This window comes from Balearica regulorum, chromosome 1 (genome assembly GCF_011004875.1).
Source record: "Balearica regulorum gibbericeps isolate bBalReg1 chromosome 1, bBalReg1.pri, whole genome shotgun sequence".
Lineage (NCBI taxonomy): Eukaryota > Metazoa > Chordata > Aves > Gruiformes > Gruidae > Balearica > Balearica regulorum.
Genome location: NC_046184.1, coordinates 152,645,877 through 152,717,965, shown reverse-complemented (window position 1 = coordinate 152,717,965; position 72,089 = coordinate 152,645,877). Strand labels below are relative to the sequence as shown.

The 72,089-nt window shown below is 40.9% G+C and overlaps 1 protein-coding gene across 2 annotated transcripts; it reads right to left on the bottom strand.

Annotated features, from left to right (window-relative positions):
* Positions 1–13,406: 13,406 nt before the first annotated feature.
* On the bottom strand, positions 13,407–71,808 carry TUBGCP3 (tubulin gamma complex component 3). 2 transcript variants are annotated; one of them, XM_075739969.1, is made up of 22 exons: positions 71,506–71,808; positions 59,592–59,699; positions 58,969–59,036; positions 55,567–55,644; positions 54,733–54,950; positions 48,693–48,865; positions 45,393–45,511; positions 41,837–41,962; positions 38,230–38,298; positions 33,390–33,522; positions 31,805–31,971; positions 29,900–30,010; positions 29,389–29,497; positions 24,611–24,800; positions 23,201–23,336; positions 22,337–22,405; positions 21,434–21,569; positions 18,710–18,798; positions 18,444–18,575; positions 17,928–18,068; positions 17,470–17,586; positions 13,407–14,562 (listed from the first exon to the last, which is right to left on the bottom strand). In XM_075739969.1, exons 1-22 carry the CDS (start codon positions 71,579–71,581, stop codon positions 14,404–14,406), a joined length of 2,724 nt encoding a protein of 907 aa, XP_075596084.1. In that variant the 5' UTR covers positions 71,582–71,808; the 3' UTR covers positions 13,407–14,403. The 2 variants fall into 2 exon arrangements, with proteins under 2 accessions (XP_075596084.1, XP_075596094.1); XM_075739979.1 differs by having other exon boundaries at positions 13,407–14,497.
* Between the last annotated feature and the right edge of the window lie 281 nt (positions 71,809–72,089).

Genomic DNA, 72,089 nt, shown 5'->3' with positions numbered 1-72,089 from the left:
GGAAAAGAATCCAAAGTAGAACAACACAGACAAAACTCAGGAATATAAGCAAAAGAGGATGTGATTGCCATACAAAATACGAATCTCAACAATAACTGCAGTCAACTTCTGTGACTGTCAGCAGAGGAATCCTAGGGCAATAGGATGGAGCTCCAGAAGAGCAGCCTGCTCATGAGACATCCTACACTAATTCAACATCAAAAGCAAATGAGGAGAAGACCAGAACTTCTGCAATTCTACTGCACCCCAAAAACATGAGCACCTTTCACAAATAAACGAAATGGAATGAAAACTTAGAAGAACGACAGTTCCTGCCTCATGACACTGGAGAAGTTGTGATGTCACTTGGTTATTTTAGTACTAGTCATTTTGTACTGTGAGAGCCTAGCATCTGTAATTTTACCTGGTGTGATTGTGGCTTCGTCCTCCAAGTGCTGAAAGTCAAGTTTTCTCTTGTTATCATTCTAATGAAAAAAAAAGTTTTTCTATCAGGCTTGGGTACTTGCTGATATTAGAAGTAATTAGAACTAATTGCATATTAAGAGCATCTTAAGTGGCAGTGAGAATAGCACTAACCAGATCTCCTTCTTTCTCTCCAAAATAAACATGTCTGGCTAAAATGAAGCACATTCTTGGTGGCTGCAGTGATTTCTGTCTGGGTATTTGGGTCCGCCAACACAGAACTTGTTGCAAGCATTGGATATATGACATCAATTGGCAGAGAATAAATATTTGGGGCTCCAAAGACACTTCTGCAACAATAACAGTAGCTCATACAGAGACCATTAAATTATTTAAACATGCCTGTGAATTAATATTGAGTTTTTACAAATGGCCAGAGCTGATGTGGCAACAGAATTACTGTACCAGTGATACACAGAAGGTGCCTATACTGGCGAGTGAGCCAGTCACCAACCCCTCAGGATGTTTGCCAGAGGTCTGTAAACGCATTTGAATTTACAGAGGCAACTTAATTTGGCAGTTCTTTAGACCTCTGAATCCTTCAGCTTCCCCTTTGTACACAAAACAAGACTCGCATCATGGACCAAATTTTCTTTTGGCTGAAATGCTGCCTGCAAGTGCTCCCACAGAGCTGCACTGGCAGGTCCCTTAAGTGGAACAGAAATAAAAACTGTACATGTTTTATTTAACAGGAGTGAAGAATCCATTCCCCAAAATATGTCTGAACTCATAATTGGTGAAGCCAGAGAGTTGCTGAAATGACTTCATAAAAATGCAGTTTAGTTAGTTGGGAGAGAAGAGTGAGAAGTAGGAGGCAAAAAGCCTGACTTCTGCTTTAAATGAGAAACATAGCTCTAACTACAGCTAAAAGGATCAAAAATAGACCCCGGAAGAGAAGGGGAAGTAAGACTTTCTAAACTCCATCCCCAAATCTCAGCTAAAAGGCTCAGGGAGGCACCAAGCAAGTTCCAGGAGCTCGTTGCAGATCTCCAAGGAGCAGAGGAAGAGCAGAGGGCCTTACAGCTGCAGGAAGGAGGACATGGCAACAATTCAGTTAAAGCTAGTTTAGGGAGGTGAAGAAGGGGCAAAACAAGGGAAGGGAGTGGGAGAAAAGACGAGACAAACTCTCTTCGTTAAACAAGTGCACGACCTGCAAAGTGACACCGAAAGACATGACAGCTTGGTGTTACAGGTCTCGATCCTCTACGTAGGTCGCAATTAGTTTTATCAAATACATTGCCATAATGGATGTTTCTGTTGCAAAACTTGGAGATTTACATTTTATCTTGCTAAAAATAACTGCTTCCAAGCAAAGATCAGAATCTCAGCACAGCTTACCTAGCTCAGGACAGAGCTCAGCCATCCCGTAATGCCAGTGAGGAAGAAGCTGACGTAGGGCAGGCTTCTCTCCTGATAGTAAAACTGCTTACTTAACCTTAGAGTTTGACCTTCGACTGCTTCAGAAGCCTAATGCCAATTTAGCCTAAGTTTATACTACACCAGACCTTTGCATCATCAGGGACGTGCTCCTCCCTGGCCTAATCAGTGACTTGGTGCTGAGAGATTACCCTCCTCTGTGAGACAGCACAGTGAGAGACAAATCAGACTGGCAGTGTAAATTGCAGGTTGTATCACCCAGATTCTTCTGGTGAAAAATACAGGGCACGTTATATTGGAGCTGGGAGGGGGCAAAACAGTGCCTTTGCCTCAACTACAGAATCCACAGTGTCTTGGTCAGCGGATTTGTTTCAAGAGATTGGCAGCCTGCTAGGAAGTTAATCTGCCTCTTTTGATTTTGATTTAAAAGGCTTCATCTTGAGAGTGATATGTCTAATTGTCCAGAAAGAAAATGACATCGTGGCTGAATCCTCACCTCCCTCGCCCTCTGCTACCCCTGTTCCCAGGACTCACTCACCACCTGAACTTTAGCTCTTCTCTGCAGGTCCATCCCTCTTACACCACATGGTGCAATTGAAAAGTCCGTGTCCATCCCACCTGGAAAAGGCAGGATAACCTACGGGGGAGCACTGCTTCCACCATCAGCAGTGTCTGGATGCCCAGAGGGCAAACCTCCCAGTCTGGATCTGTGGGTCTGAAGCATCGTCCTCACCAGAGTTCACCTCCAGCCGTGACTCACAGCAGCCTCACCTGCATGGCCTGGGAGGTGTCTCTGCTTCCCAGGGGTTCAAGCAGAGGAAAGGAAAGGGCAAAAAAGGCCACAGACTTGGTGTATTTGAGGGCAAGTTTAAATTAATGAATTCCATTCTTTCAATTGCAAAAGGCAAAACAAGTGAAAGATAACTGCTGGGGTTTTTGCTGAGTTTGTACTTGTGGAACATAATATATGGATACTTCAGTTACCTGTAGTAATAACAATTATGGATACTTCAATTATTTATATAATGACATCCTTGCAAACAAAAAAAAGAAATTCCCTCCTCCAATATCTGGTCAGCAATATATAAATATTTACAAAAGAAAAATAGCCAAGGAAAGAGAAATAAAGTAGCCTTGATTACCCAAGCTGTTTTCTTTCTAACACATCAGATTTTGAAAATAAACTGCACTTTCCTTTGACAGTATTGAAGATATTTCCTACACAATAAGGTCACTCTGCTTCTACAGTTTGTTCCTGTACAGTACCCCTAGAATTTCCCTACTAAATGACTTTTATTTGTAATATTAACCTTGAAAACAAACACAGAAAAAAATTAAAGTATGAAAGTTTGTCACAAATATATCACAGTATTGAAAAATGAGCATAATTACATGCTTTATATAGCTTCTTAACAAGGACATTAGGTCTGAGTCCAAAACTCTTGGCTTTAACTGAAGTGATTGCAAATAGAGTAAGTATATATAGAAAAGAAGTCCATTTTCTTGTTAAAAAAGGAAAGGGCGCCTTCCTAAACAAAAGAACATGTGATTTCCTGGACACAGACCCAAGTTCAGTGGGGAGAGATCAGAAAGCTCCAAATTAAATATTGCATTCATTAAGGATGATTTAAGAAGTTGATTGGAAGAGGTTCAATCAGCCCATTAAGTCTGGTAATTCTAGAAATGTCAGTGTAAAAAACCCTACCTTTTGTTTTGTTTTGTTTTTTTGCTTTCTGCTATACAGTGTCACAAATCACATGACTGAAAACACGTTGCCTGCAGAAATGGTAGACACCGATCACGCACAGTTTGGTTCTATTATGTCAACACTGATTGCCTTGTCCAACAAGAGGTTCAACATCCTTCGGATACCGAGGTGCAGTCCTTCGCGGTTGTTTCACATATGCGAGCTCCGTCTGCCTCTAGTGCCCAAGGAGACACGAAGCCTTGGCTCTCTTGCTTTATAATGTTCATTGAAGTCCAATCTAAAGCTAAGAAACCGAAGGCTTTCGTCAGAACTCGTTGTCAGCAGGACCAAGAACTGCTGGACGATTCCCTGAAGGAGAAAGAAAAACCCAAGAGATAGCTAAGCCGACATCACTGTTGTGTTTTGCACAGGGATGCCAGGTGGTGCTTGGGCCTGGCAAAGAGGCAGAGGGAATCCGGGAAAGGCCAAGCACAAGCATTTCTACCCAATCGTTAGCAAGCGAGTTATGCTAGATTCATTCACTCTGCAAAAACCCAGAGCTTCACTTTATCTTCAAACGTCTGCCACGCACTTTAGAGTCTCCAGGGCAAACAATTCGGTCTTTTAAACACACCCTCCCACTCCTTGCCCTGCTGGCACCCTCCATCTGTCTGAAGTCTCCCCAGCCGCAAAGGAGCCGCCCTTCTGCCACTGCCCTGACCTCACCTGGGAGTCCAATCCAGGACCCAACCCATGAAACAGGAGACTGCACCTTGTTTCCAGGTTATACGGACAATGCAGGCCAGGCCAGCACTAGACCACTGCTTGCTTCAAAAATACGTGTTTGATGGAGGTTATACAGCAGCGAGCATTTGCCAATTAGGGCAGTTGGTGCTACAGACCCAACAGCTCCCAGCAATTTAGAGCGAAACTCAACTACAGTCTAATTATTGCTAACAGCTCTTAAAAAATTTGGCCCAACTTTTCTCAGGGAGGGAGAAGTGCAATATTTGGACACCACTGGCAAATTTCTCATGGATTTAAAGTCCCCATGTCAAAGTCCAGGATCACTACAGCCTCCAGCAAGGGTCACCGGTATTTTTATCTGGGGACACTGTTCTCTTTTCCATTAGACCTGAATATGAAGCACTGAGCTCCTTTTGACAATGCAGCAGTTCGTTCAGCAAGGCTCTAACTTAGCCAGATGGAGACTGGAATTCTTCATGATAGAAAAGGCTACAATATAATTAAAAATATGTGGCTGTTACCATCCCCAACCTTATCTTAGAAAGCCATAGTAAATGAACAGCACACATTAATACAGAAGTTACGCTTCGTCTGCACTTTGACTCAGAGCTCACAATTCAGATCCCAGACTCTGAGGCCAGAGCTGAAAACGTCTCATTTGCAATTCTCCGCTGTCCTCTAAAGGCTGTTTCAGGAATTTCAGCCTCGGAGTTTGAACAGCAAATTGCTTCTGCTCTGTGTCCTTGCAGTAGAGCGCAGGCCAGCGGGTGGAGGAAAAGTGGGAGGTTTATGCAGAACATCAGCTGGAGCTCTGCAAGCCGCTGCACGGCATCAGTCTGGCCAGAGCCACGGAGGCATCACGTCTGTGAGGTGTGTGACGCCGCACCGGCAGCGTCGCTGTCTCTGGCAAGGGCTGGGATCAGCGGGGTTGCTATTATTCTGCATCCTGATACGTTTCACTCTCCTGGAGACGCTCGCAAGTCCCTTAGCGTGTCTGGGTGCCTGCTGCAAATAGTAACGTGCATCCAGATCAGCTTGCCAGGATGAACTTAAAATTTTGATCTTGTTTGGTACCTACCTACGCCTTTATAAGATGCACTTGAGGAGTTCTTAATTTGTAATGGAGAAAGGTCAAGCCTTAAAATAAGCCTACAATTATATAATTGCCCATTAAGAAACCCTATAGTTTAAGTCACAAGCGCCTGTAAACTTCTACGCAGCTGTTTCTTCTGAGTCACTTACAGTATTGCCCTTTAACGGTCTTAATTAAGGAAACGATAACATTTATTCTTTTATTATACCTCCTGGCTACCATCCAGTTACTCTTTTTGTAATTATTTCCTATTCTGTTATTACTGCCTGTTTTGCTATTTGGGTTTGCAGGAGCTTCGATTTGTTTTGATTTCCAAAACTTTTTGCCTGTGAAATACTGGAGCCCGTGCACACATTCTAACTCTAGGATGTCTGGATCTGACAGACACCGTTCCTCTGCTGCTTCACTTCTCACAGCTGCTCTGCTGCTTTTCTCCTAGAAGATGGGACATGGTGTGTCTTCACGATGCCCAAACTACTTTTTGCCTGTTTCTTTGGTGTCCACTGAAGACTTTTTGAAAATGCGTATCTGTTTCTTTTGCTTACAGGGGCTTACGGAGTAGATGTAATCAACTAATTGCTCCTGTGGCCAATGAGGTAACCCAGTTGATGGAAATATGAAAGGCCTGGAGTATACTGTTTGTAAAGCCTGTGCCATGTAAAGCTGAAGTACAAAGGCAATCTGAGTGCAGGTTCTGGGAAATTCAGAGAAGGTGTTTGTGTAATGCTGCAGTTAGGATTATTTGTTCATTTATGGATTTCTAAAGGATCCCCCTTTCCCCCAACTCTCGACTAACTTCATCTGTCAAGAACTGCATTTGCAAGATCCTTTAAACTCTCCTTCCTAATTGTATCAAGGATCTCAGAAATGCCCTAGATGTCTGCAAGGGAGAAGTGAGGCTGGTGAGGAGGGAAACCAAGGTGAAAGGGAAGTTGTGACATGACATTGTCAGGATGTATATCTGCCTTCTTCATTTCTCAGTCTTCTTTGAAAATAAGAATGATGAGAGGTTTAGGAAGTAAAGTCACTCCGTGTTTCCTCTTCAGTCGTTTTGGGAAACACTGATCTCCAAGTGTTCTTGCAGCTAGCGCAGCACTTGTGTCGTCTGCAGTGTTTATGGAACCCATTTTCTGCTGCATCTAACACCCTGTCTGGCACTTTGGAGACAAACGATGTCAGCTCATCCATTCCATTCTAGCTGAGAAATCTGTATCATGTCTTTTTCCTTGGCAAATAAAATGACATAATAATTATGTTCATAGTGGTCTACTGGTGCTTTTATTAATTCTGTGCATATATTACATATATATGTACACAAAGAGCATAAATTTATACTGCGTTAATCTCTTTCATAGGATAAGAAACAAAATATTTCCGTTTATTTACAGATGTTTTAATAACCTGGATCACAGTTGTCAAAAATATATTCTGTTTTTGTCTTAAACTTCAGCTGTGTTAATAAAGTCACAATGAGTGAGGCTTCTCCTGGTTTTCTCATTTATCAAATACTATTTTCACCCCACATTTTACACTCTTTTTATGCTTTCTGTTCTCCACTAAATAGTGCAGTTTTACTCTTATCCACCTGATGGTTAAATTACTTGTTTTCTAGAGAATTTTATTTTCTTCATTTTCTGCCTATTAGAATACGCTCTAATTCTTAGTTTTAGAAACCAGAGCATTAAAGGAAAGTTCCCATTTGCCTTTTTAGTTGCTGTTGTAAGCCTGTCTGTAATTTCCCTCTGTTTCTTTACGCCCTTCAGCACCGTTCAGCAGAAACAAGAGGTAAAGCTCAGTACAAACACCCTCTTTCAAGAAGTGAATGCTGGGCCTTGTTGGAAAGCGAAGCAGAAGACTGTGTTCTTTGCCTCTCTCTTGGCAATTTTTGGAAAAACTTTAAAGGGCGATGAAGTGACCTTGACAAGTTTTGGGACTGTTCCCATTGTAGAAGTGAGAGGGTTCCTAGATGCCTAACTACTTTGTTCTTGTGGCACGTATCCTCAAATGCAAATATCTGGCGTTCGTTCTGTGTGGCGCTGGAAGATTTCATACAGGGGATAATCACCTTGCGACAGCTTTTTCTTGTCATATCTTTTAATATTCAGACTGATGGTAAAAATCACTCCAATTGCATTTTCCATCCTCTAATGTTTAGCTAACTTAATTGGTGTTCTGATGACTTCTGGAGGAAAACATTTAATAGAATTTGTTCCACAAAGAGCTAAAGTAAATTAACTGTGCAGTCATAGAAATTTCACCTCCTACACACCTCGGATTTTTTTTAAAAGATGTTTTTCTTTCTGTACTCTTTCCTGAGCATCTCTTTGGTCATCATTTGCTGTCTTTCAGGATCCCTTCTCTCCTTTTGTGAGCGACTATCCACCACCTGGGTTTCTTTAATGTTCGTGACCTCTGTATTCTCTCTGACCCCATACACCTCTGCTCGCCTCCGTCCTTTCGCCTGCACTCCCGTCTCTGTTTCCACTTGTGTGCAGCTCAGGGTTTGCCCAATGATTTTATGAGAGAATGTACAATATTGGGTAGTCAAAGTGCATTAGCAAAAAGCTAACTTTGGACCAAAAAGAAGGAAAATAAATACTGACTGAGGCACCTTTGCTGTTCTTCTGGTGAAAGAGAGTATCAAGTTAACCCTTAGGACTGGTTCTGATGCCTTAAAAACCACATTGCTCCAAGCTAGCATAAAGAAGTTAATATACTATGGAGCCTGGCTTAATACTGTAGAAAGACTGAGTGGTTTATATGTTGAATTCTTAGTATTCCCTGTCAACCGAAACTTAACACTTTCACTACGTTTTAAAAATTGCAGTTCAGCAAGCCCTCAGAGCGATGGATGACTGCTTAAATCAATGGCTGCAGAAACTTTTCACTCTGAACAACTGCAGACTAAGAAAGAGAATACTTTACTTGTGACTGTTTATTGTTATCATCCTTGGCACTATAAGTAATTTTGGTTTGTTAAATTGGTAGAGCAGGCGACGGCTACAAAGCCCTTCTAGAAAGCACGTAGAATTATTTCCTCCAACTTCTGAAACAGCAAGTTGTTGTATCTGTCCCTGCTCCGCTGACAAAGGTTTGCACATCTCTTGCAGCTCTCCCAACTCTTTTTCCCTCTCTCCAATTAGTAGATTCTTATTAGAATAAAGTGGTATTTTAGGTTTCAAGCAGCCAAAAGAGGATTTTCAAAACGAATTATGCGTTTCTGAGAAGTCTCTGAGAACCTTTAGGTGTGTGTGAAATGTGCTCTGTCGTATCTGAGGCTGCTCGTTCAGGAGAAAATTGAAGTGAGTACACATGGGGACACCCGCAGCTGGTTCCAAAGTTCAGCATTAGGAAAGACGCATGAAACATCAGAGACAACTTGAATCCTTCAGTCTAGGAGGTTTTAAATAAGCTTCAATTTTCTGTCCAGACACTTCCCCCCCCCCCCCCCATTTTTTTTCAGTCATTCATTACCTTTCAACTCTTAGTGTGTGTTTAAAAATTTACATGTGCACTTGAAGAGTGTCCTTAAGACTGAAAACATTGTTAGATGTGGCATACTGGAAGTTACAGTTCTCACACTGACCAAAAGGAATCAGCCATTCTTGATAGAAATCCTGTTTTGAAGAGCTGAAAAAGCTCTTGTACAAAAAATGGACATCTTACATATGCGACAGGAAGAAGATAGAATCCTTCCACAACTAATTTTAACAAAATAAATCACATATAGATTTAGGTTTTTTATAAAGAAAAGCATTCTTCTATGTACAGTTGAGAGACCTTGGCATTTGTTCACTGCATCTGGTATGAGAGGAGAAAATCCACAGGGCCTTGAGTGAAAAATAGAATCACTAAAATAAAACCAGATTAGGATTATATTCTGTCCTTGATCTCCTACCCTAAATCTATAACTAATTCACTGAAAAATACATTCTATCATGGGCTTCTGCATTTCCTAGTGGATGTTTCTAAGATATTAAATTACATCGTAGTGGACCCTGAGGCAGACAAGCTGTTGTGACTTACAGAGGGAGATCAAATTTTCAGGGGCTGTTTTTCAACTTTTTCTTCCTCAGAGTTCACATTGGTTAAGATATAATTTCTGTGACAGTAACGAGGATAAACATCCCTTGTAGTTTAAGAGAATAAGACATAAATACATTCCAGTTCTTTTCCTTTAAATGGATTTATGATATTGTCAGCACCACATGGATAGCCCTTCACCCCAGAAGAGTTTTGCATCTTGTATGACATCCCAAGGTGGGTGATAACCTTATCCTCAGTTTCTGCATTTCTGCTTTTTTACTGCAATTTCTCAGAAATTTCTTTAGTCCTTGGCAACTCTGCAAAGGAGAGTGCCAAGCATGCGGGGGCAGTTAGCGACAGCCCGGGGAGAGGATGCAAACAGCAGGAGCGGCCCGGAGATGGGACTGCTTGGGCACTCAGCTGCATCCGTATTTTCAGACACCGTAGCTCCAACAGAAAAGCATCAAAATTACCACCCAGAAGCCTGCATTACATACCTTACAAAATAAAGAATAGCCTTGAAAGAGTAAATGTGTGGTTAAGAATGATAATCTTTAACATTGATTGCAAGTAGATAAGCAGTTCAGTGCTAAAAAGTAAAATAAAAGGGTAAAACTCCTATGTTTCTCTTTAGAAATGTACCTGGCTGCTGCCACCCACTGAAAGGTAAGCCACTTGCACAGCCACAGCAGAAGGAGGTTGTCCACTTTTACACTAAGTGTGCACATTGATGTAGAATTCAGTATTGGCCTCTAGGCACAAATGAAACGCAAGATCATTTCGCTCTCACTTTTGTTCAGAATTGCTGAATCCAGCAGCCTGACAGAGGCCAGGCTGCCACAGCCCCACGGCCCCGGTTCCAACCAGTAGCAAGGCTCAGGACGCATCCCCCAGAGGCACACGCGCACAGGGCACACGTACGCAACACGTATATATACGTGGCATATATACCACGTATATATACGTGGCTGGCCACACACGTCAACCCAGACAAACACACAGCACAATCACATGAACACAAGTAGCATCAACAACCTCTGGCTGAGCAGGATGGAGGGCCACTAGTGGGAGATAGATATATTAGTAGGAGATATCTCCCACTAATATATAATATATAAAAATAAATTATTTATCTAGATCTATGTAAGTACAATGTTGTTCTGCACCAAGAGGTCAGTAAGAGAGAGGGAGGGCGCAGGCATCTTTCTGGATCTCAGTAACAAAGGCCTGACAACAAATGGCTTAACAAAATAGCTGTTTTAATATGACAGAGCAAAACCAGGACTATAAATAGGATAAAAAGAGGAATACAGGTAGTGAGTAAAACCTATGTCCCTTCAGACACTGGGCACCCCACATTTGTGCAGCACCGGTCAGAGCCTTCATGGATTTTCCGGGGTGTGCTGTGCAGGTCCTGTCCATGGAGGGTTTCCTTCTTCCCATGCCCTGGCGTGCAGGATGGGCTGGCATGGGGCCCTCCATCGGGTTCCCATACAGCAGCTGCTCAAGCCCCAGGTACAAGGCCCAGTAGAGCAGCCATGTCTGCTCAACATCACCAACTCCTTGAATACACCACCTTCTGCAAGGCTCCCAGTACGAACGTGGATCCCTCCAGTAGCTGGGCTTACACACAGAGCCCAGCCAGCAGCCGACCCCTGGACCCTCTCGCCTCCACATGTGCTTGTCCTCTTGCTGCAGTGTCTGCACCACAGGCACGGCTCCCACCCGTGATCCCGCTCCAGCCGCTGCACTCCCACCCCCATCACACACATCCAGGAAAAGGGAAAGGGATTTGGTAAGGAGACAGGACAGGCTACATTGACCAGGTGAAGGGAAGGCTGGAAAAACATACTGACCAGCACCCTATTTATGCACTACCAGCCCTTTTTATCTGCTCATCCCTCCATGTTCCCCGCACTTTCTCCTTCCAAAATCACCTTTGGGTCACCTGGTTAAATGTCTGCTGAAGAAGAGAAAAGGGTGAGTTGGTTTTCCCAGCGTTCTTGGCTGGAGGGCTGCTCCGCACGGTGCAGCATTTCTAGGGAAAGCATGCTGGAGTGCAGTTCGCTGTGGGCAGCACTGTTAGCATTGCTGTAGCGAGAGCATTAGACAGTCTCCTCCTTCACATTGATGAAGGTTCTTTCACAAAAACCACGCTCTCTGTTGTGGAGAAGCAGCACTGGGCAATGCCAACAGCACCCCAAAGAGGGAAGACCCAGCTGCAGGTGAAGGCAAAGCATAAATCAGCAAAAGAAAAAAAAAATATGGCTGAAATTGCCAAAAAAAGAAAAAAAATTGAAGATGATATCACTAGCTCCCATCTACTTCCAGGTGATCTTCCAGCAGAGCTGGTCCAATTACTCAGTGCCAGGCACTCAGACCCTTCCCCCCTGCCTGGTGGTCAGAGGGGGTCCGGGACTGGTGATGGCTCTTCCCCAGGTAAAGCCACATCTGAAGAGGAGAGAATGCATGCCACTGCCTGAGGAACTCAAACTCAGGAGCAGTTCCTGGCCACTTCCAGGGGGTTTTCCTGCAGAGCTGGACAGGTTATTCTCTGCCTCACCTTTTAAATATTTATCCATGCATCAAGTCTCATTTTTCTGCTCTGTTTTGAAGTGTTGGCACTCTCCTACAAGTTACTATGACAATACTGTTGATACAGTTATTTCCAAGGCCAAAGGAAGATTTGAAGTATTTATTGCTCAACTTCTCATCCACTCTCTTGATGAAAATCTGGCCCTAACAGTATAAGGCCAACAGATGATCACAAAGATTCATCGTTTTGTCCATATATTTTTTTCATTGCTCCATCTTACTTGAAAATGGGTCACTGGTTTCCTCAAGCTATGCTTGTTATACAACTCATCAGTTTTAGTTTAGGATCAAAATCTACAAAAAATGTGTAGGCTGAAATAAACATGATGGCTTCTGGTTTAGGGACTAAAAGACTGGTCTCTGTCCATAAAGGAGCACCGAGAACGATGGCAGGCCCCCACTGGCCCAAGTTTTCTGTGCCTCATGTTCAAAACGTCCCCCTCAGCCTGGCAGAGCAACTCCTGCAGCAGTGATGACTCTTCCCAGATTGATGGATTTTTGTAAAATCACCCCAAAATGACTGTTCCCAACATGGCTGTTACTGCAGGTTTCCTGCGTACTGCTGGATTCATTTTAGCACTGAAGGGAACTAAACCTTACTCTGGAACTTCTCTAGTTCTGACATTGATGCTGCCTCTCTGGCCTGTGGGGAGTCTAATGACACATGGGATCATGTAAGGTATCTCAAGGCAATGGCCAAAAGTCCCGAGCAGCTAATCTTTTCCCCCAACAGTTCTGGCCAAACCACAATCAGATAAGCTTCGTAGTTCTTTCACACTTTACAAGAACAATACGCTCCCACCACACCCACAGAACCAGAGTCCTCCTGCCTGTCAAGTGATTTGTGACCTCGTGATGCCAAGTTCGGCATTCTTCCGCGTTCCTTGGGCAAACACAGCATCAGCATCTTCAGGGCACGTATTTTCTTATGGCCACAACGCTGCTTGCCAAATACTCCCGTGAGGGTGGGTGCACCAGCAGGTCTTTTAAGGGCACAGGGTTAGAAACCTGACATGTTTTACTGAACAAAAGCAAGGACTCCAGGGCCTGCACAGTAATGGGAATCCTGGTGTCCGGGAGGGCAAACCCACTTGTCCAGGCCTGCAAGTCAGTGCATCGTCCCCATGAGGGTTCACCTCCATCCTGACTCACGGCAGCCTCACCGGCACGGCCTGGCAGGTGCCTCTGCTTCCCAGGGGTTCAAGCGGATTAAGGGCAAAAGGCAAAAAAAGACTTGGTTGATCTGAGGGTAATTGTTAATTAATAAATTGCACACAGCTCCAAGTATAGATAAGACTAGTACGAAAATCCTGTAATGGTTAGGGATCTGTAAATCAATACACTCCTAACTGGAAGCTTCTCCTTTCTCACCCTGTGGTTAAAATCATAAACTTTGAATTACAAAAAGCAAAACACTTGTTTGAAAGATAATTGTGGTTTTATTTTTCTAAGCTTGCACTTGTGGAACATAATAAATGACCTGATATAATGACAACTTTGCAAAGGAACCTCCCTGTCCCCAACATCTGGACAGCAATATATAAATATTTACAATGAAAAAATAGGGAAGGGAAAAGAATGAAATCAACATTCGCCAAGTCAGTTTGTTTCTACACATCTGCTTTAAAACACCAATTATTAAATTCAATTCAATCTTAACCAACACTTTCTTGTCACAGTACTGAGGCTTTAATTTCATTTTTTAGATCTTATGTGCAATAGATACAATCCTGCTCTGCTTCTATAGTTTTCTCCTGTACAGTAACCACAGAATTTCCCTACTAAATTTTTTATTTCAGTTTAACTTTGAAAACAACAAAAAAATTAAATATAAGTTTATGTCTCCTGATACAAAGTTTCTCACGCAGTCAAACACATCACAACACTGAAAATCAGCATAATGAAATGCTGTATAGCTTCTTAACAAGGACATTGGGTCTGGGTCCTAATCTGTTGGCTTTAACAAAAGCTCTCTTCAAATAGAACAAGTACATATAGAAAAAATAACCTTCTTATTTTCTTGTTAAAAAAGGAAACGGTGCTTTCTATAAACAAAAGATGTGATTTTCTTGACACAGATATAAGTTACAGTGGAGAGAGCTCAGAAAGCTTCAAATAAAATTGGCATTTGTTTAAAAGGATGATTTAAGAAGTTGATTGGAAGAGGTTCAATCAGCCCATTAAGTCTGGTAATTCTAGAAATGTCAGTGTAAAAAACCCTACCTTTTGTTTTGTTTTGTTTTTTTGCTTTCTGCTATACAGTGTCACACAATCACATGACTGAAAACACGTTGCCTGCAGAAATGGTAGACACCGATCACGCACAGTTTGGTTCTATTATGTCAACACTGATTGCCTTGTCCAACAAGAGGTTCAACATCCTTCGGATACCGAGGTGCAGTCCTTCGCGGTTGTTTCACATATGCGAGCTCCGTCTGCCCCTAGTGCCCAAGGAGACACGAAGCCTTGGCTCTCTTGCTTTATAATGTTCATTGAAGTCCAATCTAAAGCTAAGAAACCGAAGGCTTTCGTCAGAACTCGTTGTCAGCAGGACCAAGAACTGCTGGACGATTCCCTGAAGGAGAAAGAAAAACCCAAGAGATAGCTAAGCCGACATCACTGTTGTGTTTTGCACAGGGATGCCAGGTGGTGCTTGGGCCTGGCAAAGAGGCAGAGGGAATCCGGGAAAGGCCAAGCACAAGCATTTCTACCCAATTGTTAGCAAGCGAGTTATGCTAGATTCATTCACTCTGCAAAAACCCAGAGCTTCACTTTATCTTCAAACGTCTGCCACGCACTTTAGAGTCTCCAGGGCAAACAATTCGGTCTTTTAAACACACCCTCCCACTCCTTGCCCTGCTGGCACCCTCCATCTGTCTGAAAGTCTCCCCAGCCGCAAAGGAGCCGCCCTTCTGCCACTGCCCTGACCTCCCAGCGCGGCCCTGACCTCACCTGGGAGTCCAATCCAGGACCCAACCCATGAAACAGGAGACTGCACCTTGTTTCCAGGTTATACGGACAATGCAGGCCAGGCCAGCACTAGACCACTGCTTGCTTCAAAAATACGTGTTTGATGGAGGTTATACAGCAGCGAGCGGCACCCCAGCACAGCATTTGCCAATTAGGGCAGTTGGTGCTACAGACCCAATAGCTAGACTCTACACATTTGGAGCGGATTTTATGTGGGACTTGCACTTGGCATGTGGGAGGCATGCTTCTGGAGCCCATCTTCCTATTCAGCTCTAGCCAAGGGACTGCAAGAGCTCCACAGCACGCAGAAAAGGAGAGGACTTTGGGAGGATGGGAAGACTCACTTGAAGAGCTCATTCCTGATCTCCACTAAATTCTAATGTGGACATGCCCGTATCTAGAGTACCCCATTACTTCCAAAGATGACCACAGCTGGCCAAGGAAGTCTTGCATGGAAAATCCATAGTAGGGCTCAGCAGAAATACAGTCCAAGCAGGCAAAAGCTACAGTGCCAACTTGTAGCAATCCTGTAGAGCCCACAGATTGCAACCTATTCACAGCTTACACTTCTTAAAGAATTTGGCTCCATTTTCCTCTGGGAGGGAGAACTGCAGTATTTGGACCCAGGAGCAAATTCCTCCCAGATCTGAAGTCCTCACATCAAAAGCTCAGGATCTCTACAGTCTTCACCAAAAGCCACCAGTATTTTATAACCTGGGTTATAAACACTATTTTGTTTTCCTTCCAACTTCCAGACGAACTGAACTCTTTTGACACTTCATCCGGGGTAGCTATAGCTTGGCAAAGCTATAGGCAATACAGAAACAGATCTGATGAAAACCACCAGAGAGAAGGACTGGGAAGTGCTCTGCACATGCTGCCCACGTGCTAAGTCACAACTATAGCTGCTATAAAGAACCAATTACACTGTTACAAGGTAAAATTAACATATGGGTAACAACCCAGCAAAACCACTTCAACCTCATTCATTTACCTGAGGAAACAACACATGCTTACATAGAATCATAGAATGATTTGGGTTGGAAGGGACCTTCAAAGATCATCTAGTTCCAACCCCCCTGCCATGGGCAGGGACACCCTCCACTAGACCACGTTGCCCAAAGCCTCATCCAACCTGGCCTTGAACACTTCCAGGGAGGGGGCATCCACAGCTTCTCTGGGCAACCTGTGCCAGTGCCTCACCACCCTCACAATGAAGAATTTCTTCCTAACATCTAATCTAAATCTACCCTCTTTCAGTTTAAAGCCATTGCCCCTTGTCCTGCCACTCCATGCCCTTGTAAACAGTCCCTCTCCAGCTTTCCTGTAGGCCTCCTCAGGTACTGGAAGGCTGCTCTAAGGTCCCCCTGGAGCCTTCTCTTCTCCAGGCTGAACAAGCCCCACTCTCACAGCCTGTCTTCATAGGAGAGGTGCTCCAGCCCTCCGATCATCTTCATGGTCTCCCCTGGACTCGCTCCAGCAGCTCCATGTCCTTCTTATTCTGAGAATCCCAGAGCTGGATGCAGTACTCCAGGTGGGGTCTCATGAGAGTAGAATAGAGGGGGAGAATCACCTCCCTCGACCTGCTGGCCACACTTCTTTTTATGCAGCCCAGGATACAGTTGTTTAATAGTTGTCTAAATGTGTATTTATGGATATTAAAATAAGGAAGAAAGATACAAGAAATGTCAATAGCAAGAAGAAAGAAAGCAGGCCCTACAGCTTTAAGTCAAACTCAGTAGCATCATCATTAAGAAATCCTAACTTGAGGCACATCAAAGGTGATAAATAAGAGAAATTAAAAAGTATACTACACAACATCAAGAGTATCTCACATGTAAAAGTCAAAAGATGAGTTGGGGTAGGGTTTTGGGTTTCAGTTAACCTGGGGTCTAATCCTGAAAAGCTGCTGTGGCATATAGTGCTGCCCACCCCCCTCACTTTCATAGCTTTCTGGAATGCTTTCCCTGAAATCTAACAGCTGATTTTCCTGGGGAATGGGAGCTTTAGAATGAGATGTAACAAACTGAGACAAAACCAGAGTAATTTCATGAAAGAAAACAGCCTGCACACGTTCCCCCCCAAACAGCTTACCCATTGTCCATCCCAGTGCACTTAAAATCAAGTGTTAAGCCCTTAATAAGGATCCTTTCTGCAGTCTTTAATAGCAATGACTTGCAAAGATGGTGAGAAGAAATGGAATGCAGAAGGAATCCTATTCTTCCAGATTACACCAGAAGATAGCTATTACTTCCACTGCTGGAGGAAGGAGGAGACTGCATGAGAAGACTATTCCTTTTTGTCAGGGGAACATACATGATCACAAAACCTGCTGTTTACTGAGGAACAGTGAATACAGGCTTCTAAGTAGAGAAGCAAAAAATTAAGAGCTAGATCCACAAACTGCACACATGAATACAGAAGTTACACCTACTCACTATTTGCAATGCTCTTCTACATATCAAAGTTCAGCATATAATCTGATCATATAAAAATATCATCTAAGGGGCACCTGGTAAAAGTGAGTGAGTATCCTCAGCTGTGAGCACATTTTGGGTATTGAGTCTTGAAATTCTTTCATCCTCTTGCTCTCTTCTTCATCTTCTGATGCAGTTACACCCCACTTGCCCTACACAGAGACCAAATGAGTTAAAATGTCAAGTGTGCGTCACATGATGAAAGTTGCTAATTGGACCACCTTCTGCCCAGCTAGACCGCCGTGTTTAAACAAACCAAGCACTGCCACAGAAAGCCAAACGCAGAGCCTCTAATATTGAATCTATCAGTCCCCTTGGTGGTTGTACGGCACATGAAAGAAATATGAGGTTAGCAAAGCAGGTGAGTCTCACTTCAGCACTGCATGTCCCACAGACTGACAGTAAGGAGGTAGGCATGGAGCTACGGCATTTTTGCAAACAAATTCAGAATATTAAAGCCTCTTCCTTTCCTTCACTTTTATCTTTACTGTACCTCAAGCTCACGCTGTTTTTTCCTCTCTTCAAATTGCAACCTCAGCTGCAACTCCTCCAAAGCAGCTCTGTACATTGCATCTTGGGCATTCTGGAGCTCAATGATCTGATCAAAAACAGCTCGAAGCTGGTTGAGAAGTACCTGTGAGACCGTTAAGCAACAAAGCAATGAAACAGTTGTACAGCAAAAGAGTTTCAAGTTACTACCACTCTTTGGAGCATGAGTAAATTAAATCTTTTTACACACAGCCAGAGAGACTGTTTTGCAACCCCCGAAGTCAGTTGTTGCATGACCGCACTGCTTCTTAGGACCAAACCCAACTGCCCTACGTTCTAACAAGTTTTACAGTCAGCATCTGTCACTGTGTCTGGGGAGTATGTACAGAGCCTACCATAATAAGGTCTTATATGAGAGGAAGAAAGATTACTTTACCCCTTGCTCCTACAACATAAAAGAAGGTGGTTCCTAATCACCAAGATCACAAAGCTACAATTTAATGCAAAAGAGAAGACTTACCCTGGAATCGCTATCCAGCAAGCACCGAGCTATGATTGTGTCTAGAAAAACTTCATGAGCTGCAATGATGTGATCCAAGTCCTGTGCTTGTTGGACCTTGTTCCAGAGTTCATCCCACGAACACTCAAGCACCTGGAGCAATGATTCAGGATTGGGCTGTTTTGATTTGCTAGATGACAAGCTCTTTGAAATTTAAGACACACAACACATACAGAATATTAAAAGTACTTCATTTTTAAGCAACTAATTGGGTGGATAGAGTATACCTCAAATGTAATGTAATACTGCATTTGATGAATGAAATGGACCATTTCTGATGCCAGAACGTGACACTGATGCAGCACCCCAGAAAGCTCTGTAAAAAATCCAAAGAGATGGCATGTTAAAGACCGCAAGGACAGGCACAACCATCAAACCAGCTTGGTAAACTTTTTTCTACCAAATTGAATACTTCATAAAACAGCCACTAATCTTGGATGACAGCAGCAATACTGCCTGGCAACAGATGAGCTAAGTACATTGCACAATTATCTCCTAGAAAATATGAACCAAAGATGACACTGACTGTGTGTTCAGACAGTGCTGGAAACTTGCTGAATATCACAAGTGAAAAAGACCCTCTCAGTCCCAAGAGACCAAAATACAGTTAATGCCCTTTGTGTTCTTTTGGTTGAAAATCTGAGGCCACAGATTTGCAGTTACGTCTGGGGCCTCTCACATCTCCTACCATTAGCCTTTAAACCACTGACAGTGTATTTTGCCTTACTTAACTACACTGAGACCAAAAGAGAGGGTGGTTGTGACAGGGGTAGGGAATTCATGGCTTATGTGGTCCAAGTTTGATTCCCTGATCCACGACAGAGACCCACAGGTGAGTCACTAATGGCCTCAGCTGCTCACCTGTAAGAGAAGGTACCTCTGTTGCAGAAGGGTATTATCAAGATTACCATCAACTGCAACAATTCTCTGGAATGAAGATACTCAGCCTTCTGGAATCAGGCAGATGTCCAGAGGAAGTAATTTCTAAAAAGCTGCCAAAGTAATTTGCCACTGCAGACAAGCTATGAGACTACTACAAAAGGAATTCTATGTTTTCATATCTTGGGATATTACAGAACCTTCCAATGATCTGAAGGATATTACAACAAGCTACTCTGCTCTTCATTTCTTATGCATTTGCAGGAAGACACATTATGTTACTATCTACTTCAAATAGGATCAATGAAAAAAAACCTCCAGGGCTGTCTAAACAACAGAAATTCTTCAGCATTGTTGAGCTGGATACATCTGTGCTACTTCTTCCAATTACTGATAGGAAAAGAGTGAGCTTGACGCTACTGCCTAGAAGTACTCATTTAAAGCATTAAAATCCCTGGCTGTTAAGACTTCTTGGGAATTGTGAATAAAGCTGTCCTTGAAAGTCAATGCTACCTCTTTGTGGTTGAAAAACAAAAGACTCTGCAGCTGCTTCTGCCTATCAGTTACTGTCTTCCATTTGGTGCTCTGTGACTGGAAGAGCAAGGTACTGTTTTGGAGGGAGAGAGAGAAAATAAAAGCAAGTTCTACTACTTCTTCATAAATCAGTGCTGGGGTGGAGTCTCCATGCATTTCAGGAAAAAAGCTCTACTTGCAGCTTCCATCTGACATGCCAGTGAGCAAGAAAGACTCTTGTCCCTCCAGGCAGCAGGTAGTACAGGTCTTTGTAAACATACTCTCCTTTGTCAGAGGCACGAACTGAGAAATACAACACTCGTCTCCTTCTGCCAACAATAGCCGTAAGAGCTTGGCCAGCATTTTAAAGGTCTGCGTTACTTAAAACATAGCCAAACTTAAAGGCTACAAGCAACTGAGCTTTTTCCTACAGAAGATTGCTCCATGGCAAAGCATAAGAAAGGCCTCCCCGGGGAGGGGAGGTGGTGGGGGGAGAGAAAAAAAAAAAAAAGAAGAAGAAAAACCAAACTTCCTCTTGAGAACAAAAGAAAAATAAAATCCTAGCAATGGGAGACAGCTCCAGCCTGAAGACCTCAGGTGATGAGAATAAAATCTGTTAAATATACCCTAGTCTCAAAGGGAACAAAAAGCAAGAATGCAATACACCACTGGTTTTGAGTCAAACAAGTACTTGTTTGGGACAGGGAAATGACAGTAAACTAAATCCTATCCCACAGAAAGAGAAAGGAAACCTAGTCATCCTGTTCATTTTCAGACATCAGCCTTGTGCACTAGGGCAGACTTTACAAGAGCTTGTTTTGCAGTGACCTTCTGAGGCCAAGGTGTCCACTCCCACCCACCACACAGTTCCGAATTATAAAAACAAATTTATCTTTGCCACAAAGAAGCATAACCCTCAATACCTAATTTTTACTGAGAGAAATGTAGATAGGTAAAAAGCAGTCAAGCTTGAGCCAGTACAGATGCTCGCAAATATGACTATATTCTCAGCTGAGAAACAGGATCAAAAAATCCCAGTCCATTAAACATACACCAGAGTCACCACACTTAAGAGCTTTCTTATTTCTTCTCAAACATCTGTTTCTTCTTATCTTAGCCTCTTCTGTTCTTAGCTAAACAAAAGCAGTGAGTGAAGTTAAAACTAGTAAATTCAGAAGTGTGCACATGTGAGACTTACTACTTCCAGCACAAGAAAGAGACATAGGGTACAGATAGGAAGGCATGAAGGAAAATGAATAAAAGGGCATGGAAGAGTAACGGTCTTTTTCTAGAGACATGGGATGTTTCATTTGCTCATTGCTACAAAAGCTCACAACCAAGGATTAAATAAAACAACAAACAGGAAAACTTCCATTTACAATACTGTTATTTTATCTTGATCATCATCTACCATTAAACAGTCAGTCAACAGGAGCGACAAAACATAAATTCACCTGTCCAAACAGACTTTTTTTTCCCCTCTTAACACACAGTTTAAAACAAGATGCAGGCATCTGAATTCAGTTTACAAGTATGTCATCAATTTGGGCCTCTCTCACCTGGTATACTTTTCAGAAGCTTTGCATTGCACATGTGCCCTTTCCATATATCAGTAAGAATATACTCCATTCGCTTCGCTCTCCAAAGGAAATTAAATACTCTTAGATAATGGCTCATGCACTCACGTGTAAATACCTACAAAACAAACAAAATACCAGTACAAATTTAATAGACACACCATGTGTTTTGAAGGACCAAGAACCTCTTCGCATTCCATCTTCTGATCCATGCAGTTTATTGGTAAATATTGCCAAAACCAAATCCCTGGAAAGCCCAGAGCTTTTGGAAAGATCCTCCCTCAAGGGCTGAACTGAGTTACCTAAGTTCTGAAGCCTAAACATTTCACTCTTTTCAAATTACATATGAAAATTCCTTCTGCTGGTCAGACACACATTTCAATGTCCAGTGCGTAAAAAAAAAAAAAAAAAAGGTTCTTTACAAGTTCTTTATAGAGGCTAAATGCATTCTGATCAATAGTGCAGCTATTTTCTCAGGAATTCTAATGAATGCTACCTATCAAATTTCATTTAGACAGTACAAATAAGTTATACATTCTTCAGTTCCTTCCAAAACATCCCAAATTAGCAGCTACAAACTAGTAATAACGGAAGAAGAGGAGCACTCCATTTATTAAGTACTTGCTAAAACATCTGCTGGAACAAATGAATTACTGTTTTCAGTAATGATTGTTTTACGTGTAGCTTTTCAGCACTCACAGTTAATTTATAAGAACTGAGATTCTGGCTCAACTGTTTATACAGTGGGTGTATCCTAGATTAAAAAAAAAAAAAAGTCTCTCTGATCTTACACTCCAGAATAAAAAAAAAAGGTTATTTCAATAAAAAATATTTAGCAATTCAATTCACTGAGACATGTTCACAGCCAGTAGTATATGACATTACTGTTGCGATTGGTCCATCAACATGATAGTCCAAGCTGAAGACATCCCATCCAGTGTCCCCAGGAGATACCTGTATTAAAAAGACATGCTACTTTCAGTGTATAATCAGAGCATACTAGTGCTGAAGACTAACTCTTGCTTACTCTTCCATTCTCCACAGCCTAAGAAAAAACAAGCATCTACATCAATACAAGATACAGGAATTCCTTGTCAAAAGTAGTAGATTAAGCAAAAATGAATTGAAGTTTGACTCAAGGGTGGGATTCATCTCACCAAATTGTTGGTGTTTTAATATCGATGTTTTGCCATTGGAACAAGTAAAGGAAATGAAGGGAAGGAAAAACTTCTTAGGCAGGACTCAGCCTAAAGTATAGACTTATTTCAGATGCTACAGTTCATCAGTTAACTCCCACCTCTGGGACTGGAGCTTGCTCATTAACTCAAGTTTCTTACCAGAGGTCTCCTTCATGAAATGCACTTTCATTGCTTCACTCTTTGTAGGTACTGGCGACAAAGAGACTACCCTCCAGGTTCTTCTAAGAGCAACAGCAGTAGAAGCTGTTTACAGAACCTCAAATTAGGGCCACCAGCACCAATTATGTTAAACCCCAAGTACTCAACTTCATGTTGTCAATGAAACAGCTGTAAACCCAAAGCTTGAAATACAAATAGACAATAGGCAGGAAATGGGAGAAGAAGACTTATGAAATGAGGTTTATATAATTCAAAGTAGACTTCAATAGAAAGTGTGTGTGGGGAAATGTATTTACTATATACACATATGAAAATTTTGTTTCATACAGATGTCTGCATGTACACACACACACAGTATGTTTCAGGTCAGAGTCACCATGATACAACAGACCTCCAGAAGTCGAACATCCAATCGTTTGAGAATCTCAGGATTATCAAACTGGGCATTGGTTGCCCTCACTGCTGTTTCAAGGATTCCAGTTAGATTATGCTGATATAAGGTTGTAGCTGGTCGTGCAAGCTCTGGCCTGGTGGTTATGAAACAAAGAGTCACAGCATATTACTGAGATATTCTGCAGCAGCAATTTGGTATTAACTGCAGCACATAGTGAAATGTTTTTCTGACAGACTTTTAAAACCTCTCGTATTACTCTTTCAGTCTTAACCACAAAGAAAATCAATGAGCAAAATATTTGAGCAGAATATGTCTATTCATATGCAGCTGTACACCTGAACATCAGCATGAGGAGTAACTTTATCCTCATTTAATGCCAGTAATTTGAAATTACCAGGATTGCTAGCATCACTATCCTGCAATTTGAGTTGCATTCATATCTAAAATGAGGCAGATTACATCATTAACACATCAAACCAGTAATTTCATTTCAGTCTTGAGAGACTTACTGATAGCCATGCCACAGGCTTAGAAGTACTGGCAGAAAAACACAAACCCACCCCCTCTATGTAACTTAAAGTTTCCAAAGAGTTGCAACACGTAAGTAACAAGCACCTTGAATTACCCCTCTCCCCCCTCATCAGTACTGGAAAGCCCCTCAAATATAATACTGACTCCACAAATCAACCTTCTCCTGCTTCACAATAATTTTCACTTTAAAAAGCATGGTCATGTAAAATCATCACCAGACAACATTGATTTTGATTTACAAACAAGTTAATGGAAGCTGTATTACAAAGCCTGCCTTCTAGACCAAAGGAAAGCTTTGTAAAGAACATTTTTGACAAACTAAGTTTCATCAGTAGCAACAGCATGTAAATGCAGTGAGCTTGCAAACACACTTTAAGAACTGAAACTGATACTTGCAGGTGTACCTGAGCGCTTAAAACAGAGACTTGTGAGGCATCAATTACATTTTAAAAAATGCTTTGAGGGGTTTTGACACAACGTTTTGGACCAAATATCTCCAAATAAGAAGCCTAACAGTCATGGCAACGATAACTTTAAGCAGAACTTTTCTGCTTAAACTTGCTGACAGGAGCGAGAGAAGTGCTAACATCCTCAAGGCTGTCACAGGGTCAGCATAAAGATATCTATATTAGTGCAACTTTTCAAGACATTGGGAAATGGTACTGTACATACTTCCAACTGAAAAGGAAGAAAAAAGTTTAAGCCTCAGGGTCAAATAAATAAAGCCCAAAAGAGAATTTAAAAGTTGTTCAATTAAACCTTTGACTAATAAAATACTTAAAGGGTCCTCTTCCAAAAGCAAAACAGTTTCTGTGCTGGTCATGCACATTTGCAAGCATCAGAAATTCAACATAATTACCCTTCCTACTCTCTTACTTGAGCAAGTCCATTAAATGCCTGATAAAGTCTCCTTGACCAAGTAGTAAGTAGCGCCTCATGGCCTGCATGTGTTCCAGTAAATTGTACTTCTTATTGAGAACATCCAGCAGGTATTTGCTGGTCTCAAAATAAGCTGCATCAATTTTCTCTTGAAATGCATTTTCCAGATCAGTGAACAAATCAGCAGCTAAAAAAAAAAAAGGTTAAAATTAAATTAGTATTTTTCCAAAACTGAGGCAAATAAGGTATTTATTCAGATCCACTATATTATACATTTGGCATAGCCAAAGTGAAAGGAAGTCTAAAACAGCCCACACTTCAACATTATTAATCTGTGCCCAGCTTGTACATTCCAATAAGAGATCATATTATTTCATAACTTTTACACAGAAAGTGATTTTTTTTTTTAGCTTGCTCAAATACTGCAATTTACAGAATCAAATAATTTGAAGGAGTTCTAAAAGCTCAGAGTTCGGGAAAAGCTTTGTTGGGGAGATATTTAAATCAGAAGTCACTTCTAAGGGCAGGGGGAAAAACAATCAAAGAATCAGAACACTCAACAGAAAAGAGTTCCCGCATATAAATCTGAACAAGAGAGGAGGGAATATGCTTGTGTTGTCTGGGGGACAGCTAGCAATCTGATGTTTTCTTCTCCATCTTTAATGCATGGCAATTTGGGGGCAGAAAGTAGGACACCGCCCTTTAGTAGGAAGCGTATTTCACTCTCTTCTACAACTACAAGCTTATTAAGAAAGCGACTGCAGTAAGGCTGTTAGGAGATAGCAAGAAGTGTGGCCTCTTCAGGCAACAAGAAGCAAAACTCCAAATACTATCATAAGATTCTGACCTTTCTCTGCATTAAAAGATATACTCCCATTTTCAGCAATTTTTAATTACACAACTATTGCTCTAAAGGTAAAAAATGAAGATCCAGGTACCAAATCAGTAAGACAGTGCACTGCCTGCTCCAGGATTAGTTTCAATCTGTACAACTGACAGGAAAAGCTAAAACCAAGTTTCATGTTATTCTGATGAGATTCAGCCTCAATTAATAAAATGCTTTTAAATTGAAGAAATAAACAGTAGTTCTGATAAAGAAATCACTCTTGAATGAGGGAAACCTCACAATGTCTGATTCAATGACATTCCCTGAGGTTTCCAAACTCTCATTCAGTAAACTAAGTTCTCCATTAAGACACCAAAAGTGCAAGTATATGCAGAGATGTCAAAGAGATGACTCTTGTATAATACACTGCTGTGCTCAAAACCACTACACTAGGAGAATACTTAGTCGAGTAACATGTGTCAAGCTTAGGAGATGTGAGAATTAATACAGTAAGGAATCCTCAAAGTGCCCTTTGACAGCAAAACAGGAGAGACAGCTCACCGAGGTCTCTGCTCATTCTGGTCAAGGCAGAGATCTGGTGTGATCGGACAAAGCAATTCTTGCATTGCTCAGGTAAAGAAGCATGCAGCAGTATTCCCACTGCTGCGAAAAAGGGAAAAATGTCAGTTCATGCAAATACATTTATCTCACTGGTACAAGGTAACAGGACAGTGAGAACGTCCAATTAATTCTGACTTTCATCTAGTCTTTCCCCATCAGCAGATCCTGTCCTCTTAACTGCTATCTTCAAAAGACGGGTTCAAGCATGGCTGCTTGCAGGCGTAGTGGTAGCAGCCATCTGATCTGCCACATGGCTTCACTGCTGGCTTTAGAGGAAGAAGGAAGAGCTTCCAGAAGGGGAAAAAAGCTAAAATAGGAGTTACGCAGGCAGAACACAGTAAGTTACAACACCCCAATGATCTGTTCCTGCCAGTGTCTTTCCACAGGATGCTGCAAGCCCAACGGGCAAAACAAAAGAGATAACAAGCCAACCCAGAAAGAGTTATGAGCTAATACCTTCAGCTACTGGACAGAGGTCGTGCCTAGGACTGGCTCAAGGCACAGGCAAAAGCCAAGAGGCAGCAGGCAATCACCTAGTTTGCCTACGGCAAACCTACCAAGTTGGACATGCTGGTCCTGTCTCCACTCACGTAGGGGTGAGCGTATGTAAGGGAATATCTATGGCTGAGAACACATGGACCAGTCTCAAGTTCTTGTTATCCCAAGTGGACAAAAAGTCTTTCCCCTCTCCTTAGTACTGTCCCCCTGCCTTGAGGGAAGGGATCTGGCCACAGCCCTTCATCTCTGAGACTGGAAAATTCCAGTGTACATGTGTAGCTGTAACGCACCATCTCTGCATACATGCACACCAGTGTAGGTAATGCAATATCCCTGTTGGACATGCAAAACTACTAAAAAGGTTGCTTACATCAACAAACAAGAGGCCTAGGCACAAGTTTTTAAAGCTGTGCAAAATCATCTCAGGCCACTGTGAAAAGCCAGAAACAGGTGAAGAAAGGGTCAGGCAAAAAAGCACTGACAGACAGGTCCATGAGTTGCTATTGAACGGAGTGGTTTCACATCATTCCTGGTTCAGAAGTTTCCAAACTGTGGACAGCTAGAGGTCGGAGCTGGCATCCCTTATCTTCTTTTTTTACTGTCCTTCTTCCCCAACTGCCTGCTACAATCTTCTGTCAGTCAAGATGACCACCTTCTACATTGTTCTTCATCTTCCTGTTTTAATACATGTCCAGACAGTTTTTTACATCATGATTACTTCAGCGTCAAAAGGAAACTGGAGAAACACGAGAGTTAAGGTTCCAAAGCAAATTAAAGAAATAAATACAGCCAAACCCATGAAACATTCAGATTTAAAATGAGAACAAGCATCCAGAATTCAAGCTGGCATCCATCCTAGCTTTCCATCGTCTTATTAGAAGTAATTATCTGAAGGGACTCTCAGGATATTGTCAGATGGCACAAACAAGGATGACAGGATGCATTTCCAACATCACTGACACAGAATGTTCTTTCTGGATTGAATGGATAAAATGCCCTAAATGCAAATGGAGTTTCATGCAGAAATAAGGCAGTGCAATACCAAGAGGTATTTAGGCTGCAGACCTCAATAAACTCAGCGCGCTTCAGCACACTGCAGAAATAGTGGATAACATCCATTTCTAAAACTACACTTCTGTCTGAAACAGGTATTCTCAGCACTTAAGATAATGTGCTTGCTTTGAAGCTCTCATCCCCTACGTAATAGGGAACCTATATTTCTGTAGATCTTCCATTCAGTCAAGGAGAGAGAGAAACAAGTGCAAATTAAAAAAAATATGGGGAAAAAGCATGGCCATAAATGCTGTATAAAGTGGTGAAAGCAGTGTAGCCAAAGAATGTTTTTGCCTTTTTCAGGAGCAGCTGGCAAGATGATGGTTCAAATGCATTTACAGTCCTTATTCACTTAACCCTGACACCTCTCTGCACTTTAAGCACATCTTTGACTAGGCAAGCACCACGCATGGTACAACAATCACATTATTAGATGAAATATTCTTGTAGACATGAATGAGATTTTATTATTACAACAGCTTTCATGGAGGTACTTATGCTAAAAGTCCATGCTGTGAAGAGTTAATATAAAAACTAATCCAAGGTTAATCTGGAGCGGGAAAAAAAAAAAGATAATCCCACAAAGCCAAGTTTCAAAGTTATATATAATAAAGTCATATTTGAGTACAGGAATAACAGAAAAGATATCATACAAGATGTCAAAAAATGCAAAGAAAGATGTTCTTAGAAAACTAAGTAAAGAGCTTGGCAGAAAAACAAATGTTTAGATAATTCTTCTCTTGGCAAAAGTTGGATATACTAGTAGGACATCATTATACTTTTAGAAACTACGTACAAAATAGTATCAGAGAAATTATCCCAGTGATCTACATCTGAACAATTGGACTCTCTTTGGTATATTAAATGAGTTATAAAAAGAAGTTATAGTAGGAAAATATCACCTTCACCAGAAGAAAGTTGTCCTTTCTCCCAGATGTAGCAGCATCCTACACATTGTCTTACCTTCTTTGCTTAGTATTTACACATAAACTCTCCTTGGTTTAGATGTTTATTATTTGCTATCTTTCATCATAACAATGTTAATTTTATTGCAAACAACTTGCCACCAAAGAATAACTGCAAATGGTATATTACTTCTCATTCATTAAAACTGAAATCTCTTCTAAATATAAAGAAATAACCTGAACGAATTCTGATAGTTAAGTTTTGGATTTACGCTCAACAGCTGGCAACCCCAATTTTAAGTAATCTTCAAAAAAACATTTTAGTAACCTTCCACGTACTCAATTTTCTTCAGAGATATTATAGTGGTAGAGTGCATTAACAGAAAGGCCCCTGTCCTGCCTCGTTTTACTGCTCATTCTCTCATTTACGACCAATTGATTATTTATTATTTTTAAATCACACTTTAATTCAGTATTATTATTATGGAATTGTATGATGAAGTATATTTGATGAGAAGTCACAAGTACTAAATTCTTACTGCAGCACTCAAGAATATCCCTGTCCCCACCCCATCCCTATCATCAAAAGCCAACTGAAGGCAGACTGGTTTCTGAATGGTTTCATTCCAAAATCCAGTACATTAACAACCATCCAGCAAAACTATCAAATTAAGAAAAGAAAATTACACATATGCATCTTCATACATTTTTTGTAAAATGCAAATATCCCTTAAAATACCTCTATTTTAGGGCAGATGGGACTTTTGTACTCCTTTCCACCCCACTATCCAGAATGCTAGTTTATGGTCTAAACCACATACTGTACAGAGCTCAGTTCAAAGGGAAGAAGCTGAGTAACACTGATACTCTACCATCTTTTGAAGACTCTGTAGATTTTGCCACAGCAATCATCTTTGTGGATGGAGTTTGGTCATGACAAACTTGATGCAAGAAGTTTATGGATTTTCCTATTAGGAGGACCTGAAGAAAACAGAGGGTTTGGGGTTTTTTGAAAGTGATTTGCATATAAGGAAAAAAACAAAGTGGCCACCCACAACCACCAGGACAACAGGATATTTTGTCATCTTTCTGTGCTCTTAGCTTCACAATCCCAACCACAGCAATCCAGAACTTCAATGCTAAAAAGGTTTTACACAAACTTCTTTTCCCTCCTTGAGATCTCCTTAGACAAAGTTTATCAGTTAGAGAATGGAAAGGAGAAACAGTCTTACAGTCTTCCTCAGCAAACAATTCTAAAATTCTTAAGACAATTATTTATTGTTAAATTTTCTTAATGGAAAATGTCTCTATTTTCTTAATGGTAATCTAAACAGCAGCATAGTGCAAACAAATCATCAGAAGATTAACTTTTTCAATTCATACCTTTTTTGATTGCTCCATTGTAATGAAAGAAGGGATCATTGATTTCCTCAAAGTGTATTTGTCATGCCACAACCGATCAGTTTTAACTGTAGGATCTGAAGCTACAAAAAACTGTAGATTGAAATAAATATTAAATATATATATTTATAAATATATATAAAACCCAAAACCTCTCTCCCCTAGTGTTTCATTTCTGTATTCAGAAAACTGTAAAAATATTGAGTTGTTCACTTAATTAAAAAGAAAAAAAAATTTTCATGGCTAACATGCAGAGTTGTCCTCGCAATCGGTATGTAAATTGTATGTTGACCAATGTGAACTCTGAAGAAAGAAGAACAGCTCACATAATTTAGTCTCCTCTGTACATTATGAAACCTTGACTACCTCAGGGTAAAGTGAAGTGTACTATCTGTAAAACATTCACTATGAAATAGAGAAGTGCATAGCATTTTCCAGCAATTCCTTGTACAGTTAGGGTAGGAGATAAAGTTCAGAATATAATTATAATATGCTTTTATTTTACTGGTTCTATTTTTACTCAAGCCCCTTTGGATTTTCTCCTATAGATGCAGAATTGCAGAGAAAACCACAAAACAAAACCAGGAAATCCTGCAATTGAACCGGTGGTCAAACACTAAGGTCTGTCAACTCCACACAAGAGCATATTTTCATTTTTAAGAAACTAAAACGACATGATTAGTTTTGTGAAAATGACTTGTGGATGGTTTCTGTCCTCATCCTGTCAAACAAGATATCAATTTTTTGGACAAGAACTTTTTTCACTGCCTCCAAATATCATTTCCACCAAGAATGGCCAGTTGTCTTTGTTCAAAAACTCTGTCTATGGTATGAAAACTGTAGCTTTCGGTATACCACATCCAACAGTGATTTTCAGTGTCAAGAACACTCATACAGTGCACATGTATGTTTTTAAACAAAGTGTTGAAAGCTAATGAATGATATAAAACCCAAAGACAACACCTCATGTGTCTGAGGAGTAGCTGGGAAAAAAAGTAAAGTCTATTTTACACTTCTACCCATAAAGATCCATAGATATTTCACACAGGTCTCCTAATACTGACCTTAAAGATCAGCTGTGGGTGATATTTGTACTCATTTTAATTTTGACCCAGATGGACAGTTTAAGAAATGAGACAGCATATTTCACATTCAAGTAAAGTTACTCAGATGTGTCTCAGAAGTGCTCAATTCATTTTTTAAAAATGATTCTTTGGCTTCTTGGAAAGAAAAAAAAAAAAGTCACTTTAACAAGACTGTACTGATTGGAGATGGGAAAAAAGAGTTGGGAGAGCTTAAAAAGGCATAAAAACATTTCTAAGAAGAAAAAAGGACAGTTACTAGAATTTGCTGTTAGAGAAGACAGAACAAATAACTCTGTAGAGTTTCTAGAGGAACTCTGGAACCATAAACCTCTTTTACCCAACTTGAAAAACCCAAGTTATTTATGAAGCTGAGGATAACAGTAGGTAGTCAGAATAGAATATTCTGAAGTTTATTCCAAATACAAGGCTTGCATTCTAAACAGTTACAAAGAACTCTGCATACATTATTACTGTTACACTAAGCAAAAAAAGACAGAGAGATGACTGCCTCTCTTCAGAAGCAAGCATCTATTGTTACTCCATCATTCTGCCTCTATTAAACAGATCTACGATATGATTCATCGGATCTACCATACTGCATCATTGCAACCTCCAGACATCACACTGACTGAATTAATGAAGACAGTCGCATTTCATGTTGTTATTGTATATATTACTTACTCATATGTTACACGTTTCCACCACAGTCTACTTTTCAAATTCTCCTCTAAGCTTCCCACAGATTATACTCCCACAACGCAAATGAACAGAGATAAAATATTTATTGTATCAAATACATTACCTCATGGTATGTATCCTCCAGCTCTCCATCATAAATCCAGCGATAAAGGAAATTCAGTACAGGATGGGATACTAGGCCAAGAATGTGCTGAACCAGAGATCTCATGTAGGGATCTCCTGTTTTAGTATAGGCATGAACTGCTGAGGCTAGTTCACCACCTTTTCTCCCTGTAAGATCACAGGGGAGAGGAAACAAAATGTATGAAGGAAATATATACACCACACAAATTCAGCAGGCACTGATTTTAGCTAGTCATATATCACTCAGAGCTTGCTGAACAGCAATTCTAAAATGTAGCAAAAGTACATTTTTTAATGTTGAGAGGGAATTCCTAGGTTTTAAGGCATGAATCATTAATCTCACTGAAGCATTAAGCACAGCTCTCTGACACCCCATTCTCTCTTTTTTTATGGTAGCTTGGAGGAATGCAAACTTCAAGGTATCAAACCACACACAAAGGTTGACTTCATGTTTTTTTTCTTCCCCACTGTCCCCACCAGAATAGTATTAAAGGAGTGTTAGTATGTTTTCCTTCTCTCCTGTACTTGACCCTCTTTCACATATTGTGCATGCATACATACAGACAAACAAAACACATCTTTCTGGCTTCTTGGTTATAGTTCTCCCCATAGCTCCTTTAGGTAGTATCTCCTGTCTTCTTGCAATTGAAAGGTAAGAGGTTGTAAAAAAAATAATTAAACAAATAGAACTAGTACTTGTTTTGCTGTTATGCTGCACAGCTGAAGGGTTCCTTACAGCACAGGCTGTAGCATTTAGAATTTTTATTAATGTCCTAAAAGTAAAGCCCACCTTTTTTTCAAAATTGTTACCATTTCCAACAATCAAGGTAAAACAGATGTCATAAGCCTTTTTGGTTAAGATGCTCTTTCCAAAGGGCCACAATTTCCATTTTATTTTCGTAGACAGCAAAGCTGAAGTACCCTCAGGGAGAAGCATAGCCTATGGGGCAGTTACTGGCCAAAGTTTTGGTGAACTCCAACATCACTCCTCAGCATTTTCTTATGGATTGCCAACACAGCCACACACTATCTGCAGATTTGTAAAGTTTCGCTGTTTCACATGAATCTGCAGGCAAGTTGCAAATGACTGATATGCCATCACAGAGAAAAATAGTATAATACTCATACATAGTGCAGAGTCTACATCAATCATTTCATAGTGCATTAGTGGGTTTTTTAACAGTGTAACATTCTCTGAAAGATGACTAAAATTGAATAATTGAAAACAGCATGAAAAGCGTGTGCTTAAAATTTGAAGGATTTTTCAAGCATGTTGTATTCAAAAAAAAACCAACCAAACCCCCAAAAAAACCCCAAGCTCAAAAAAGTCTAGGTGTATCAAAGCTCACCACAACTCACCAGGTTTTTTTACTTATACTGAAAGAGAGAGAATTCTCTGGATTAGCTACTTAAAATTTTCTAATAAATAATTATTTAAATTATTTATTAATAATAACTAATAATTTTCTTTAAAACCCAATAATATTATTAATATCCACCTTTGGCACGCATAACCACTCAGTTATATAACTTCCCCAGAAATATTAAATTAACATTAAACAGACCTTGACAGTGATCAACAAGTGCTGCAAGAGTCTTTAACCTTATTTTAGGATCGTATGTCCAGACTAGAAGACGGCGAAGCGTTAAACTGCTCTCAAGTCCCAAATTCACGCCCTGATCATCTTCCAATTGCAACTGATCAAATTAGAAACAGAAACATGTATCAAGGAACAAAACTGGTAAAACTGAAGCAGAACTGATGTTTCATAGTTTTTATTTTGAAGTTAGCTTTTTATTAATATACTTGGAATACCTAGTATTGTATGTTCTTTCATTAAATCATTGGGCCAAAACCCAAGAGCCACACAAGTGGAAATAGAGAATCAAGCGGAGGTGAAAGGACAGAGACAAGTAGAAGTGCGATAGGGCAGACAGAGCACAAAGGCTGAGAAAGTTAAAGAAAGCAAGCTGATAGCTAGTTAGTCACAAAAGGAGAGAAGAGCAAAAGGAAAAGAGAGCAGAGATCCTGAAAGGCAGCAAATACTGGCCGAAGAGATGCTCAGAAAAGAGAAACTTCTAAAGGAAAGGAAGGGTGTAGGAGGTAAAATATTTATTACTGCACAGTCAGCTTGTTTTAGTTCAACATGGGACAAATTCTGTTCAGTGTCTTCCTCCAGAAGCCATCAGAACGTTAGCTATATAGTGAGAATAAGGAATTGCTACCATTAAAAAAACCCCAAAACATTAAACTATGATAAGAAAAATCTGTCACAATGCGACTACTATGAAGCTTCCAACACCATGGAAAATGAAAGCCAGGCATTTAAATCTGAGATGCAAATGCACACCTTATACAAGTACAGATGGGGTATGCAGGACAAGAACACAACCTAAAAATACAGAAGCAAGTTCCTAGAGCAGTCCAAGCAGATAAACTCTTGGAACAGATGCTCTGTTTCTGTATGCAATGACTAATGTCATCCATATTAAGCTCAGCCTTAAAGCCAGTTAAATTCATGAGCTCCTAGATGCTCCCAAGTCCATGTTTGTTTTCTTTTGTTTGGAAATTGGCAATGGTAAGAGAGATACATGAGCAAGAACCACCCTCTGTCTTTAGGGAAGAGATGATACACTTACATCTTCATCATGGAACTGCATTTTTAAAAAAGCTGACAATGTGAAAACAGTCTGCAAGGAAAAGACCTGAAAAGCTTATGGAATAGTACACAGTACACTCAGAATGACTCTTTGAGAGGCAGAAACATGTTTGGAGGAAGCTCTGAAGACATAATATAGTTATATAAAGACAGTACAGAACCTTTTAATGAGATTATTGTAATGTAGTACTATGCCTGAACTGCTAACTCAAACTGCAGCTAACAACTCCTAAGCTGGCAGCCCGTATGAATTCTCCTGAATATAAGAATGCAGCATGCACTCAATTCCAAGACACAGTTTTCTATGTGTTTTCAAGTAACTGAAATGTACGGGTTTTGTAAAGAAAGTGTCTTTCAAAAAAGTAGATTGTTTTCCATCGCTTTTTAAAATAAAATTGACAAGTCACCGAGCTCACTTCTGGGATAATGTGGCACAAGTCTTGAAAATACTGACTTCTTAAGGATTTCTGCTCCATCAATTATGAACATAAGAAATGCCATCTTCTATCAGAACTTTGGCTAGATGAACTACTGCTCTATCTCCAAAATGACAAAAGGAAGTGCTGTACAAGAAAAGCATGCAAAGCTGACCCCTCTCTGCAGTCCGTCTCCCTTAGGCTCGTTGCAGCATTCAACACCTCAGAGGATGCATCTTTGCTCAGACCTTCTAATACCAGTTTACAGATCTGCCTTCCACAAATTTGCATAAGCCCTTTTTCAACCTGTTGGTACTGCCTTTTGCCACGACATCCTAGGGAAACAAATTTTGCAAGTTGGCTACTCTTCTCTGTTTCATACCAACCTCCTGCTAATTTCACAGAGTGCCTCCTTTCCTCTTGTAGTCATTCACCAAATCCCACAACTTTGTGTTTCATTTATTCTTCATTAGTTTGGAAGCCTCAGCCACAGCCCCCCTTGCGCCTTTCCCTCTTCAGCCTCAAGAGACTCAGCCCATCTCCTCTCTCCTCACGCAGCAATTGTCCCATGCTCCTGAGGATTGTAGCTGACTTTCTCCCTCCTTAGTCTCTACCTCCCCAATGTCTGAGAGGCTGCCATCAGGACTGCACACAGTGCTCCAGTGTCACACTGGCACCTGCTGCCTTGTTCTAAGTGCCCATCTCCCTGGCACCCAAAAGCACACCAAGTCCAGCAGTGCAGACAGCCACCTGCAAGGACACCAAAGGTTTTCCCAAATCGGGCCTGCTGATGCCAAGTCTGGCACTGAGGAAGCACGTATTAGATTAGCCTTCCCCCAGATAAAACCCCTTGTAGTTCCTACACTGGGGGTCCCCAGCACCTATTTGCTCACACACAGTTTCATACTGCTCCTTGCCGCGGGCAGAGCATCCAGAGTACCAATGTTAGCAAGCTTTCAGTGATGCACTGGTAGACTTCACTCTGCCTTAACCTTCTCCAGATCATCAACATCAACTAAAACCAGTGCCAGCACCTATCCTTGGTGCATGCTACTGACCCTTTTCCATCCTGCAGCGTGGCCTTGTGCTTCCCAGCTTTCAAGTCACAAGAGAATTTCTCCTCCTCCACTGCTGGATCTCCTTCCTTTCTTTCACAGCCTTTGGGAAGGAATCTTACCAGGGGCTTCTTGAAAATCCAAACACAACATGCCTCTGAGATCTCCTTCAGTTAGGTGCTGAGGGACATGCCCAGAAACTCCAGTCTATGCTAGTGCAGCAAAACTTCACATTAGAGACACTGCATTGACAGTTCCCTACCAGAATGCATTTAATCAATGTGCTCAATACACTCATGAACTCTAACACTGGAGATGAATCTGGCAAGGAACATGAAGATCAACAAGAAACGCAGTAAAAGAAACACTGTGAAAAACGTGCAGTGACAGAAAAAATGGAAAAGGCTGAGGTACCTAATGCCTTCTATGCCTTGGGGTTTTTTTTGTAAGATTTGCCATTGGGAATACCAGATGTCACCTGAGATCAGAGGGGAAGTCTGGAACAAGGGAGACTTACTCCAAGTAGAGAAAAACCAGGTTAGGGAACATTAAACAAACTGGATATACCTAAGTCCATGAGACCTAATGGGATGCACCCACGAGTGCTGAGGGAGCTGGCCAATGTCATTGCAAAGCCACCCTCGATTATCTTTGCAACATCACAGCAATCAGAGGAGGTCCTTGATGACCAGGAGAAAGCAAATATCACTCCTTTCTTCAAGAAAGAGGATCCACGTAACTACACACCAGTGAGACTCCCCTCATTCCCTGGGATGCTGACAGAGCAACTAATCCGGGAAACCATTTCCAAACATATGGAGGACAAAAAGCTTTTCTCAGGAAGAAAAGCTCAGGGAAAGGAGGAGGAAGGGGGGACATTTGTGGTGACAGAGTTTGTCTTCCCAAGCAAGTGTTAAGCGTGCTGAGGCCCTGCTCGCCAGGAAGCGGCTGGACATCTGCCTGCTGATGGGATGTAGTGAATGAAACCCTTACTTTGCTTTGCTTGCACACACAGCTTTTGCTTTCCCTATTAATCTGTCACTAACTTGATTGACTTGTCTTTTTGCCTTCCTTCTATTTTCTCCCCATTCCTCAAGAGACAGGGGTGAGCGAGAGGCTAGGTGGGTGTATGGCTGCTAGCCAGGGTCAAGCCACCACAGAGGGAAATGCAGTTTGAAAATAAGTGATGCCAGAACTTTCCTTTCGTTTTCCCCTTACATGCCACCCCTCCCACCAGACTCATCTCTTCTTTTGAAAGGTTTAGTGGAGTAGGAAAGGTAGAAGAAGCTGCATTTCAAAGAAGCCATAAATATTTTCATAGTCAAGAAGTCAGAATAAACCAAAGCTCTAACAAACTAAGAGAGTAAATGTATTTTGGACAGAGCAGGAAACAATTACAAAAAGAGTAACTGCAGAGTAGCCAGACAGTAGCCAGGAAAAACAAGCAAAAAGTATGTATGACAGGCTTTCCAAAACTCAGAAATGTTTGAGAGCTGCAGGTGAGTCAAAAGAAATAGATGCTTTTAAAGTCTATGACTTCAGCTACAGATTTTTTTGAAAGTGGAATTTTAAATGGCATTTTAATTTAACTTTAGGTCAATTTTGAGAATGAATTTTTCTCAATTACAAATAATGAACTCCTTGAAAGTCCCATAGAAAAAAAGTAAGCAGAAGGAAAAAAAATTATCTGATTTTTATTTTAGAGCTAGCATCTAGGTGCACATACCTATAAATATTTGCAGATAAACTGCAAGATTATCAGCACTGAGTTGGTCTATATATATCACAGAAAAATAATAAGACACTGAAACAATTACAACGGAAGGGACAATGAAAACGCACAAACTGCCCCAGACAAAACAAACAGTTGGAACTGTTGTTACTAGCTGCTGAACCATGCATTGCTTGAAATACAAAAAGGGTTTTTTTCCCCCTTTAAAGATGGGTCATGCTGTTTTGGATTTGAATGACAAAGATCACGTGAGATGAAGCTGACAAAAAGGATGCATAAAAAGGGACAGAGGCTTAGAAATACACATTATATTCCTTGCTTATGTAGTACATCAAATAACAGTGAATTTGTAAGAGAAAAATTAATTGGTGCATACATCCAAAGAGTAAGAAATGTACAAGTTACAGAGAATTGTGTCCACTGTTAATAGAAACTGCTGTACATCCTTCCCTTTCTAATGGGATACCTAGGTATACCTTTTAGGAGATATTCAGACAACATAAAGCAAAGTAAGAAAGTTATATAAGAACCACCTAACTTACCTGAGAATGTAAAACAGATAGAAGTCGGTAGTATTCTTTAAGTTCCTGATGTAAGGCTGCACAAAAACTCTATAAGCAAAAGAGAAGAAAAAAGAAAAAAAAAGAAAAAAAGAAAAAATATCAGGACAACCTTTCTGGTTTAATCTAGAATAACTTTCATCCTATCACCACATTATGAAGGTAGTTAGAAATTTCCTAAAAGGAATCAAGCCACAAGTTTCAGCACAAAAGCCAACTCTTAGAAAGCTGGCCAATGTATAACTGCTTCCTTAAGAGATGCACAGATCTTTTCCAAGAATATGTATGCATTATTAAGTGACTTTCTGTTTCTTGCTGTCTTAGTTCTATCAACAGATTAAACTATGATAAACATAACTCTCCAAACAGATATATCATCTCAATAAAGACATTAATAATTACCACAGGGGGATGTACAAATCATAACATGACCTAGAAGAAATTTTCTTTAATAATTATGTAAAATATAGTATGTAGTAAAGTAATAGAGTTTCAATTTTAGGAAGGCCTCTAGTAACAGGACACAGAAGTGTCCATCACACACAGAAGGAACCATCATTATATGTACAGTATAGACTGTATGACCCGAGCAAGAAAACACAATGCTCCTAAAAGAATATTCCCAGTAAGTGATGCTGGATCAAGTACTCTAGATTTTTGGCCTTTTATCAATTTGACAATTGTATACGATTCTTCACCTGACATGGAAGAAATGAGAACACTATATCCTAAGAAATTTATAAAATGTGCAGAAGTTAACAGGCCTGAACTAAAGCAAAGATTCTTCTTTGTAAAATAGTTCTAAACACAGCTACTTTGGGTTGTTTAAAAATAAATAAAGGTAAATTTTAAAAACAATTCCTAAACAAATACATGTTTAGTAATGGATAGTTTTCTACAGTTTGAGCTGCTGGGGTTTTGCTTTGTTTTGTAATGTTCTTAACCTAACATACAGACTAAAAAAAAATAATCCTGCAACACATTTTCTAAAACAGAATTAAAAATAAGGCTCATTAATTTTGGACTGAGTTGAAAATGTTGGACTTTAAGCACTTTTGGGGGTTTTAAAATTTTGGTGGTTCTTTTTTTTTTTTTTAAGAGTACTTCCATGCACAGACAAAAATTCTTCAGAACTGACTTCTTAACCAATTCTCAGCTACTGATTTTGATATCTATTTTAATGGACTTTCTTTTTAATAGAAAGGTTCCCAGGACTTCGCCCTCAATGCCTTTTAAAATCATCACAAAGTAATCTGGAAAAAATAAGGAAAACCTCAAAGACAGAACTCAAAGCTGAAAATATTTATTCACTAGATTACGTACAGGGGAGAAATCATTACTACAGGCACAAGAGGAAAAAAATCTTCTTTCCTGCTAAGAGGCTAAGAAGCCTAGGAAAAAAAAAATCAAAAAATCATTAATCTTGTCACTGTATCCTTCACAAGGAAAGAGGGTTCCTTTCTTCAACTCAATGTTATAAATTAGAAAGAAATTTGATATTCCAGAGGATACTGAAGGGCAAAAAGAAATCCCCTTATATGTAACTCCACTTTTCATTTCTTCTCACTTGCTTCTTCAGTACATTTTTGAACCTATTAAACACTTGCCAAGATAGAGGGCAGAGTAGAGCCTCCAAGAAAACATTCAAAGGCACTATACATGTACTCAAAAAGTGAGAACAGTAATCACTGACTTTAGTAGCCAAAAGGATTTAGGATCTAACTGGCCAACAACTTTTCAGAGAAGCCTCAGAAGTTAAAATTTACATCCAGTGCCAATTCCGCATCACAAACTATAGATTTTTGTTTCCCTAACTGTTATGGAAAACTGGACATTATCCTAGAATTCTGATTTGGTCTACATCAAAAGAGAATTCAGGAAGGAAACAGAATGCTTGTTCAAGAGAAAAATTAAAATGCCCACTACCGCAACTAGATCTAAATGGGCAAAATGTCAAAATTTAAGGCAAGTTATATTTCATTGCTGATTATTTTATTATTTTTTTTTAATTCTTGAGGACAAAGTAGAACTTAGATACTAAGCAGCAAAGGTAGAAGAACATAATGTTAAAGTGTAGTATATTGTTATATCTCTACTCCTAATAATTGTCAGTACCTGACTATTTGTATGGTAAAAACAGTCACCAGGACCATAATAAAAGAGGTGACAGGCATCTTATCCTACATGTGGTTTAAACAAGGGTTTACACAAGCATTCTTTTAAAACATTAAGCAAAAGATGCTTTAGAATGCACAATATTCTTATGCTAAATTATTAATGCACAGTGTACAGCACCTGAAGTTGTCAGCTATAAAAGCCATGAAGAGCAATGGTATATACTTGTTTTGCCCCGATACTGACGGCAGGAATAGAATATATGTTTTTATTTGTACACTCATGTCCTAGAAATATATGGAAGTGCTTGTCTCAAGCAAAATTAACAGCATTAGAGCTATGCAGGTTCAGCTAGCTAACTGCACAGCCTTCTGCACAGGACCTGAAACCTGCATATGGTAGCTAAGATATCATACATTTAAATTCACTGAAGAATTAAAGTTCTCCCCTTGCTGTAAACTGGAAGATTAAAGCCAGAGACAGTAAAAATAAGCATAAGCAGGAAGCTACTAGATAAAGAATAAGAAACTTCACCCAGATATAAGGGGGAGAGTCTGAAGAAAATGCATATACAGTAGCACTACCATATAAAACATGGAAATCAGCATTGGATCACTAGAAAAATAATTATTTATATGTAACTAAAAGGGTTACTGAGAATAAGAGACAGAAGGGAACAGAATAAAACATTAGAAAAGTAGGAAGCACTACAGTGTCTCTACTGACCTCTTAAGAAAAATTAGATTGAAGGGAGAAGCACTTCAATTTCTTGGCAGATTAGGTAGGATGTTATGGTTAGAGGCAAGGATAACATTTCTGTCGACTCAGAAGGGATAATATCCAGTTTTACAGAGGGAGCAAGTGAGAGGAAACGGGAATGCCTTAGCAGTAAATGTGGTTTTGGGTATTACAGCAGCTGTGAAGTTACTGTAGACTACAAATCATGATGATGAAACCTATAAAAACAAAAATTAATATTCTTTTGATGCTGTATTCAAAAGAAAGGGCAGAAGATAATGGGGTATTTGCACTTTATGTAAGTTAATGCAGTATTAACACAGGAACATCAACATTAGCTGACAAAAGTGTCTTCTGCATAGGTCACTAACAACTGAATTGGTGAGTAATTAGCTCAGGGATGCTACCATCCCATTTAAGCAATGTTTTTGTTTATAAACATGCATGAGTACTTAAAAAAAATGAACTTAAAGGAGATTAAGAAAAGAAATCTATGCATGAGACTACAAATGACAGGGGCAACTCCTTCTTATGACCAGCAAGACCAAATGCCTTTCCCGTCCCTTCAGACTGTGACCCATACCAAAAGTGGCAGTCCACAAAAAAAGTAAATCAAAGGATGAATGATTGAAGCTCCAAAGTTTATGCATCATTCTAGTACTGCATTTACTCAGTAGTTTCTAAGGGAAACAAGACCAAAATATTGTAAGCAAAATCAATTTTTTAGCTGACCTACCTGTCCCACAAGTCCAAATGCACGATCCAAACTCCTCTGGTCTGTGTATTTTCTGATTTTATTATGTAGCCACCCCAACTCTGCAAGTCTACTTGTAGTATCTCTAAGAGATTTGGACAAGCTCACCTACAAAGTTAACAGAAACGGTAACTTACAATTAAGTCAAATCTGCCATACCAATACTTGTTTCTTCTTGAAAGACTCTCTCTCTCATAAAACAACCCAGTTTAGGAAACAATCATTTTACATTCTATAACAGAGATAGTGCCAAAAAAGCAGACAACCATGTAATTAACATTAAATTTATACACATCAGTGTTCAAAAGGCAGCAGCAACAAACTACTGGCAACTTAGTGACCTTCCCTTTTGGAAATCTTAACGTAACAGTATTCATTCACTCTTTTTACATTAGGCAATTATGGCAGTAACAAAAAGGTCTTCAGAAAAGAGGAAGAAATCCGGAATTTTATGATGTAGAATCACACTCCATCTTATCCTGATAATCACTAAGATTAAAAATACTAGAGCTCTAAAGGATGAGTCAATGGCTAAAATTAATGAAACCTAGAGAAAATAATTAGTTACTACTACACGTGAAACAATCCTTTAATAGAAGACAAAAGACCCAATGCCAGATTAGGTATCATGAACCAAAACTTACAGAATCCAAATTCCAAGTTTAAGTCTGATCCACAAGTAACAGCTTTTATAAGCTATTTAATCATGTGCCCCTCTGAGCTCTTCTAATCTGTTTCTACTTTTCTTGTACCAGGTATCTCACTTCACCCTGCAAGCCTGCCTTAGTACCAACACCCTATTTAACTACTACTACTATTTTCAACTGAATCAGCACATTTCTTCCTTTAAATTACCAACGCATAAGACACTGTTGTTCTTCTTCCTACTTGAGATTTGCTTCTACCACATTTCGTCACATTACCCAAGAACACTATCATCAAATTTCAGAATTTTATTGGACAAAAAAATCCAAACAATCTGACTGATACATTAGGCCAAGAGGCAGAGATTGACTTTTGCCCGCAGCAATTGGGCCTATCCCACCTCTACAATTTGAACTTGGAGAGCCAGCTATAACAGTCCAAACCAAAGCAAGGAAGTACACTAATAAGCTAAATGGATTGCCAAAGAACTAGAAATCAAGCTAATTCATTAAGCCTTTTAGTTAGCAGTACAGCTAAGATAAAAATCAGCTAGAAAGCGTGTTAGCTACAGCAGTGTGGGCTTCAACCAGGTAGCATCATTTGGTTGTAAGACCAGAGTTCAGTCCCTGGCCCGCTTGTTTAGCTATAGAGGCACAGCTTTAACTTCTTGAACAACTTCTATAGGATAAATTCTAGCCCAAACAAGCATAATTGGACACAGTTAGAAACTGCCCACAGCTAAAGCCATAGAATCACAGAATGGTTTGGGTTGGAAGGGACCTCAAAGACCATCTAGTTCCAACCCCCCTGCCATGGGCAGGGACACCCTCCACTAGACCACGTTGCCCAAAGCCCCATCCAACCTGGCCTTGAACACTTCCAGGGAGGGGGCATCCACAGCTTCTCTGGGCAACCTGTGCCAGTGCCTCACCACCCTCACAGTGAAGAATTTCTTCCTTATATCTAAGAGATATCAAAGAGGTGACATAAGAACTATTTAGAATTCTGCAACTACAGAGTACTTGGCACACATTAAGTACAATACACATCCACTGGAATCAAATGAGGAACAAACAAAATTGGCTTTGTGTTATTACATTTCTATCTCTTAAGATCAAATCAGAAGCTGCTAGCTTATACAGTGCTGAATGTCAGCAACAGAACTAATATTAATGCTGAAATTAGAAAACATTCAGGCAAGAATAACAGCTTGGAAAGCATGCTTATTTCTGGAAAAAAATGGACTGTGTACAATGACATTTTCTTTGTGCAGCTGAGGGAAAACTACATGCTTTAACTACTATTTTGCCTAACATGCAGTCAACACAGCTAGAGGAGGTATGATCTCGGTCCTCCTTGTTCATCAGAAAAAATTCCAGCTGTGGTTCTAGTCAGTCAAATAATTTTATCTCCACTGGGTCCAGTGGCTCAGCACAAGTGCCAATAAGGAAGGAGGATGGAAGACAATTGACTTCAAAAATAACTGAAAACACAAAGTTCTCAGGAAAAAGCATTATTGACCACAAACCATTCAAATAATCAAACTCCTTGTATTAACAGAATTAGGAATTCAAACTAAAACAGTTTTTCACCTCAAACTAGCCTATTTGGTATGAAACCTACACAGAAAACTAATGAAACCCATAGTGCCAATTTTTCAGTCATTAAGTTTTATCCACATTCCTCTAGAAAAATGTTACAGTATCTTTCCTTTGCCATATATAATCTAACTTATATACGGAATATAATTAACTCAGTGCAGGTGTTGAGGAATTACAAACTTTACAACATCTACAAGTACAGAAAATGACATCCTTAAGAATCTGTCTATTAACAAGATTTAACTGATTTAACAAGATTTAGGTTTTCCATTTTTCCCTCCACTAAGCAGCCCTGAATGTCATTGTAAAGTAACAGTAGGAACAATTACACATTTCACTTTTTGCTAGTGTTATGGAGGAGAAAAGGAAATTAGTTCAGTTATCATCAACATTAAGCTAAGTTTACTGTGCTCTTGGCACATGAAGTGGCCCCAAATCAATTCCCCACCATTCTAGAACATATTGTCACAGTATAAAGTTCTTAATACAAATGAAAATCAGGAGCACTGTCTTTCCATTTGAACAAAACACAAAAACCAATTAGCGAGCTGAAACTGAACTGTGACGCAGTACTGTCTAAACACTGAACAAGAAATGCTAAAGCAACTAGCGGCTTTTTCTTTTTCTTTGCTCAGCTGACCCAATCTCACTTTCGTTTTTTTTCCACATTGCAAATATGCTTAACATCTCACCATCTTAAAGTGAGATCTTCTCTCTCTCAGACTTCTCTCCTGTTCCTCTGCCCCCTATTTGACACCTTCCTTCAAATTCACATCAACTGGATTTTATTCTAATCAACAACAGGAGTTGAAAGCACTTCAGTTCTATCACCAGTCCTTTCCTGGGTGATCTGCATGATCCCATTTGATCACTTACAAGTTTTAATCAAGACCATAACATCAAGTGGTTAACATCCATTTCACATCTTGGGCTGTTAAATTTAATCCAATACTAATGCGGTCAAAAGCCTGCATCTTCTTTATACTCATTTTTGTACACTGGGGAGGGGAAACAATGACAAAAATCCTCAAATTAAGCCATAACTTAGGAGTCTTTGTACTGGCTTAATAGCTGGGAGTCTATTCATGCCTTGTGAAATGCTACAGTTTCTTTCTGGAACCTAATCTACCCAATCAATTTTAAATTGGTACTGTCGAAACTACCCTGTTGTACTTAAAAAAAAATAAAAATACTTGTGATAATATTTTAATATTTTAAACATATTTTTCATAGCTATTTTTCCCCTACATACCTCTCTGCTCACATATGAAATACAAGTCACCACACAGTACCTTTCCCTCCACTTTATAGCAATTTTCAGAATTGCACATTTTGATGTTTTTGCCATCTATTCCTTGGAAGACATACAAAACATCTCTTACAAGGTTTGCTTCAGTTATTTCAACAGAGCCTAGAAAGAAAAAAACAAAACAAAACCAGTATTTAGATTTTTGGGGGATAATTACTTTCGATTACAACTTCAAAAAGCTATCTAGAAGACTAGCCAAAAAAAGAAAAGAGAAAGCCTAAGCTTCTTTACCTGTAAAGAAATGTTTTAAGTCCTCATAACAACCTGACAGGAAAGCCAAGAATTCCCTTACTTGCCTCTACCGATACTTAGGATACTCTCAGAGCAGGTCAGCTTGTTTGACACAGGGCATGTTATATTTTAACCAACACTTCGGGCAGTTCCTAAACTTGTTATCTTTTCTGATTCAATCAGCAGTGCAAGTTCTGAGGCAAGCATCATCATAACTTTACCTTTCTTCAAACAAACAGCTGAAGTTGTTAAGTGGGACCTACAGAATTATCTTTTCTACATTCAGCTAGGAAAACACCACAGTTAATTCAGAAGGAAGAGCTGCTTAATATTGGCTTTCAATCACATATGCCACTGGTCAGTGAAAAGACTGATCAAAACCAGAGTGCCAGCTGCATAACAGCTATAGAGCTGGCAAACAGAAAAGTGTAAATACTCTTTCTGAAGATAGATATACCTTCGATTTAGTAAAGTTTTTGCTATTGCAGCATACAGCTTGCTTCTGGCTCGTATCTCTAGTTAGAGGTTAGATTATGTTTGAGATTTAGGACATTTATTGATTTAAAAGAAACAGAAGATTGAATAAAGTGCTGTGCAGGCCACTGCAACTATGCCCACCTTTTCTGGGCAAATCAGCTCCATCTGCTTTTGTAACTTTATTTAAGGTAACAAGAATGAAACAATTTCAACAATGACTATCCAGAAATTGAGATGTTACAACATGCTTCTCCCAAAATTTACAGCACTCTAAGTTTGCCTCACCAACAATCCACTTTCCCAGAATAAAAAACAACACAAATTAAATTCTATTCTTATTTTGACAAAAGTAGCCATCACCTCAAGATGCTGTTTAAAACAGACTCCTTTCATAATACTAAGATGTGCATGAGAGTAGCTAGTCCCTTTTATAAACTTCTAGTGAAATGGTAAAAGATTCAGGGTCACATTTCTTTAATTGGTAAATGATACAACAGGTGTTACTATCAACCATACAACGCTCAAGATTATACTGTATGTGTGGGTGTAGCCGTAAGAAAACTCCAATTAACAGCAATCAACTGTAGAAGAAAAAAACACCTCCTAATTAGTTAGAAGAATTTCATATTCATAGAAATATATCTTCTTGACAATAGCCTTTTATATTCTGAATGCAGTCCTACTACTATTTCTACATCAGTAGAAGTCAGTCCTTATACCCATCCCACGTAAGAATCGAGAGTCACAGCTGCTGGCTCACTGAATGAAACAAGTTCGTACTGCTCTTTATGGCAATTAGTACAACAACACTACGAAGAGACAGTGCTAGACTGTGTATATATATTTATATTAAAAAATCTATCAAATATAAAAATAATATATGTTTATTTTTATATATATATATATGAACATGTGTGCACACATGTGTCCTCTGGCACAACAGTAGTACTGGATGCATAGATGTGGTGCTTCAGGACATGGTTTAGTGGTGGATTTGGCAGTGCTAGGTTAATGGTTGGACTTGATGATCTTAAAGATCTTTTCCAACCAAAATGAATCTATGATTCTATATTTTAGCTTTTAACTATCCATACTTCTTTATATACGAGTAATTAAAAACCAAACATTAAGAACCCCACAACTCTTACCTTTCTTTGCCAGAGTGTAACAGCACTGTAAGCTGACAGCATCTACCATTAGTTCTCTTATTCAGAAAAGTCTCCCACTTTTACAGTAAAAGTAGAGTGGGTTGAAACTTACAAAATTGATACAGAGAGCATCTGTTAAACAATTCCTCCTTAGTTACACTTGTGTAAATTCAGAATAGATCTTCTAGGCATCAGTTTCAAGTTTACAGCCACTTAGTAAAGGAAATAAATTAGTAATATTTATCTGGTTTATATTTTATTGATAATATTTTATGTCAATTGCTCTAAATACAACCACCGTAAACAGTGTGCTAATTTAAAGAAAAAATAGTTTTAAGAGCTCTCTATTCCAGTGCACATTTCCAAGTTTTAAAAGACAGAATCACAAATGGATGAGTCTGGGTTGGAAGGGACCTTGAAGACCATCTAGTTCCAACCCCCCTGCCATGGGCAGGGACACCCTCCATTAGACCACGTTGCCCAAAGCCCCATCCAACCTGGCCTTGAACACTTCCAGGGACAGCCACAGCTTCTCTGGGCAACCTGTGCCAGTGCCTCACCACCCACACAGTACAGAATTTCTTTCTAACATCTAATCTAAATCGACCGTCCTTCAGCTTAAACCCATTACCCCTTGTCCTATCACTACATGCCCTTGTAAACAGTCCCTCTCCAGCATTCTCTTAGGTCTCCTTCAGGTACTGGAAGGCTGCTATAAGGTCTCCCCGGAGCCCTCTCCAGGCTGAACAATCCCAACTCTCTCAGCCTGTCTTCATAGCAGAGGTGCTCCAGCCCTCTCATCATCTTCATGGCCCTCCTCTGGACTCACTCTAACAGGTCTATGTCCTTCTTGTACTGGGGACCCCAGAGCTGGATGCAGTACTCTAGGTGGGGTCTGACAAGAGCCAAGCAGAGAGGGAAAATCACCTCCCTCGACCCGTTGGTCACGCTTCTTTTGATGCGGCCAAGGACATGATTGGCTTTCTGGGCTACAAGCACACATTGCCAACTCATGTTGAGCTCCTCGTCCACTAAACACCCTCAAGTTCTTCTTTAAACTAGTTCTAGTCATTGAGCTCTCTTTCTGACTTTCTAAAAGCAGTAGCATCTTCCGATCATCAAGAGTGAGCATTACTCACAAAAACAATCACCTGATTCTGACAAACACTGAATGAAGTCAGCCTTTTAAGAGGACCAGAATGCATTATCAAACCAATCACTGCAAAAAGAAATTAACAACCAGCCAAAGAGACTGTGGCCAAATATACTGGTTTTGCATATTTCCTTCTATCCTTCTATTAAATACATTCTAGCAAAACACTCAAAAACTTCAACATGCTATAAAACTATTTCAAAAATCATTAAAAAGTAATGGATGCTATAGATAACAATTGTATAAAATTATCTTCAAACGCATCTTTGCTCACCACTTGTATCCCCTTCTCGCCTTGACCTTGGCACACCACGGGAGACAGCATTTGAAAAGCCTTTTGAGGTAGTGCTTTGTAAAGAAGGCTGGCTTGCAGTTAGAGTCCATGCGAGACGTGACCCTAATTGCTGACGCAGGCAATCTCCAACGCCTGGAGCTTGATAGGATTGTCTAAAAGGACGAAAGGAAGAAACGTCTTTAAAAACTTTGATTCTATACCCATCACCTGGTTTCAGGTATGCAAATTTTGAAAAATGCCCCAAGCCTGAGTTTGTTTTTTGTGGATGTTTTGTGTTGCTTCTTTTTGAATAAAGAAAACTTTTAAAAGGGTGCAGAACATACAAGAATTTATTGCTTCCTGTAAGCCTACACTTTCAAGAAACCCAACCAAACTGTAGGAAAGGAGATATGAATTTGACAGATATGATTTCATATCAGAGATTGACTTTTTCATACTGAACTGTGTAGATATGCTGAAATGGATTAAAAGTTAACTAGAATAATAATACAAGTCATAATAAACAACAAATATTTAAGTTTTGTTATTACTTGAAATTGTAGTTATATGCCAAAGAACTAAAGGAAAATAGAGAAAGAGGAGGAAGCTCACTTTCCTGCTACTCTACTGTTTAGGATAGTTTGTATCAAGTGCCTGAAGATGTGATCAAGGAGGGAGCATCTAGACAAGCTCTGATTTCCCTTTGTCTCAAACATGCCAATTGTTCTCACAAAAGTAGCCTTAAATGTGAAAAATGTTAAGACTAGAAGTTAACTTCCTGACTATTTCTGTATCATGATGATGAAAAATAAAGTTGAAAATATTTGCAAAGGATTTTTGCTGCTGACCATTTCTCCCTCCTCCCCCAACTGAATGTAAACATTTGGAAATATATACATATTTTTAAAAAATAAACTAATTCCACAAAGCTGTGAAAGCAGTTGCAGGGAGAGATGGAACAAGAGTGCAACACAAATGTTCATGTAAAAAAAAAAGTCAAGGAATGTTTTGCCTCTCCCAACTGCCGCATCATAACTCATGGGATGGTCACACACTAGTTATACAATAGTAGCTAATGACCAAGGATACAACCTGCAAGACAGAGCAACTCTGTTGTGCTTAGCATTTACAACGCCTCAAATAGAGTACAACACTGAATTTAGGCTGTTACCTTTCAAGAAGAATGTACTCTAGAAACAAATGGAAACATGCATAATGAGAAGTTCAGGAGGAATGAAGCTCACAGATTTAATTTGGGTTGCCCTGCTCACAGACTACAGGACTAAAGAGAGAGAAGTGAAATTGCTATCAGATGGAACAGTCTGAACAGGACAGACCAAGAATATGTCAGGAACAGGGTAGGTTCTGCTGTTATTTTTAAGCAGGTACATGAAATAACCTCACTGACATACCTTTCTATATTGTACCAGGATTGTGTTGAGGTTGGAAGGGACCTCTGGAGATCACCTCCTCCAACTGTCTTGCTCAAAGCAGGGTCAACTAGAGAAGGTTGCCTGGTGCATCGTCCAGTCACATTTTGAGTATTTTCAAGCATGGAGACTACACAACCTCTCTGGACAACTCATTTCAGTGTTTCACAACATCCCCCCTGCCCCCAAACACACACCCCACCTCACCGCAGAAGTTTTTTCCCTTATGTTTAACTGGGATTCCCAGTCTTACAAGTTTTGCCAATTATCTCTTGTCCTTTCCCTGGACACTACTCAGAAAAGTCTAGTGCAGTCTTCTCTACTCCCCTGGTCAGGTGTGGTCACATGGGTAAGGGGCCCTGAGCCTTTCCTTCTCCAGGCTGAACAGTCCCAGCTCTCTCAGCCTCCTCTATGTCAGATGCTCCAACCCCTTAATTAGTTGTGTTGTTCCTTCTCCAGACTCTCTTCAGTCTGCGCATGTCTTTTTTTGTACCATAACTGGACCCAGCATTTCAGATGTGTCCTCACCAGTACTGAGCAGAAAGGAAGGTTAATCTCCCTCAACCTCCTAGTGATGTTCTTCCCAATGCAGCCCAGGAGGCTGTTGGCCACCTTTACCACACATTGCACACCCACATTCAACTTGGTGTCTACCAGGAACCCCAGGGCCCTTTCTCCAAAGCTGCTTTGCAGTCAGCCCCCAGTATGTACTGGTGCATGGGGTTATTCCACCAGTTATTAAACTTCAGGAGGCTCCTGTCAGCATATTTCTGGAGCCTACTGAGGTCCCTCTGAATGACAGCAGAATCATCTGCTTTATCAACCACTCCTCCCAGTTTTGTATCACCTGCAAAACTGGTGAGGGCACATTCTGTGCCATAAGGTGGTATGGAGGTGTACAAGATCCAGCTCCTGGGCTACATCATTAGTGTCTGGTCTCTAACTGGACTTTGTGTCACTCACTACAATTCTTTCAGCCCAGCAGGTCAGTCAGTTTTCAGTCCACCTTACTGTCACCTTACCTAGTCCATATTTTAATGTTTGTCAATACGAATGTTACAGGTAGAGCGTCTCAAAAGTCTTACTAAAGTTGAAAGAAACAATATTCACTACGCTCCCCTTGTCCACCAAGTCAGTCACCTCATCATAGAAGACTGTAAAATACATCAACCATGTCTTCCCTTTCTTAAGCCTGCGCTGACTAGTCCTAGTCCCCTTCCTGTCCTTCATGTGCCTGGAAACGCTTTCTGTGAGTAGATGCTCCTCCATCACCTTCCCAGGTGTTGAGGTGAGGCTAACCAGCCTGTAGTTCCCTGAATCCTTCTTGAACAAAGTAGCAAGATTTGATTTCTTCCAGTCCTCGGGAACCCCAGTTGCCACGTTTCAAACATTACCAAGAATGGCCTCACAATGACACTGGCCAGCTCCCTCAGCACTTGTGAATGCATACCAGGCCCTGATCATCCTCTGCCAGGGGTAAAATTGGGAGCAGTGGAGATTTTCCCAAGGGTCTCAGAGTCCTGGGCTGGTCTTACCAGCACAGACCAAGGCAAAGAAAGCACCAAGTACCTTGGCTGTTTCCACATCATCTGTCACCACAGCCCCTGCCCCTTAAGCAGCAGGTCCATGTTTTCCCTAGCCTTCCTTTACTGCTTATGTACTTGCAGAATTCTTTCTTGTTGCCCTTCATGTCCCCTGACAGTTTCAACTCTAGGTGAGTTTGGGCTTTCCCTGCACCCTGGATGCCCCTCTGCACCTTCCCCTGCTTCCATCTACTGTACGCTTTTTCATGTCTGAGTTTTGTCAGAAGCAACTTGTTTCTCCATGGAGGCCTCCTGCCACCTTTGCTTGAACTCCTGCTTGCCATGGTAGACCATTTTGAACTTGAAGGAGGTGATCCTTGAATATCAACCAGCTCTGAGGTCAGGCAGGTGGACTAGATAATCATTTTAGGTCCCTTCAAACTGTTCTATTCTCTTCTGAACCCCTCTTTTCTCCAGGGGAGTCTCTCATGGGATTCTTCTAAGCAGATCCCAGAAGAGGCCCAAGTCTCCTCTCCTGAAGTCCAGGGATGGGATCCTGCTTTTTGCCCTGCTTCCTCCTTTCAGAATCCTGAACTGCACCATCTCATGATCAGTGCAGCCAAGCATGCCCTCAACCTTTGCCTTCCTAACCAGTTCTTCCTTGTCTGTTTAAAAAAAAAAAAAAAAAGTCCAGCAAAGCACCTCTCCTCATCATCTTCTCAATCACCTGCATCAGAAATTTATCATCAGTGCACTTCAGAAACCTTTTGGATTGCTTGTGCCATGCAGCACTCCCCCTCCAGCAGATATTGTGGTGATTAAATACCTCCATGAACACCAAGGCCTGAAAAGCTTCTTCCACTTGTCTGAAGACTTCATCTACTTTTTCCTGATAAGGCAGTCTACAGCAGATGCCCACTACAGCATCACCCATGCTGGTTTGCCATTTAATCCTAACCTATAAAGTCTTAGCCAGTACCTCATCTGTCCCTAGACAAAGCTCCATATATTCTTGCTGCTCTCTCATGTAAACACAATTTCCTCTACCTGCCATCCTAGCCTGTCCTTCCCGAAGAGCCTGTATCCACTCTCTGCAACACAAACTATCCCACCATGTTTTTGTGATCTCAGTGAGATCATAGCTCTAGTCCTGCACACAGACCTCTGTGTCAAGTCCTCCTATCTGTTCCCCATGCTGCATGTGTTAGTGTGTAGACACTCCAGCAAAGTTGTGCTTATGTCCCAGGAAAGGTATGAGAGCTTCCCTTATAAGGCTGTCCTCTCCGCACTCATTTGTGTGCATACACTTGGGGGAACCCCCCTTCTGCCCTGCTCTGTTGGTTTCAAGGTCTTTCTTGACCACATCACCCTGCACCTTTTGCTTACTAACTTGATCTACCATCTCCTCACTCAGTTGTGGGGCACAGTCCTCCCCCCGTGTTCCTAGCTTAAAGATAATCCTCTACTTGTGCATCCAAGATACACCATACAAGCCTAGTACTAACAAAGTCAAGTATTTGTATTGTAAACTGTATTAATAACAATAAAATCCAGTTGTGTCAGCACTGGTTAGTAGTTCCATAATATGAATTGTATAAGTCATCTCAAAAACACTGCATTAAAAAAAAATATCTTCAACTCAAAATAAAGCTGTGGTACTTTCTGAAGACGCATCTATTCCAATTTTGTGTTTGTTTCATGACTGTTGGGGGGGTAGGAGAATTAAGAGACAAGAATATGGTATCTTTCTCTTTTCTGATTATGAGAAAGGAAATAAATTAATAAAAATTTCCATAAGTTAGCCTTATTTCAGGAATTTGGTCAAATCTTAACACATGAAGCTTCTGTTAGGACAAAATAATAACAGGGCTTTGCTCATTTCTGCATCCCTTAAGATGATATTTTTCCCCCTTTTATTACATTCTCTTGAGTCTTTCCGACATTAACCACAGTTTTTTGAAAAGTCCCCATTGCCCTTGGATGAAGGCTTTATTTCCAGGCTTTTTTGTTCAAGGATGATACACCTACGCAAATAAGTACAGTTCTCACTTTTACAAGTTTTGTAACATTCTGTTCACTTTTCCACGCTCAACTTTTACGAGGCAATGCATTTCCAGGTATGTATTACAGAATGACCGTCGAACCACTCCTCCTCGCAGACTATGAACACGTTCATTTTCCCTCCATAGAACATAGACTCTATGCAGCACATCTGTCAGGCTTTGTAGAGCTGCAGTGGTAATACAACAAGATATCCAATAGCACAAGGGCTCAGATTTTGAGCACGTAACTGTGTGTTGCCTTAGTTAAAGTCAATACTCAAGTAATCATCTTATGAGTTGCAATGGCCAGCTTTTACTGATAAAAAATTTGAACTATCTGGTATTTGAATGTTTCAGTTCCAAATGTAGATTCATCTTGGTATGAACAATTAAACCACTGCTGAACAGTAGGTGTTTTAAGATTTTTCTTCTAAATTTTTTTTTTAATCAACTCTTATATAAATTTAAAAAAAAAAAAAAACCACCAAAAACCACCTGTCCACTCAAGATGCAAGACTGCTCCAGTACAACAGCCAACCTGCTGTGAACATGATTAAAAGAAAGTTGGACCATGCAAGAAAGGTAACACATTTGAAACCGGAGGACGTTAAGTCTATTAATTTGACACTGGCTGAGGAAGGCTTCGTAAAAGACACTTGACTGAGGACTCTAAAACCAAGGTGTTTACAGAAGAAAGATAAAGAGTTAAATTGTTTCGGAGAACTAAGAAATCTGGAAAAGAACTTGGCACTAGAATCCAAAAAAGCAGATCCAGTAAAATATCAGCTGTTCAGCAGATAGCCAAGATTAAGTTTAAGAATGGATACCTTTGGCCAGTCATTTACAGTTTCATATGGTCATATGACAGCACTCGATATTCAGAACTTTTCAGCTAAGGAACTCAGTTCTATGAACTTACAGTAGAATTTCCAATGGCATACAAACGGGGAGGATGGGGGAAAGGAAAATAAGTAGTAAAAAAAAACCCCAGCAGATAATTTCTGGTCTTCCCCAAACCTCTTTGTAAGGTAACAATTTAGTTTACCCTGGGAGGAGTGATTGTGGAGTTGGCGTTGGCCCATTCAGGGCATACAGGCTGATGCTGCTGATCCCACTGCTCCCCATGCTGCCAGAACTCTGGGCAGACTGAGCACTGCGGTCTTGGTAATTCAACGGAAGGCTCTGAGGCCTGGCATAGTAATAAGGGGTTGAGTGAGCATCCCGTGGCAACGCTTGAGCAAAAAGCGTGGCATAACTTGATACCTGAAAAGGAAAGGATATGAAAAGGGAGGAATAAAAAGAAAAGATTTGTGAGTTAACTAAAGACATGACTTAAGGCAACAGGAGTGTAATATTCAAGAAGGCAAAAAAATAACTGAAGACCACATTTATGCAAAGAAAAATTTGTTGTTACAATTATAATGACAAAAAAAGCAAGTCCCTTACAGTGAGCAAAAGCACTTTTAGCAATATAGCTCATTTTTGCCTGCAAAGTGTCATTAGCAATAGCTGTAAAAAGCACTTTGACACTAGCAGAGCTGCAACCAAAGCAGGAATTTTGCTCTCCCTACTCCACTTCAAACTCATTAGAATGTGAGCAGAGATTACACCACCAAGCAGAAAGCAAACAAACCCATTTAATAAAGTCACAACTTCAGCTACAAATGTTGAACAGCTCATATTTTTACATTTACTTAGTATAAAAAAATTTACACAGAATAAAATTGCAGATATTTGTGTCAAGTGTGTTCTTCCTTTCAGCCTCAGACACAAACACAACCTGAGGTGTTGGTTCAGCCTGGATAGTGATTCCTAATGATGTCTAAAATGTGACACACGTTTACTGTTTCTCAGAAGTAACAAAGATCTCCTCACCTACCTTGTTAGACTGCTTACGTGGATCTTCACTAAGGCTAAGCAGGAGGTAGAGTATTGACCATTTGTTTTTCAAAATGCCCTTTAAAAAAAAGAAGACACACTGAAATTAGTTTAACTCTTGATAATAATTGATTTATATGTGTACATTTTAGTAGGCTGGATAATTTAAAAAAAATAAAATTTAAAAAATCTGTTTTCCACCCAAGTAAGACCAACTCAGAGCCACATTCGTGAGTAAACTGGGAACGTGCAGTGCAGCCTCTGTATTGCTAATTTTATGACTTTTCTCCACTGTGTTCAAATCATGAACTCTCACCTGCTCAGAGATCAGCGAGTACACTCAATTTAAAATTCATAGCTACTTAGAGGTTTATACAGAGTTGAACTTTTACGAGCTTTCCTACACACTCTCACTACTTAAAACACCTCAGATGTGGATGCTATTCTAACCTAAAGGTGAAGAAGGAAAACTCTTGGTACAATTTTAAGCAAAGAACTGTCTTTTCTCTACTTACTCTTTCATTCTCCTTCACAGGGAAGCTTCAAAAGTTTGAGGGTTTCAATTTCTATTACTTTAAATGCCATTTAAGAGAGCTACCAAAATTTTAACAGTTTAAGATAGAGACACTGTTAACGTGAAACTTGAGGAATATGCAATATAGTCTCTAGCAAAGAGACAAATAGCAGATACATACAGTTAGAATAACACTCTCAGCAGCTTTAGATCCCAGCAGAAAGCTTACCAGCAGAAGACAGAATAATGTTAAAGCCCAAGCTACAAAAAGAACACTTTGAAGAATTACAGCAAATATTAAAATGTTTTATTTTAGATATGCATATGTTTCTAGAACTCTGTAGATCTGTGTCACTAACGCTTGCACCTGAATTGATCAGGGACACAGAACCTTATAATGGACATTACTTAATGGAGTAAGTCAAAGAAACTCGTATGAGTTCTCTCACGATATAGATCAGGCTATGGTCTGGAATGTTAAGCAATGTTGAATATAAAGAAAGATTTAGTCGTACCAAGATTCAACAGAGATTCCATCCCTTACGAAGCAATGTAATTCAGTGCTATCAGTCTTGCAAAAAGCACTTTCAAGGTCACTTTGAAATTCTCTTTCTTAAATACATTTTCATTCTCACCTTTTTCTATTTTTCATGTTTCTCTTCAAATTATGCATTTTGTGTGTATATGTTACATGGTAAGAATTTTGGCCATAGAACATTTATTTCTTCAGGACAGAGCCCACTAGCCAAACCAACCAAAGCTCTGTATTGGTGTATGAGAAGGAGACATTCTATATTATTATGTAGAGCAGAAGTCTATTATCTTCTGCTTTAAATCTCAACAACAAGCAAAAAGTAGAGGTATCACATCTGTTGCAAATAACTAATCAATCCAGCAACTCATTAACAACTGGTGAAGAAGGAGCAGCAACATCACCACTTCTTCTGCTGGCCAGGATGGAATAAGTCTAAGTGCCTGAAGAAGCACGGTTTGCTGAACTGGCAAGCTGCCACCAAAATAAGCACTGACCTCCTTTTCTCTTTAGAGTAAGGGACGAAATGAAGTTAAAACAGATTCACACAAGGTTTTTTCTTTCTTTAGTTGCTTCCAAGAGATTTGCTGGAGGAAGAAAAAGCCTGGTTGATTCAGAAAACGTGTATTCCTTCTGTGCCCTTCCCTAAGCTCATGGGGAAAAGAAATGATTGTCCACCATTAGGAATAAAGCTAATGGCAGATTGAATAATAATTAGTAGAGTAAATTTTAAAGAAGGCAGTATTCAGATGATACAATTTCGTGTACATGAGATGCTAGCACAGAAAAAAAAGAAGGTTAAAAGAACCTCAAACATTTGAGCAGGCAGCAAAATACGAGGAGATTGCTGATGTAAGCTTGTATTGCATTTGGAAGAATAATCAAACTGATATGAACACAGCAGCAAAGGCATTTTGTTTCAAAGATTACAGCTATGTTGCTTGCCAAATGCAATGGTACAGCAACACAGTACATGAGATACAGAAACACATTATAGAAACTCTGTTTTAAAAGAGCAAGATCACACACCATAATACATGCAAAGAGAGGCTGAAACCAATGGCTGAGGTCATGGGTACAGGTGTCTGCAAACCAGTGACACTTGCTTCACTGTACAAACCAACACAAATATACAAACCCACAGGATGAGGAAAACAGGAAGAGTTGCACAGTAACTTTAGCTCCAAGCACTAACAAGCTAATGGATAAGTTACGTATGGATGAGGGGAGGGGCAGAACCAAGTTCTGACTAGTAACACTCTCCACAGAATCACTTCTATGTAATCTGAAAAATCTTAGTATTATCCTGTAAAACTCAGCCATGATCTATATATAAACTAATGAATACAAAGCAGCAGAACAGAGAAAAAAATTTCTCCTAAATACAAAGAGCAAAATAAGGACAAATTTTCTGTTACATAGAAAACATCATCTTTCACAATAACTAATTTTTGTTGTCAAAAATCAGGTATGTGCAAATGACAACTGGGAATCTTATTTTTTACTGCCTACCATATTCTACTGTGCTAAATACTCAATTTTATGGAGAATCCAGAACAGATTAGCAGCAGTCATTTTTCACCTATCCTCACATCTTTGCCCCCTTTCACCTGATCCATCTTCCTGCATCGTGGACTTTCTATACACTAACATCTTATGTCAGTATATCAACATGCAGTATTCTTTGATTAACACTGGTGTTAGCAGAACCAAAGTCAGCAAACCCTTACCCTTCAACATTAAAGACTTGGCGCACTTAAACTCAGAAGCATGAGAACTATTTGAACACTAGATTAATCAAATTGATATACTTGCAAGGCATTGCTGTAAAATAAATGATAACAAGAAAATTCATCGTTTTTACATATAAAATGAACACCTCTATTTTTACAGAGTTCCTTCCTTCATATGAAATGCCCCTTCGTGTAACTGGACTCAAACTAAAAGTGTAACCTTTATGCTTTTCTGATTTACAATTAAATCCAAATTAATTTCTAATTAATAGAACACAGCTCATCGTAAAAAAAAAAAAAAAAATCTGGTTTGGTTTTGTTTTCACAAAAATTACAAAATGTTTGAGGTTGGAAGGCACCTCTGAAGACTGTCTAGTCCAACCCCTCTGCACAAAGCAGGGCTGTCTACAGCAGTTTGCCCATGACCGTGTCCACTCAGGTTCTGACTGTCTCCAAGGATGGAGACTCCGCAACTTTCCTGGGCAACCTGTTCCAGTATTCAACCATCCTCTCGGTAAAAATATTGTTAGTGACCCGACCACTCTCCAAAACAACTCTATAACATCAAAAGGATGCATACGTGTGCTTTCAGTTTCTTTACTCTTTATACATTTATTACGCTACCTGTGAACTGAGTTTTCTGTAGAGTTCTGAAAACAAAGCAGCATCTGCTTCCCTTCTTTGTCGCACAACTAATAAAAAAAAAAAAATTAAAAAATTGAAAGAAGTATAATAGTCATGTCTGAAATTACATATTTGTGGTAAATTGGAAAATGTACCCAAGAAAGCTTAATGATACTTAACTGTTTCACTCTATTTACTCATACAGTTTTGCCTGTTTTCATGTTATCTGTATTCCAGCCCTGAAAATTCTTGCATCAGAAATGATGCAATCTAAATACCTGCTTTTCTTAGAGCAATCAAGATATACACCTTCTAAATAAGAGCCCTTTTAAAGTCTAGTCTGCCATTCTGTAGGTTTTGGGAATTAAAACATAACTGAAAGCAGATATGGGTTAGAGTATTCAGAAAAATCTGAGCTGTGAATACAAACAGTCACTCAAGAATACTAACTAGGGAATTAATGGAATTTCCAACATCAGATTTCCAGGGCGTGAACATTAATAACAGATTAGGTAACTATCTGTAAGGCACAGTTATCCCATTTTCAGAGGAATAAACTGATCAAATAATTTCTTGAAAAACTTCCATTCTGATTTCTAAGAAAGAAACAAAGATGCACTTACGTTCTTTCTTGATTTTCTCTGCAACAAGAAATTCATCCCGTTCAACGGTGGGAGCAAAGTTGCTTCCAATAACTCTCACTGCATACTGAAACTGTTGGGCTGCATCAGCTGAAAGAAAAAAAAAAAAGAAAAAAAAAGGAAAACTCTCTCAGTTGAGTGTTTAAGTACTATTAAAATAAAATTTTAAGAAGTTAGACATGAGATTATATTGCTGTGGCTGAATCCAGCATAAATGTACCTGGCTTAGATAAAATAATGTTATACTATAATCCTTAGACACACTTCTAACCAGAGGGCAGTAAAGTCCAGTTTACCCATGAGCATATTATAAATGCTATACTTCAAACACACTCACCTGTATACACTCTGCAAAATAACTGCACCTAAATTTGTGAATAAGCCTTTCCCATTTTGTGCTGACAGAAGAGTCACTTAGGCCTACCCAGTTATTAGAGCATTAGCACAGTTCAACTGGCTCTGCCCTTCCTCACAGACTGAAATCATAGAATCATAGAATGGTTTTGGTTGGAAGGGTCCTCAAAGATCATCTAGTTCCAACCCCCCTGCCATGGGCAGGGACACGCTCCACTAGGACAGTGTAGGACTTGGCACAAAGTCAGGCAATTCAGCTCACACATAGGAACAATATAGCCATGTTCACCAGGCACCCAAACTGGATTACCCCACCTGTGGGCCTTTACTCAGAAACCCACAACAGTGGTTTTACCAGTTTGTGTGTTGTTTTTAGGTTTGGTTTTTGTTTTAAAACAGTTTAAATGGTTTCAGCACTTGGGTTCATAGCCAGCTCAGAGATATCAGCATCGTATCCCAATGCATAATGTAAATCCTAATGTAGAGGTCACAAGCCAGTGACCTCCCTCCACTGCTCCTTCTTCATGCAATAATTATATTTTTAATATTGTTGCTGAACAGTACCATTTTAATGCAAGTATCTCTGCTTTCTGGGAAGATTAACAGTCCAGTAACACTGAGAGAGCATTGCGGTTTAACTCCAGCTGGTAACTAAGCACCATGCAGCCACTCACTCCTCTCCTCCACCAGTGTGATGGGGGAGAGAATCAGAAGGGTAAAAGTGAGAAGACTCATGGCTTGAGATAAGAACAGTTTAAGAATTGAAATATAACAACAACAATAAATTGTAGTGACAAGGAAAATAAAAAAGATAAATAAAACCCAAGAAAAACTAGCAATGCAAATGAAAAACAATTGCTCACCACTCACCAACCAATGCCCAGCCAGTCCCTGAGCAGCGATCCCCACCCCCTGGCCAATTCCACCCCCAGTTTATATGTTGAGCATGACACCATATGGTATGGAATATCCCTTTGGCTAGTTTGGGTCAGCTGTCCCAGCTTTGTCCTGTCCCAATTTCTTGTGCATCTCAAGCCTACTCACTGGCGCTTCCATGAGAAGCTGAAAAGTACTTAGTACAAGCACTATGTAGAAAAAACTGAAAACATGACTGTGTTATCAACATTATTCTCATACTAAATCCAAAACACAGCACTAAACCATCTGCTAGGAAGAAAATTAACTCTACCACAGCTGAAACCACGACAGTATCCACCCTTTATTCTATACCATCTATTTCCCAATACATTCCAATTAATCACTACCACTTTTCCTGTCTTTTGATACATACGCACAGATATCGTTCCCTTAGTCTATAGGCCATCCCTCTAAAACAACCATTGCGGTCATTTAGACCAAAACTTTGGGCTCCATCTGTCAAAACAGTCCTTCAGGGCAGGAGAGATGGTGCGTGTTGTTGGATTGTTGCATGCTGAAGCCACTTCTGGTTCACTATTGCTGCGCTTTGCTCCGTTTCATCAAAATTCATTCCTCATTAATCTGGGTGATTCTTACTGTAATACCGTTGATAAGGCATATAGCCACTATAGAAGTGATGATATACAGTATTATATAACAATATCATCAAATTTAAATCATTGGCTATTCTCACCCAAAATCAAATCCCCTTGAGGTACACATCGGACTTCTCCATCCTTCTGCATCACCCACCAAGTGCACTCAGGTCCTTGAGCAAAAGCAATCCCATGGATGGGTCTGGGGTTGTTTGGGTTTTTTTCTTTTCACAGAAGGGTAGGGGTTGGAAGGAACCTCTGGAGATCATCTAGTCCAACCCCCCTGCTAGAGCAGGATCACCCAGAGCAGGTGGCACAGGATTGCATCCAAGTAGGTTTTGAATATCTCCAGAGACAGAGACTCCACAGACTCTCTGGGCAGCCTGTTCCAGTGCTCGGTCACCCTCACAGTGAAGAAGTTTTTCCTTGCATTGAGACGGAACTTCCTGTGTTCCAGTTTGTGCCTATTGCACCTTGTCCTGTCACTGGGCACCACTGAAAAGAGTCTGGCCCCTTCCTCTAGACATCCACCCTTTAGATATTTGTAAGTGTTGATAAGATCCCCTCTCAGTCTTCTGCAGGCTAAACAGACCCAGCGCTCTCAGCCTTTCTTCATACGAGAGATGTTCAAGTCCCCTCATCATCTTCATAACCCTCCACTGGACTCTCTCCAGTAATTCCCTGTCTTTCTTGAAATGGGGAGCCCAGAGCTGGATACAGGACTCCAAATGTGGCCTCACCAGGGCAGAGTAGAGGGGGAGGATAACCTCCCTCGACCTGCTGGCCATGCTTTTCTGAATGCACCCCAGGATACCATTGGCCGCCTTGGCCACGACTGCACAGCGCTGGCTCATGGAGAGCTTGTTTTACATCTTGTCCTACTTGGGCTGGCCCAAGGGCTACTGTGTGAACAGTCTCCTGTTTAATTTGTTCAAAGGCTTGCTGTTGCTCAGGACTCCATTTGAAATTGTTCTTCTTCCAGGTCACTTCATAAAGAGGGTTTACAATCAGACTGTAATTTGGAATGTGCATTCTCCAGAAACTCACAACACCTAAGAAAGCTTGTGTTTCCTTTTTGTTGGTCGGTGGAGACATAGCTGCTATTTTGTTGATCACATCCATCGGGATCTGATGGCGTTGATCTTGCCATTTATTTCCTAAAAACTCAATCTCCTGTGCAGGTCCCTTGACCTTACTTCATTTTATAGCAAAATCATCTTTCAGAAGGGTTTGGACTATTTTTTCCCCTTTCTCAGAAACTTCTCCTGCTGTGTTGCCCCATATGAAGATGTCATCAGGTCTGCAGGTGCTCCAGAGCTTCACCCTGTTCCAGTGCAGTCTGGATCAGTCCATGGCAAATGGTGGGGCTGTGTTTCCACCCCCGGGGCAGTCAATTCCAGGTGTACTGGACAGTCTTCCAAGTCAAAGTAAACTGTGGCCTGTACTCTGCCACCAAAGGGATGGAGAAAAACACATTTGTGATACCAGTTGAGGTGTACCACTTGGCTGCCTTTGACTCCAGTTCATACTGAAGTTCCAGCATGTCTGGCACAGCAGCACTCATGGACAGCATGACTTCATTCAGGCCACAATAGTCTGTCAGCCACCACTCTCCACAGGACTTCCACACTGGCCATATAGGACTGTTAAACAGTGAGTGAGTTCTGCTGATCACTCCCTAGCTCTCCAGTTGACGAATCAGCTCATGGGTGGGAACCAGTGGGTCTTGGCTGGTGCAGTATTACTGCTGGTGCACCACTGTGGTAACAATTGGCACCTGTTGTTCTTTGACCCTCAGCAACCCCACAACAGAAGGGTCCTCCAAGAGACCAAGCAAAGTAGTCAGCTGTTTAATTTCCTCCGACTCCAAGGCAGCTATGCCAAAAGCCCATCAGTACCTTTTTAGGTCCTTGAAATACCCTCTCCTGAGGTAGCTAAGGATGTGCTGGACCTTCCAGGACAGTTTCTCCACAGCTGAGACAAGGGAGGAATAGAGCCTTTCTTTGTATTGCCAGAGTCAGCCAGCCACTTCATCCACTGTTGGTGCCTCTGTGCCTTTCCAGTCCATTACTGCCAGCGAGTTGGCATACAATGATGGTGTGCTCCATACAAATTTCCACCACATGGGTTTTTTGCACTGGACTTCATCAGAATCTGTGGGTAACTGCACATTGTGTGGGTCATGATAAACCATCTCCCACATGGCTAATTCCCTCAGGTATTGGATACCTCTCTTCATGGTGGTCCACTTGCCTGGCTGACACACAACATCTTCACTGGAAGGATACCTTTCCCTTATGCCTGAAAGAAGTCGCCTCCAGAGGCTGGGGGTTTGTGTCTTCCTCCCAATCGCCTTGTCAATCGCCCCTTCCCTAGACAGGGATCCCAGCTGCCTGACCTCCCTACCCTCTGATTCCAGGCTACTGGCCCCATTATCCCAGCATCAGAACAGTCACGTAACGATGTGCTTACCTGGATGGTGGCTGAAATCTTTTTGCATATCTCGCAGCTGGCTCAGGGACAGGGATTGGGTGATTACCTCTGGTTCTGCCTCTTCCTCCTGTTCTCATAATGGTCCTGGTTCATCGTCATCCATTACTATGTGAACTGGGTTTTTTTGTGTATTTTTTTTTTGTGTATTATTTTTTTGTGTATTATTTTTTCTGCAACTGACACCGGCATGGGTTGTTTATTTGTTTCAGCTGCAGTGCCTGTTGCCAGGGCTTGAGTAGTCACAGTGCCCATCGCCGGCGCTGGAGCAGCCATGGTGCCTGTCACTCTGTTCTCCTTCTCCTCCCCCTGAGGGTGCTGCCTACTATTGAGCAGTGTTTGGTAGATAGTGGCCAGGGCCCAGCACAGTGCAGTGTGTTGTGCCTCCTTGGAATAGCCACAGCATTTTCCTTTCAAACATTCTATCACTTTAGGAGGGCCCTGTAGTTGTTTTGAAGTTCCAAAGCGGTGAAGGTGAGAAGGTCTCTAGACACCCGCGCTATTCTCCCACATGCCATGCCACCCACGACCATCCAGTCTTGGGGCAGATCTCTGGATGGTATTCTTAAACCAATTTTTTTGTAACTACACAAGACCTGAAACACGTTCAGGAGACATAGCAGTAAGAGGATGCTGGCTTGAACACCCCAAGGATATTCAAAATTCTCAAAAGCTGCTGTAGCCAGCCTGAAGGAAAAAGAGGTGAAAGAGTGGGAGAAAGCATTCCCCCCCAACTTCCCCATTGATTGGGTGGGATTATTAATAAATTCTGGGACATGTCATCCAAGGTATGGGCAGGACAGCAATGCCACATACAAATACCAGCTTAACTCCATGAGGAGTGATGTCGCCATATCATAAGGCAATATTACACAGTACAGCAAAATGAGAATCCTGATCCCTCTCCCAGAGGTGATAAACAGTGCCTCAGGGAATACATACAGCAAGTAAGGATTTATATAACACAACCTTGTGAACAAACAAAACACCATCGTGACCAGCGACTAATATAATAAATGCATATAACAAATTCATTTTAACATACTCTGGTTGGATCTGTCATTATGTCAACCCTTCGAGCCCCATGTTGGGCACCAAAAAGGACCGTCATGGTTTAGCCCCAGTCAGCAGCTGAACACCACGCAGCCGCTTGCTCCTGGTTGGATGGGGAGGAGAAAAAGGTAAAACTCATGGGTTGGGATAAGGACAGTTTACTAGAACAGCAAAGGGAGAGGAAAATAGGGACAACAATACTAATAAAAGAATATACAAAGCAGGTGATACACAATGCAATTAGCTTACTGCCTAGAACTCGATGCCCAGCCCGTCCCCGAGCAGCAGCTCCTCCTTCCTGGCCAGCTCCTTTGTATACTAAGCATGACATCATATGGTATGGAATATATCTCTCTGGCTAGTTTGGGTCAGCTGTCTTGGATGTATCCCCTCCTAGCTTCTTGTGAAAAGTAACTCTATCCCAGCTGAAAACCAGGACACACAACAAACCCACCAAATAAAACCCAAACCACACACACTCACATGCCTTTCCTTACTTAGGTGTTGTCCACAAACTTTGAAGCCCAACACAAGAAACATAACTATACTTTAATTTTGTCAATAATGCTGGCTCTTGTATTGTCAGTAAACAGATCTTTTTGAGGAATATCCCACTGGACTATCAGCAACTCAGTCACATAATCTTCTCAGAACTTTCCTCTCGCTACAAATTTTTGCCCAACTTGTGAACTTGCACTTGCTTCTGTTATTAGCATAGGTAAAACCCCCTCCATATCACCTTTTGAATGAACTCTCCGCCTTCCCCCCCACCATGAAATTTTTACATCTATTGAGGTAGTTCAGAGCTTAAAAAACCCCAAACAGCAATAACAAAACCCCCACAGACATTACAGAGATTAAGCTAAGGCCAATGTATGGACTTCAGGTAGCAAAGTGCTCTCTGAAAACTGGAATACCACTTTCTAGAGCATACACACCTCCAGAAGCACTTTGGCACACAAAAATCATTTTAGGATTCAAAACCAAATAGATGTAGCTTCAGTATTTACAGCAATATGATTTGATACCGTTGGATACATTAAAAGGTCTTAAAACTGACAAGCCTGTACGGCAGTCTACAAAGTCTCTGACTAAGATTACCAAGAGATTTGTGAAACACAGCTAACAAGAAGCTTTTTGTCAGAAGGATTAAATTCACTGTCCAAAGAGAGCCATGCAACCCTGTGTAACTGCTGGAGTCCACAAATAAGGGAAAAAAAATCATGGAAATCACCGCACAGGCAGGCAAGGTCTCCACAAGATCAGGTATTAGTGTAAAAGTGAGGTGGATAGCTTGGATAAACACAGAAAGATTGATGATGCATAACCAGTACACTAGTTCTTAGACATCACGAGGACACGAAGAAGAAAGAGGTCAGCAACAGCTCCAACTGCAGAGCACAGAAGTCCCCAGCTAACCACAGTGGGTGACTGAGGACACACAGCACCATGGGAAGTTAGCTTTAAGCCCTTGAACTTGAGAACTGGCTAAAGCACAGGAAGAACAAAGAGCTTTCAAACCTTAGTTCTACCAAAAAAAAAAGTTGAGGTAGATTTAAAAAAAAAAAATTTAAATTGAGTTCTTCAACATAACTCAGCAGACTTTGTAATGAATTTCTCGGAAGCAGAGCTGTTTGCGAACAACCAGTAACTAGGCCTATGCAGCTGACTGATTTTGGAAACTAATCAAGCTATCTACTTAGCTTATGGTCTCAAAAAAGTTGGAAGAGAGAGAGAGAATAACCTCACTGCTGGGAGCCTCTGCAGTCACATTCCATCATAGCACAAACTCACTTCAACATAAATGTTTAACAAGTGTGGAAGGTGTAGGCTTTCTAAGGCCATCAGAGGCATAAGCAAAAGAATCCCCAGCAGACAATAGGCTCCATCAGGTTTATGGAGGACTTCAGGCATGGGGTCACAGAATGTAGACACAGATGTAGAGTAAGACCACTCATCCGACATTAGCTGTAAGTGCACTATTGCAATATAGACATTATATAAACAGAATCCTTCAGCTCCTTCTGAAGCCATAGCTTCCTCACAGACATAATAAAACACAAGTGCTGAGAAGGAACATAGCCAAGTAAATCAAACCTTCTGAAGTACAAACCTTCTAAGTACAAACTCAGGGAATGTACAGGCAGGAAGAATCATTAAATCTTCGAATCTCAACTCCTTCCTATTATTTACCCATTACATTTCACCCAATTGCATCAGTACCTTTTATTTTACTAGAGCACTTATTTCAGGAAGGTATCAAAAGCTAGGATTTCAAGAAATTCACAGCAGGCTAACTACATAAATGGTTAAAGATGACTGTTTGTACCTAGCTTCAGCTCCTTGTTACTAATTTTTACTAGAAATTTCTCTAATAAATTCAAAGATCTCTTAAGTATCCAAACATTTTCCCTAAACGTTGTAGAAGTAATTGAACATTATAAATTGCTTACCAAAGACTAAACTGATAATACTAGTAAAGTTTGCTTCAAAAAAAGAGGCTGCTTTGTATATGCATGTTCTAACTTCATCAGTACACACGGAGGGGAAAAGCTGCACATAGATCACACACAAATACCATAATTCAAACTTATCCTGTGCTGAAAAGAACTGGAGTTACAAGCCTGAAAAACAGTAAGATGCTAAATAACTTGGCTGGTGGTTCCCTTACCACCTAGGGATATATGCATCTACCTCAACACAGAAGATGCTGGTACTAACAAAATTCCCTTATTGTCTTTATTTGTTCCCTGGACACAGAAACCAGGGAGAGAGGGAACAACCACCATACACAACTTTCACGACTGACATGTCTTTCACAGACTTTTTGATTTATCAGTCCCTACGTAGTTTAAAACAAAAGCTGAGCTGATGACACACTAACATATGCACTACAGTTGACTGTTTCAAGAGAAGTCTTACATTAGAAGCGTGAGCCTTCAGTGCTAGAGTCCCTCATAACACAGTAATAAAAAGCAGAGCAAGGATGAGCTTCCTATCTGTCACATGCAGAAAAATATGGGTGGTAATAACCACGGCAGACAACCCACACTATTTTTTTTAAAGCTGTTACTTCAAAGAAGTCCTCAGATAACCCACAAGTGAAAGATGTAGTGGACTGCAGGTTGCATGCAGCAGCTTACCGTGCTTTTGGGCAAATTTTCCCCTTTCATTAGTCACACACACGAGATTTCAGTTATGTGAGGAGAACCTATTCCTGTATGCTGGGATTCAACTTTTTTTTTTTAAAATAACAAAAATCAGAGTACTTGTCCATGTTTTCACACATACTGCTTGCAAATAAACTTATTATTGCAGTCAGAAAAGACAGAGATGTATAGAAACTATGGCTTCAAAAAGAAGGCTAGATCCAAAGTTGGTAGAAGTGAGCCACCTCTCCTCAATACTGATACCTTGACTGATAAACACACAGGTTTCTTCTCATGCTCTGTTTAAGTTTTAGGTCACAGAGCCAGATAAGATACTCAATACCAAGAAACAGGCTTAGATTGAGTTTAGATTGCAGTCTCTTTCAAATCTAAGAAAGGGAGTCATGAACAAAATAGGATTAGGCAATGCAAAAATAATGCCTCACAGAGGCCTCCACTACTCCAATAAAGTAAGACAATCTCTGTTTCAATTTTTTTTTTTTTTAAATTTTTAGAAGCAGAACTAGCATGATAATCTGAGATTTCTGATAGCAAAAAGTTTGAAGTGCTCATAAATAAGAACATATACCAATTGTATTAGAAAAGGTTTCCCAGGGATGTTAAAAGCAAGACACAGCTTTAAAAGCAAAGCTATAATAGCACCTTAGAATTGTAGGCTGATGTGAAATACCCTTTAATATATAATTAAACCAGTTGCTAGAAGGAACATGTGGTTTCATAAAAACACAAGAGATATTAAACAGCTTAGAAGCCATGATTGATTTGGGAAAGAGTAGAAACTTGCCACATCCTGATAAAAATCTCACACCAGGAATTCCTATCACAGAATTATTACAGATTGACAATTCTGGAAATGGGAAATTTATGGCCTTGCAAAAGACTTAAACATGCAATGGAGAGGGAAAGGATGTTGGAAAAGAAAGAACACAAAACACAGCAATCAACAGCTGTTGATCATAGAATCATTTAGGTTGGAAAAGACCTTTAAGATCATTGAGTTCAACCAGTCAATAGAATTTTGTTTCTGTGAAGGAGTCCCTATTCAACGTTTCAGTGAGGACAAAGAAATTTCAACTTCTTCCAAACTCTTCCAAGCTTCTCAGATATATCATAGAATCACAGAAGGGTTTGTGTTGGAAGGGACCTCAAAGACCACCTAGTTCCAACCCCCCTGCCATGGGCAGGGACATCTTTCACTAGACCAGGTTGCCCAAAGCCCCATCCAACCTGGCCTTGAACACTTCCAGGGAGGGGGCATCCACAACCTCTCTGGGCAACCTGTGCCAGTGCCTCACCACTCTAACAGTAAAGAATTTCTTTTCAACATCTAATCTAAACCTACCCTCTTTCAGTTTAAAACCAGTGCCCTTTGTCCTGTCACTTCAGACCTTGGTAAAAAGTCTCTCTGACATTCTTATAAGCTCTCTTTACCTACTGAAAGGCCATGATAAGGTCTCCCCAGAGCGAGCCTTCTCTTCTCCAGGCTGAACTCCTCCAACTCTTCTCAGCTTTTCTTCATAGGAGAGTTGTTCCAGCCCTCTGACCATTTTCATGGCCCTCCTCTGGACCTGCTCTAACAGGTTCATGTCCTTCTTATACTGGGGACCCCAGAGCTGAACACAGTACTCCGGGTGGGACCTCATGAAAGCAGAGTAGAAGGGGAGAATCACCTCCCTCGAACTGCTGGTCATGCGTCTTTTTATGGAGCCCAGGATACGATTGGCCTTCTGGGCTGCAAGCGCACATTGCTGGGTCACGTCCAATTTTTCATCTACCTGTATCCCCAAGACCTCCTCTGCAAAGCTGCTCTCAATCCCTTCATCCCTCAGGCTGTACTGATACTGGGGACTGCCTCGACCCATATGCAGGACCTTACACTCAGCCTAGTTGAACTTCGTGAGGTTCACATGGGCCTAACTCCTCAAGCCTGTCAAGGTCCATCTGGTTGCATCCCTTCCCTCAAGCATATCAGCTGCACCACTCAGCTCGCTGTCATGTGCAAACCTGCTGAGGACATAATCAATATCACTGTGTCATTAATAAAGATATTGACCAGCATCGGTCCCCATACAGCCCCCTGAGGGACACCACTTGTTACTGATCTCTATTTCAACATTGACAGCAACTCTTTGAATGCAGCCAGCCAGCCAGTTCCTTATCCATTGAATAGTTCATCCATTAAACTCATATCTTTCCAATTTAGAGACAAGGATGTCATGTGAGACCATGAGGTGATGTCTCCAAAGGGGCAAACATAATGTTTGAGAGAGACAAGTGTATTTCCACCTTGTCACTTATTTTCTAGACTTTTAAAATAACAGTAATTCACTTACAGGCCATGTTTTAGTCAGTTTGAACCCAATTCCTTACAACAGGTCAATATGCAAAATTACTAGCTACTGTCATGGAAATACCTAAACGTAACCAGGAATGACTTGTTGGAAGAGAGCGGCACAGAAAGAGAAAAGAACACATAAGAGACTACTAATAAGGAAGAAATACATCTCTCATACAAGAAAAGAGATATAAGAAAAACTATTGCATGATTTTGTCTGGTGAGCAATTATAAACAGAGCAACTTAAAAAGGAGATTTAGCAGATGCACCTCTTCCTTTCCATCCTCCAGCTGCTTACTAAAAACAGTCTTTGCCTTGACTGCAACAGACAGAAACTTACGCAAACAGGCAAGAGAGTCATTGCCTTGCTGGAGGATCACAGCCAGGAGCTGTAAAATGCAGAAGACCTGTGGAGGACCTAGCGGTTGTCAATGACTCGACTTGAGCAGACACCGGAGGAAGGGGGAGATTCCTGAACGTAGACGCGAGCCACCTTTCGTCCCCAACACACCGGGAGCGGGGCCCTGCTCCTCACAGGAGGGGAGCGCCCTTCCCAGCCAGCGAAGCGCTCTGGGGGAGGAGGACGAGGACACTGAGGGACCGCAAGCCAACCTCCCTGACACAGGGCTCCGCAGCCCCGGCTCACGGGACCGCCGCCGTGCCGGGCCGGCACCAGAGCCGCCCGGAGGCCCAGGGCGGATCGCCCGGGCTGCCTGGCCCCGGGCGGGCGCCAACACGCTTCCCGCCGAGGGGGCGAGGGGGACGCCCTTGGCGGCCGGTCCGGCGGGGCGGGGCCGGCACCTCTCCGCCCGGCGGCGACGGCGGTGGCGCCCCCCGACACCCCCTCGCCCCCACCCTCCGGGTCTCGCACACCCTCCTTGCCCCCTCCCCCCTCCTCCCCCTCCGCCCCGGGTCGTGGACTCCCAACGGCTGCTGGCAGCGGGAATGGCGTGGGATTGGGAGGGGTGAAAGCCGTTACCTTCGCTTTTGCCCAGGATGCGGCAGCAGAGGTTCTGCAGCAAAACGTTGGGGGATTTTTGGTCCGGAGTCGCCATCGCCGCCCGGGAGGCAGGAGGTGGTATGGGAGGGGAAACCAGCGGGAGAGCCGGGGGCACGGCGGGATAACAGAGGAAGAGGCGGGGGAGGAGGGGAAGGCGCCCCCCGCTCAGCAGCGCAAGGACCCGGCGACACCTCCCGCCCCGGCCGCCGCCGCCTAAGGCGCCATTTTAACAGAACCCGCCGAAAGCCGCAGCGGCGGCAGCCCAGCACCCACAATGCCCCTGCGCGCGGGGAGGCATCGGAGCGCGCAGCCACGAACACCCTCCGCCGCGCCGCCGCCGCCGCCCAGAGGTTCCGGGGGAGGCGCCGACAGTTCCCGGCCCGCGGCAGCCCTGTGCGGAGGCTGAGCTGCCGCCGGGCCCGGCACACCCCCCGGGAGAGGGCACGCAGGGCTCCAGGGAGGCCCGGACGTCCTGAGGCAATGTGGCGGTGACCAGGCCTAGGCCACCGCTGCGAGGCCTGTGATGTGTGCCAGCCCTGGACAAAAATGTCCCCCAAATTCCC

Bases quoted from the DNA above. Each gene is read 5' to 3' on its own strand.
- TUBGCP3 (XM_075739969.1), bottom strand. From the start codon at position 71,581: ATGGCGACTCCGGACCAAAAATCCCCCAACGTTTTGCTGCAGAACCTC. The intron at 59,700-71,505 runs GTAACGGCTTTC...TTTTTCTTTCAG, and splicing joins CATCCTGGGCAAAAGCGAAG to CTGATGCAGCCCAACAGTTT. The intron at 54,951-55,566 runs GTAGGTGAGGAG...TTTCCTTTTCAG, and splicing joins CACGTAAGCAGTCTAACAAG to GTATCAAGTTATGCCACGCT.